General features: G+C 41.1%; 1 long non-coding RNA gene across 1 annotated transcript; it reads left to right on the forward strand.

Moving 5' to 3' along the window:
• Positions 1–29,704: 29,704 nt before the first annotated feature.
• LOC122552037 (uncharacterized) lies at positions 29,705–43,965 on the forward strand. The gene is made up of 5 exons (XR_006312276.2): positions 29,705–30,226; positions 34,107–34,314; positions 36,931–37,003; positions 39,812–39,893; positions 43,629–43,965. It is a non-coding gene; the product is annotated as an uncharacterized LOC122552037 (long non-coding RNA).
• Positions 43,966–72,089: the final 28,124 nt, after the last annotated feature.

The following is a 72,089-nucleotide window of genomic DNA, read 5'->3' on the forward strand; positions in this document are numbered from 1 at the left end:
ATGACCCCATCCCCCATGACCAAACCATCATCTCCCAGACCATACAGAACCTCATCACCTCAGGAGATTTCCCACCCACAGCTTCCAACCTCATAGTCCGGGAACCCCGCACTGCCTGGTTCTACCTCCTTCCCAAGATCCACAAGCCTGACCACCCTGGCCGACCCATTGTCTCAGCATGCCCCTGCCCCACTGAACTCATCTTTACCTACCTCGACACTGTCCTATCCCCCTAGTCCAGGAACTCCCCACATATGTTCAAGACACCACCCATGCCCTCCACCTCCTCCAAGACTTCCATTTCCCCGGCCTCCAACACCTCATCTTCACCATGGATATCCAATCCCTCTACACCTCCACCCACCGTGACCAAGGCCTCCAAGCCCTCTGTTTCTTCCTCTCCCGACGTCCCCAACAGTACCCTTCCACCGACACTCTCATTCGTTTCGCCGAACTGGTCCTCACCCTTAACAATTTCTGCTTCAAATCTCCCACTTCCTTCAAACCAAAGGGGTAGCCATGGGCACCCATATGGGCCCCAGCTATGCCTGTCTCTTTGTTGGCTATATAGAACAGTCCATCTTCCGTAGTTACACCGGCACCACTCCCCACCTCTTCCTCCGCTACATTGATGACTGCATTGGCGCCACTTCGTGCTACTGTGAGGGGGTTGAGCAATTCATCAACTTCACCAACACATTCCACCCTGACCTTAAATTTACCTGGACCATCTCTGATACCTCCCTCCCCTTCCTGGACCTCTCCATCTCCATTAATGACGACCGACTTGACACCAACATTTTTTACCAACGCACCGACTCCCACAGCTACCTGGATTACACCTCTTCCCACCCTACCTCCTGCAAAAATGCCATCCCGTATTCCCAATTCCTTCGCCTCCGCCGTATCTGCTCCCAGGAGGACCAGTTCCACCACAGAACACACCAGATGGCCTCCTTCTTTAGAGACCGCAATTTCCCTTCCCACGTGGTTAAAGATGTCCTCCAACGCATCTCATCCACATCCCGCACCTCCGCCCTCAGACCCCACCCCTCCAACCATAACAAGGACAGATATCTATTAGGGCCCCAGCTATTTCCTCTCTCGCCTCCCTCAGCAACCTGGGATAGATTCCATCAGGTCCTGGGGATTTGTCCAACTTAATAACCTCTAGCCTACCCAACACATCTTCCCTACTTATGCCAACGTGATCCAGACTAATCAAATTTCTATCTCTAATCTCAAGATTCATCATGTTCCTCTCCTCAGTGAACGCTGATGCAAAGTAAACATTCAGAATCTCACCAATTCTCTCAGGTTCGACACACAACCTTCCTTCATTAACTTTTAGTGGACCAATCCTTTCTCTAGTTACCTGCTTGCTTCTTATATAAGAATAAAATGCTTTGGGATTTTCCTTAATTCTGCTTGCTAAAGCTATTTCATGACCCCTTTTAGCCCGCTTGATTCCTTGTTTAAGACTTGTCCTACTCTTCCGATATTCTTCCAGGGCCCGTTCTGTTCTTAGCTGCCTTAAACCTTATGTACACTTCCCTTTTCCTTGTGGCTAGTTATACAATTTCTCCTGTCATCCATGGTTCACGAATCTTGCCCTTCCTATCTTTTGCCTTCAACGGGACATGCCTATTCTGCACTACCGTTAACCTATCATTGAAAGCCTCCTACATCTCAAATGTGGACTTCCCTTCAAATAGCTGTGTCCAATTCACATTTCCCAGCTCCTGCCTAATTTTGATATAATTGGCCTTGGCCCAGTTTAGTACTCTTCCCTGAGCACCACTCTCATTTTTATCTACGAGTATTATAAACTTACAGAATTGTGGTCACTGTTCCCAAAGAAATTCTCTACTGCAACTTCTACCATTGTCCTGGCTCGTTCCCCAGTACCAGGTCCAATATGCCCCTTCCCTTGTCAGACTATTGACATACTGCTCTAGAAAACTCTCCTGGACGCTGCGTAGCAATTCTACTCCATCCAGATCTCTGACGCTAAGTGTATCCCAGTCAATGTTGGGAAAATTAAAATCTCCCATCACCACTACTCTATTGCTTCTACATTTTTCCATAATCTGTTTACCTATTTGTTCTTCTATCTCACGCTCACTGTTGGGAGGCCTGTAATACAGCCCCAACAATGTAACTGCACCCTTCTTATTTCTTAGCTCCATCCATAATGCCTCACTACCCAAGACCTCCATAGTGTCCTCCTTTAGCACAGCCGTGATATCTTCCCTGACCAGCAATGCAACTCCACCCCCACTTTTACTTCCCTCCCTGTCCTGTCTGAAGCATCTATATCCTGGAACATTTAGTTGCCAATCATCATGCCCTTCCTTCAACCAAGTCTCTGTGATCGCAATAATGTCATACTCCCAGGCACCAATCCAAGCCCTAAGTTCATCTGCCTTACACACTATACTCCTTGCATTAAAGTAGATGCATTTCAGGCCACCAGTTCTTTTGCGCTCATTTGCTGCCTGCCTACTCTTCCCTTTATTAATGCTATCTTCATGATTCTTACAGTCTCCAGTCTCAACCTCGCTACCTACTTGTTTTCTCTTCTGGTTCCCAGTCCCCTGCCACATTCGTTTAAAACCTCCCTAACAGCAGTAGCAAAAACTCCCCCAAGGACACTGGTTATGGTATGGTTCAGATGTAGACCATTCATTTTGTAATAGTCGCACCTTCCCCAGAACCAGTCCCAATGTCCAACAAATCTGAACTTCTCCCTCCTACACCATCTCTCAAGCCACGTGTTCATCCTACCTATTTTTTCATTTCTGCGCTGGCTAGCACGTGGCACTGGTAGTAATCCTGAGATCACTACCTTTGAGGTCCTCCTCTGTAACTTCTCTCCTAGCTCCCTGAATTCTTCTTTCAGGACCTTATCTCATTTTCTATTTATATCATTGGTGCCTATATGCACTGGCTATTCACCCTCCCCTTTTAGAATGCTCTGCAGCCGATCGGTGATATCCCTGACCCGAGCACCTGGGAGGCAACATACCATCCGGGAGTCCTGTTTTCGGCCACAGAACGGCCTATCTACTTCCCTTCAATAGAATCTCCTATGACTATGGCCCTATGAGTCTTTTTCCTGCCCTTCTGAACAGCAGTCCCCGCCACGGTGCCATGATCTTGACAACTGCTGCCCTCCCCTGGTGAGCCATCAGCCCCAACAGTACCCAAAATGGTATACCTGATTTTGGAGGGAGATGACCGCAGGGGACACCTGTACAGCCTTCCTACACTTTTTCTGTTGTTTGGTCACCCATTCACTGTCTCCCTCAGCAATTCTAACCTGCGGTGTGACCAGTTCACTAAATGTGCTATCCACGACCTCCTCAGCATTCGCGAATGCTCCACAGTGAGTCCATCCACAGCTCCAGAGTCGTCATGCAGTCAAACAAGAGCTGCAGCTGGACACACTTCTTGCAAATGTAAGAGTCAGGAACGTCAGACATGTTTCTAAGTTCCCACAGCAAGCAAGAGGCACATGTCTGACATCCCCTGCCATTGTAAGCTTAGCTTAGCCACTGCCCAAATTTAAATTAAGCCCGTACCTTCCCGGCAGCCCTCGCTTCACCTTGCCTTTCCCCTCACCGCTCTGTCAAAATGTAGGCCCAACTCTTGAGGTAAGTCCCTTTTTACGTGGGAAAACTTAGCCTTCCCGTCAGCCCTCGCTTCACCTCACCTTCTCTCCTCACCGCTCCGTCAAAACGTTGCCTGGTTTGGAGAGTTTTAGTTATGAAGAGAGATTGGACAGACTGGAGTAGTTTTCCTTGGACCAGTGGAGACTGAGAGTGAACATATTTGAAATGTTTAGAATTATGAGGGGCATAGACATGGTAAACAGGAAGAAACCTTTCCCCATGATGGAGGGATCAATGACCAGGAGGTATAGATTTACAGTAGGGGATAAAGGTTTAGAGGGAATGTGAGGAATTTTGTTTTCACATGGTAATCTGGAACTCACTGCTTGTAAGGGTATTAGAGGCACAAACCCACATAACATTTGTAAAATACTTAGATCTGCACTTGCAATGCCAAGCCATACAAGCCAATGAAGCTATAGACCTCCATGACGCTATGACTCTATACAAAAAAAATTCTCTTGACTTTTCTTTACTATATTACTGACGAGCCTATATCTATTACCTCAAGGTTTGGATTTCCATAAGCTGAAACATCTCTTTTATTAATCCATACCCTTTTTAGTTCAAACTCTTCATTAAATCACCTGACAATCTCTTCCATGCTAGATTAAAGATCCCAACTTGTTCAATCATTCTTGATATGTTATAACCTCGCAATGTTTGCATTTTTCCTATAAAACAAAACCATAGTTGCCAAAATCTAGTAAATTTTCATTAACCAACATTGAAAAATATTGGGACATTTAACCTTTTCAGATTCTGACTGAATGAGGTAGGAGTGAGGTAAGTGTGTATGTGGCAGAGTAGGGTGGAGAGGGTAGCAGAGTAGCGGAGTAGTAAGATAGGGTCAGGCAGGAGTTGGAGACTGGGGACAGGCAGCCCATCAAGGAGATCATGGGGAGTCTGGTCTGGGTGGATTAATCGACAGTTGAGATGTCATCTGTTGATTAGTTACTTAGGATTTAGACATGGTTTTAACCTAACAATTCCTGGCTAGCTATCCATGTAAGTAAGGCTTACCTTTCCCAAATTTCTTCCTATTTATATCTCTTATTTGCTGGATTCACCCTGTTTGGACGTTGGCACAAGCTATCTTATGTCCTCACCTCATGGATGTTAGAAACCATTCTGTTTAGTTCTATGCCGTCAGTATTATGTGAAAATCAGTGGATTCATGAACACAGCATTTATATGTGGCCCATGGAGTACATGAAAGTGGTTCAGAAAAAACAATATTTTGGGGTAGGTTTTGACTTTGTCCAATTGTGTAAAATAGGTGATACTGTAAACACTGATTTGCTTTTCATCTCTTCAGATTTTTGTTTCCATTTAGTGCCCAAGTTGGGATGCATTGCTTATTTCATAACCTATTTCAAATTAAAAAAGATCTCCAGCACTACACCAGGGTGAGTTAAATAAGTGCCTGAACAGTTGATTCAAAATGAAGAATGAATGAGTGATAACAGAAGTGGCAAAACATATGAAATCAGCTGGTGGGTTATTGATCCAGGATTCACATTAGACGAGAGAGTCAGCATTTCTGCACAATAAAAGCTTACATTCTTACAATTAGCTATGCTGCTGCATCTCGACAGTGAGATCACTATCTATTCAATGGCTATTTAGGAAGAAGCATGACTTGTACTTAATCAAGAATGTCATATCCCAACATAACATACACATTCAATTGCATTCACAAATATCAGAATGTGGAAAATAGTCTTCTGCTAATGCAGGAGGACTCAATTTCCTACACTGATTTACATTTTCTTTCCTTTTACCAGTCACACAGCTGCAATATGACATTTACATATCAATACAGACACAGTTAAAACAGAAGCAGCATTTTAAAGATGTAAATTAATTGACACATTGTGTGTTGCTACAGGTACACAGTCTGTGAATATAAATATGCAGAGTTGAATCATTACACATTAAGGCAACCAGTATTATATATTTTTGCAAATGCTGGATTTCAAAATGTTTCACATGGAGCAAAAAATAAGGTTTTATCTAACAAGACAAGTTTAGTCCATTAAGATCCATAAATAAAGTGTAGATCAATTTAGTTTGTCCCTCTGGCGATTTACCAAGCGTATTTTTCAATATCCATTATAAATTCCTTCACAAAAGTAAGGTTTGGTACTGAAATTGTAAATATATTTATTTTTTAAAAATGTATCCTTCCTTTATAAAATTAAATGATGCAAACAAGCTGGTTGAATAAAGGAACAATTAAAATAAATATCACGAAAGCTCAAAAAACTAACTCCATCAAGGGCAAAACCATAGCAAGGTCCAGACAGCTGCTTTATTTCCTCCTCATTTCACTTGGTTATCAGTTAACTTAGTGGAAAAAATAGATTTTCAAGGGGCTATAGCTTGTAGATATCTCAGTCAAGGTAAGATGTGTGCATGACTTGAGGTCTAATTTAACTCCTGTGTTGTATTGATCGCTGGGGATCACAAGGGATTTCATATTCTTCTTCATTCGAAGGTAGGCTTGATATGAAAGAAACACGTAATAAATGCTTGTGGCCTGTCCCTTGTTGATATCAAGCTGTTATTTTTTTTGCCATCCGAAATGCATCAGTATTTCACATTTATTGTAGTGTGATAAAACCTCTCTCAAATCGCCAGAGGGACACACTCCAGTAAGCAGTCTGGCAGTACAAATTGGAGTGAATAGGAGGACAGTTGGTAGAAAAATCTCTGAGGTCATTGAGGTCAGGGTTACAGCTGACTCAACTGAAAAAACGGGAAAAGGGTGCAATACCTACAATCAGAAAATATGGATTCAATTCCTACTATGGATGAAGACAAATGATTGTCCAAAGTATGGGAGGAGTATTCTCCAGCATGGGCCTGTTCAGTCATATGTTAACAGTGTTACACATCCCTTTAAAATCAAGCTTCAAAATATTGATACTGATTGCAAATTATAATTATCAATGACTAGACTGCAGAGTATTGCAATGAATTGAAAACAATTTTTTTCAATTGAACCATCAGGAATGCACATGTTGGCCTTGGTTCAGGTGTAGCTAGTCCAATTTGGCAAATTGATATTAGTTTGCTATACATACATGATGCAATTGTGTTAATTTCTGCTTTTCAACCGATTATGTAGTGCATACTACGCATCATTTAAATTACAATTGCTTACATAAGCCAATTCCTTTTTCTCCCCATTGACTCAATCATTATTGTTATCAGAAAATAAATACAAAGCATATGTCAATTAGTCAGAAACTGTAAGCAAATTTAACATCTGAATTTTGAGATAATCATCAAAAAGTCACTAATTTAACCTGCACAGCTTGGAATCCACCAAGCTGCTAGTCTGCTCTGGAACTATGATCATAAATGACAGACCGTACACGGAAAATGGATGGAGCAATGTTTTTAATTTTATCAACTGAGATTACAAATAACCAAAGTGCAATTTAATAATAAAAATACTCATCAGTCTTTGTACCTTACAGAAAGTACAACTTTCTAAACTTTCCCATAAATGTCCTGCTTAAGAGTTATTTCTTTAATATCATTTTTGTGTCTCTACAACCTTGTTCTTTCTATCATTATGTTTGATAGGTACCCTTTTTTTCTTTCCCAGTTACCCTCTGTATATGGATCCAATATAAATGAAATAAACAGTCTTTTTATACTGTAGAGTATTAAAAACACCTCTGTAGTCTGAAAATAATGGCTAATAGCTGCTCTATTCTGGAAAGGTTTAATAATATTTTCAAGATGTTTTAACACAATAAAAGCAGGCCCATGCACAGAACATGGAATTCTAATGTTAACACGTTTTCGTATATGGTTTTACTTGGTGATTTGTTACTAACATGCCTGTCACATGAAAATTCAGTTCCAAGCAAAGTTGTTTGTCTTAATTTACACTATATATAGTAATAGAATTCCAAGGAATTATCAAGGTAATCTCATGAATTAAGAAATTTTTATTCCTTCAGCTATCTGCGAATAATGGCTGGATATATTTACAATAATTAATGGATATCAAAGTATATACATATATCTTCCTAAACATTTTTTGCAGCTTGTACAAACAGCCATTTTGAAATTTCCAGTATAGACTTGTAAATTTTAGGAATTAACATGAGCTCCTGGATGTAATATAAACCTTTAACCTTGGATACATTGTACAGCAAGGTGAAATGCAGAGATTACTGGAAAGTATACACTTCATTGACATGTTAGCCCTTCTGGGGTTACTTAGTATCCCTTACTTAGCAACAGACCTGCATTTTTATTGTATTCTATGAAAGTTTTCTATTTGAGAGGTTCCTATATATTTTGCCTGACTTACTTGTGTCTGTATGGTTAGAGAATTCAAATCCACAAGGCATAAAAGTGGGCAAAGGTGAATGTATGGGCATATCTCAATACAGATAATCATTACTGTGGTTTCAGCTGGAAGCCACACAGTTCTTGAGTTTGTTTCTGTTACAGTCAAGCCCATTGGTCTCAATGGTGTTAAGATATCACCTTCACAACTGAAAGGGGCCTGTGGAAACTGCAGATATTCAGATAAACAAATGCTCATGCAACAGTGAGCTCATTTTACAAATGTCTTCCAATTTTAGTCTTCTATAAACAATACAGCACATCCTGATATTTTAAAGATTATAGCTGTCGTAAGTTTATATCCCCAAAGTATCTTCCATTGTGCAGTAAATGTGGATATTATTAAATGTTTAAAAGCTTGAGATGACTGAAAATACTAACATAGAAATGATCCATATTTACATTTGGAATTTGGATAAAGCGACTACTTGTGTACCCATTACTGTCAATACTAATATATGGGGGCGGGGGGGGGGGGGGGGGGGAGGCGGTAGATAAAGTTTGTCATTATGAGTTATTTCCTTGTAATATTTCCAGATAAATCTATAATTACTTATTTTATCAAAGCAACAGAATTCCCATTCGGCAAAAACAAAGCTTAATTTTAAGAACCTCTTCAAAGGGTCACAGATGTGTACAATTAAAAGATTCTCATTACAGTGATTAATTTGATATGGGGGTGCAGCCCATTCTGTGAATGAGGGTGCTTCCAATGCAATGCTTTTTAAGCTAGTTCAGAATATCATGGAAGCTCAATTTACATTGAATATAAGTTGTGCTTGAAATTCTTCAATCATTTGTGTTTTTGCCTGATTGAAGGATAAGAGTGCTGGCAAAACCTTGGGAATTGCTCCACACTAATTTTCATTTGTTATGCCTTTCATTTATTATCTGAAAGCAGGCACCTTCCTCAGTATTACATGAAATTGTAGCCCATGTTTTTGCCAAGTCAGCTGACTCAGAAACCCTTCAAAAATGGTTGGCAAGACAAGATTTGGAGATTCCTGTTTCCACTCTTGTTTCTGGTAAATATTCTCAAGGAAGGATGAGTCTGTGGATTGCTAGTATTTTAATCGTAGAGGTAAAAACAATGACTGCAGATGCTGGAAACCAGATTCTGGATCAGTGGTGCTGGAAGAACACAGCAATTCAGGCAGCATCCGAAAAGCTTCGAAATCGACGTTTCGGGCAAAAGCCCTTCATCAGGAATAAAGGCAGAGAGCCTGAAGCGTGGAGAGATAAGCTAGAGGAGGGTGGGGGTGGGGATAGAGTAGCATAGAGTACAATAGGTCAGTGGGGGAGGAGATGAAGGTGATAGGTCAGGGAGGAGAGGGTGGAGTGGATAGGTGGAAAAGGAGCTGGGCAGGTCGGACAAGTCCGGACAAGTCAAGGGGATCATGTTGCTGGAGGTAAGAAACTAGGATGAGGTGGGGAAAGGGGAAATGAGGAAGCTGTTGAAATCCACATTGATGCCCTGGGGTTGAAGTGTTCCGAGGCGGAAGATGAGGCATTCTTCCTCCAGGCGTCTGGTGGTGAGGGAGCGGCGGTGAAGGAGGCCCAGCACCTCCATATCCTCGGCAGAGTGGGAGGAGGAGTTGAAATGTTGAGCCACGGGGCGATTTGGTTGATTGGTGCGGGTGTCTCGGAGATGTTCCCTAAAGCGCTCTGCTCGGAGGCGTCCAGTCTCCCCAATGTAGAGGAGACCGCATCGGGAGCAACGGATACAATAAATGATATGAGTGGATGTGCAGGTAAAACTTTGATGGATGTGGAAGGTTCCTTTAGGGCCTTGGATGGAGGTGAGGGAGGAGGTGTGGGCACAGGTTTACAGTTCCTGCGGTGGGCAGGGGAAAGTGCCAGGATGGGAGGGTGGGTCGTAGGGGGGCGTGGACCTGACCAGGTAGTCACGGAGTGAACGGTCTTTGCGGAAGGCGGAGAGGGGTGGGGAGGGAAATATATCCCTGGTGGTGGGGTCTGTTTGGAGGTGGCGGAAATGTCGGCGGATGATTTGGTTTATGCGAAGGTTGGTAGGGTGGAAGGTGAGCACCAGGGGCGTTCTGTCCTTGTTGCGGTTGGAGGGGTTGGGTCTGAGGGCGAAGGTGCATCTCGTCCACATCCCACACCTCCGCCCTCAGACCCAACCCCTCCAACCGCAACAAGGACAGAACGCCCCTGGTGCTCACCTTCCACCCTACCAACCTTCGCATAAACCAAATCATCCGCCAACATTTCCGCCACCTCCAAACAGACCCCACCACCAGGGATATATTTCCCTCCCCACCCCTCTCCGCCTTCCGCAAAGACCGTTCCCTCCGTGACTACCTGGTCAGGTCCACGCCCCCCTACGACCCACCCTCCCATCCTGGCACTTTCCCCTGCCACCACAGGAACTGTAAAACCTGTGCCCACACCTTCTCCCTCACCTCCATCCATGGCCCTAAAGGAGCCTTCCACATCCATCAAAGTTTTACCTGCACATCCACTCATATCATTTATTGTATCCGTTGCTCCCGATGAGGTCTCCTCTACATTGGGGAGACTGGATGCCTCCTAGCAGAGCGCTTTAGGGAACATCTCCGAGACACCCGCACCAAACAACCAAATCGCCCCGTGGCTCAACATTTCAACTCCCCCTCCCACTCTGCCGAGGATATGGAGGTGCTGGGCCTCCTTCACCGCCGCTCCCTCACCACCAGACACCTGGAGGAAGAACGCCTCATCTTCCGCCTCGGAACACTTCAACCCCAGGGCATCAATGTGGATTTCAACAGCTTCCTCATTTCCCCTTCCCCCACCTCATCCTAGTTTCTAACCTCCAGCAACATGATCCCCTTGACTTGTCCGGACTTGTCTGACCTGCCCAGCTCCTTTTCCACCTATCCACTCCACCCTCTCCTCCCTGACCTATCACCTTCATCTCCTCCCCCACTGACCTATTGTACTCTATGCTACTCTATCCCCACCCCCACCCTCCTCTAGCTTATCTCTCCATGCTTCAGGCTCTCTGCCTTTATTCCTGATGAAGGGCTTTTGCCCGAAACGTCGATTTCGAAGCTTTTCGGATGCTGCCTGAATTGCTGTGTTCTTCCAGCACCACTGATCCAGTATTTTAATCGTTACTGGCTCCATTGTTGGTGTGGACACTTTGAATATTTCCAAATGCACACGTATGTACACATGTGCATACACAAATTTTGCACGGAATTGTAACCTCATCTGTACGTAATCTTCATAAATTTCATTCAGAAAGTCTCAGAGGAATAGCAAATCATAGGAGAACACAGTACCAAATTGAAAACTAAGGAAAAAGATCAGCTACCTGGTACTGGAAGTCTTTGATTGATGGGCCATTAACAACAAATAATACTTTTCTATCAGCTTCAATGGGCTCCACTGGAGCTGTGGTAGTTTGTTTTGATAGCTGAGTTCATTATGAATATTTTGGCTGAGTTGTAAGAGCTGAGAAACCTCTTATCTCAGCAGAGTGGTGTGCACACTGTTTGACTATTTTATGAGCGTATTACAGGTTATTTCTCTTTCATATGGCTTATGAATGGATGTTTGCTTGTTTTTACAATTGATTGATTTTTTTTCGAATCCCTACAGTGTGGAAACAGGCCCTTTGCCCCAACAGGTCCACACCAACCCTCTGAAGAGGATCCCACCCAGACCCATTCCTTTACTCCATTACTCTGTATATCCCCTGGCTAGTGCACCTAAACTACACATCCCTGAACACTAGGGGCAGTTTAGCTTGGCCAATTCACCTAACCTGCACATCTTTGGATTTGAAGTGATTAAATTATTTAAATAGTTCACAAGCTTATTTTAGTATGGTGTGTGTCCGAGTGCCAGATTTATTAAACTTTTAGAAGTTAATTTCTTTTTCATATTCATTTCAAGCCTTCCCACTGAGAGTGCATGGTACATAACATCTGTCTCTAGTTCGTAGTAACTACATATCTTTAGAGGATCCATGGGAGCATAAAGGGATATAAGGGTTCATTGGGGATATTCAAGTGAATTAGGTGGCATAGAGGATACATGGGAACGTGTGGGGCTTGGGATGTGTGAAAAAGCATAGGAGTTATGAGGACCCATCAAGAAAGGACTGTTAGAATGAGAAGAATAGACGATATGTGGAGCATGGAAGGCACATGAGGAAATATGTGCAAAGTGATTGGTGAAAGCTCAAGGGTCATTACAGCTGAGCTGATGCCCTAGTCAATGATGAGAACAAAGAGACATAAGATAGAAAAAGAAAATCGAAGAAGCTGACTGAAAGAAGATATTAAGAGTGATAGCAAAGAATTTGTTTGAAGAGACGGGTTTTAAGGATAGTCTTAAGAGAGGAACGGTCCATTGTAAAGTTGAGAGAAATGCAGAAGGAATCCCAAAGCAATAGGCCTGGCTGCTGAAAGCGTGGCTGCCAACTGAGAGGTGGACAAGAAAATGGAGTGTATAAATGGCTGGAATCAAAGGGACAGAGATTTCAATAGGACATGCGATGTATGGCTGGAGAATGTTACAGATGGGACAGGGCAAAAAGGAAAACTTTAACCTTGAGACATTGTGTAATGAAAGGTCAAAGTAGATCATATTTAAGAAGATGGAATATAGGTTCAAATCACCCTGCTGCCTGTACTATTATTAAATGTTTCAGGAATACTTTGCTGTTTTTTTATTTCTCACTTTTCATGATTTTTCCTGAATTTCTGAAAATGCACAGTAGCCTTTAGGGAAATTTACCTAACTAGAACATCACAATTAAATATTTGAAAGCTGAACAGCAATTTTTCCTTTTCTATACAATCAGAGAATGAAACTATGAAGGGAACTGAAAACACAGACAAACAGCTAGCACAGACAGCCTGAATGAAACAGAATCAGAAAGGTTGGGAACAAACAACTTCCGGTCAATGTCCGCCAAATAGAATGTTTACCGGGCTTGCCACACAGTTTATAGGAATGTAAGAAGTTTGATCAGTAAGATTGCAAATGTCATGAGTATTGGTGGTGTGGAAAATAGCAAGGAGAAAAGCAAGGAGTGGGCTACAGGGCAATATAGATGGGCTGAATAGTGGCAAATTAAATTTAATCCTGAAAAGTGAGGTGATACATTTTAGGAGGACTAATTAGGCAAGAGAGTACACATTGAATGGTAGGACCTGAGAAAGAAGAAGATCAGAGGGACCTTGCAGATTTTTGAAGGTAGCAAAAATGATTAATTTCTAAGGGATTGCAACAATAGTATGTTACAGTATTCACTACTTGCATTCTCTTTAACAATGCACTTGCAGGGATGAAAGACTGAGTTGTATATTCATCTCCTCTTCTCTACATGCAGTAGTAGTATATAAATGAGAAGGTTGAATAGCAACAATTAATAAAATACTTACATTGGCTGTTTAAAGAGCAAACGATTGCTAAACTCAAATTGTTTCAATGTATTAGATTGCTTCAGTGCTTATCTCAAGTGGTATCTTCCACCTGTAACACTTCACAGCAGCAAAGGATAAAACACTGTACATTTCTAATGCTGAACAGTACTGAACAAGACAAATATGTGGAACCATAAAATTCTTAGTTCCCAGCATGTATCCCCAAACTTGTGATTACTTTTTAATAAGGGACCTTGCTTTCATCATTCAAGGGTTAAAATCGGTCAGGAGGCTAAATGGAGACAACTCATTTAATTTCAGTGACACAGAATAAAAAGTGATGATGGAGTAGTGACTTAGGACAGAGACTTGACTTATGTGAAACCTCTGATTTCTCAGCTAGAGTGCCTGATTCCCCTATGCTTGGAAGGTCTATTGATTTGGTGTAGACGGACAGCTCAAGAGGAACTGATACATTCCTTACAGCAATTTTTTTTCATGTAGTACTGTTCAGACACCAGATTCAGCACAAACCTCACTGTTGTCTTGTACAAATTTCAACTGAATGCATTGACTTTATCCGTCTTTCTTCCTTACTGCCCTCCGGTAGTTACCATTGTAAGGCTTGCTCTAATCCTACCTTCAGCAGAGAAGCCTAAGGCCTTTATCGCTCTATTTTTGAACTAAAAATGTTAAAAAAAGGTAGTACAAAGTTCTTTCAAGTTCTGTTGTACCAGAGGCTTGGCAGCTTCTATCAAGCTCAATTTAAAGTGTTCCAGTACAGTCTTTGTAGTTTCAACCTTTTAAGCTTATGGAGTCTGGTGGAATAATTAGATCCTTTAGTCAAAATTTCCTCATTTATCTTTAAGAGGATAATCGCAGTATTGCTTTCAATGAATACCATAATGTATCTGTAGAAGTATATTAAAATGACCTCTATTTTTACCTGCACTTATTATCTGTCTTCCTTTTTGAAAGCAAGCCTTATGCTCAGTACTTTTGGTCTCATTAATTCATGTATTACATTTATTTGTGACATCCTTTGAGAGTTCTTTTCCATAAGGTTCAAGTGTATTTATGTGCACAAGCTTCTGACCTCTATTTGAATCACTATTGCTTTACTTGGAGAGGCTGTTGCCTGTGGGTACCTATTTCACATGCTTTTGAAACTAAGAGAAGGCAAAAGCTGACCAACAGCATCAAAAGAGCTAACACAGCTGATCACACAAAAGCAATCCTGAATATAGGGCATTGATATGGAAAGTGAATTGGAGACTCAATATAATTTAAGCCAGTTTACCCAACATTCTAGTACTTGTATATAGTCAAAATGTAGAAAAAAATTGTGGAAACTTTATTTCATTCAGTTAAAACATGGTCCATTATAAATAGGCATAACACGGGCAAAGCATATTGTTAAACTATGTCATCAGTATTTTATCCTGAAGTCAAGGAAGTAATTTTAACCTGTTCTGTCTCTCTGTTAAGAACTTAGAACTAGGAGCAGGAGTAGGCCATCTGGCCCTTCAAGCTTGCTCCGCCATTCAATAAGATCATGGCTGATCTTTTCGTGGACTCAGATTCCACTTATCCACCCTCTCACCGTATCCCTTGACTCCTTTATTGTTAAAAACAGTCTATTTTAGCTTTAAAACTGTTTACTGAAGTAGTGTCAACTACTTCACTGGGCAAGGAATTCCATAGATTCACAACCCTCTGGGTGAAGAAATTCCTTCTTAATTCAGTCCTAAATCTGCTCCCTTTAATCTTGAGATTATGCCCTCTTGTCCTAGTTTCACCTTCCAATAGAAACATCCTCTCTACATCAATTTTATCTATTGCCTTCATAATTGTATATGTTTCGACAAGATCCCCCCTCATTCTTCTGAATCCCAGTCTACTCCGCCTCTCCTCATAAGCCAACCCCCTCAACTCTGGAATCAACCTAGGGAACCTCCTCTGCATCCCTCTAGTGCCAGTACATCCTTTTTCAAGTAAGGAGACCAAGACTGCACATAGTACTCCAGGTGTAGCCTCACCAGCACCCTATACAGCTGCAAAATAACCTCCTTGCTTTTCCTTTCATATTACAGAGCTTTGCCTCCTCAGTTCATGCTTGAATTCTCTAAAATTAATTTTTTTAATGATTATTATTATACTTCTCTCTTCTGAAATGTTTTCTCATTTATCCTTTCCATGTCCTGTGCCTGCCCTCTGTTGCTTCCCTTTTCCAATCCATTTTGTGTTTATACTGTTCTCCTGGTTTCAGTTGAAGATGTCTCTCACACAGTCCATGCTTCCTGGTTCATGTTGGTTCTCTGCTCCACTTTCATCACAATATTCCTATCGGCTCTTAACTGGATGCCATTTTGGTGATTGGAATTTTGCTGTGAGGCCTTTCTTAGTCTTGCAATACAAGCACTGAGAACCTCTTGTTCACTGGAGATTTTCATTTTGTGGTGCAATATCAGCAAGAAATAAGAAGTAGCATTCAGAATCTGAGCGAGAAAAAAGATTGCTTTCAACTATGAACGTAAACAGCCAGATGTTGGCTTTAAACATGAAGAAACTGCATGCAATACGAACTGATGACAAGTACACTATTTGATGTGTGATCTGTTAGTTTCTTTGTGTATTTGCACGGAAATGGGAAGATTCCGCTGGACTTGACTAGATCATAAAAGTTAAATTAAATTGAGCTATTTAGTGATTGCCTATGGAACATCGTCCTCCTAAGGAACTAGTTAAGTGCTTAAAATCTTGGTTTACCCATTTTTGCCTATGAATTGAATGGGAACTTATGCAATGTGCACCATACGTACCAGGTACTTACCTAAGGACGTATTTTATGAACCAAATCTCATTTATCTAATGTTGAAGGCATCTTTCACTGCTGGTCAATCAGAACCTTTTCTTTTTCTGGCTCTGGGGTAAAGAATAAAATGCCAAACTGCCCCCATTTCCTTTGTGGCTCTCGCACTGATTGACAATAAAGCATCACTAGCAGATACCTTAGGATCATAGGAACAGGAGTAGGCCATTCAGCCCCTCAAATCTGTTCTGCCATTCAATGAGATCATGGCTGGTCTGTGGCCTAACTCCATTTATGTCCCTTTGACCTGTATTTCTTAACACCTTTGCTTAACAGAAAAGATTGATCCCAAATTTAAAATTACAACTGATCCAGCAAACTGTCATTTGTGGAAGAAAGTTTCAAACCTCTATCTCTGTTTGTGTGTGGAAGTGCTTCCTAATATCTCTCCTGAATGGTCTGGCTCCAGTTCTCAGGCTGTGACTCCTAGTTCAAAAATCACCAACCTGTGGTACTAGTTTCTTTATCTACTTTGTCTTTTCTGGTTAAGATCTTGAAGATTTCAATCAAAACCTTTTAAATTCGAGAGAAAACAGGCTTAATTTGTGTAATATCTCCTCATAACTTAACCTTGAAGTCAATGAATTATTTTGTAAACCTATATTGTACTCCCTCTAAGGCCAAAATACCATTCCAATGGTGTGGTGTCCAGATCTGCTCACAGTGGGGTCTAACCAGGGCTTTACATTGCTGCAGTGTAACTTCTGCATCCTTGTACTCCAATCCTTAGACATAAAGGCCAACACTCTATTAGCCTTTCTGATTACTTTCTGCACCTGTTCATGGCATCTTAAAGATCTATGCCTGCAAACCTCCACGACCCCCCCCCCCCCCCCCCTCCAAAGTCTCTTCTACTGTCTTTAGCATCATTATGCCAAACAGAACAATAGTACTGAGGTCAACATTGTTTAGCTACATCATAATTTGATATCATCTTTACACAGTCTTCATATTGCTAATGATGTTCAGTCAGAAGTTACAGATACAAGCATTAGAACTACTAGCAGGAGTAGGTAATATAGCTTTTTGAAACTGCTCTGCCACTTCATTAGATCAAAGCTGATCCTCAAACTCAACTCCATCTAGAAGGTAATCTTACGTATTGTTTCTCAGTCCAAAATAGATAACCTCACTCTTGTTTACACAGAACTCCATCTCTCAGGGTTTTGCCTATTCACTTACTTTACCAATATCTCTTGTAATGTTATGCTATCATCTACATTGTCTACTGCCTAACTTTGTGTCATCAGTAATTTTGGATATATGATCTTCTTTGTTATTACCCAAGTTGTTAATAAATAATGTGAATAACTGCGCCTAAAGCAGATCCTTGTGGGACACCACTGGTCACATGCTGTCAATTTGAGTACCTACCCATTATCACTACTGTTTGTCACCTGACATTCAATCAATTTCCAAGCCATGAAAGTAATTTTGTCTCATTTTCATGGTTTCTACCTACATTAACATTTGACAGTATTACTCTACGGGTTAAAGAAGGAAGGGTGGCAGCTTGAAGAGAAACTTTTAAAAAATATTTAATTGAAAAATTTTAAAAATTGAATTAATGATCAAATTACTTCCAATCTAAACATTCTAAATTCATATCTTTGTGCTCTGAGATGTATGTCATAGTTGGAGGTCTTTTTTTTTGACAGTTTTCAGCTTGTTGCCAGCTGGACGATTAGAAAATAGACTGGTCGAAAATAACTTCAAATTTGTTTTAAGCTTACTTAATTGATGTCCACTGGAAATTTGTAACACAAATATCATATTTCTAATTCAAAAGATTATGGCTTCAAACCTTACTCAAGGACATAACTTTGGCTGACATTTTAGGGCAACACTGAGGGAATAATGCATTATGAGAGTTGCAGTCTTTTATACAAGACAGGCAACATTTTGTTCAGTTATGTGACACAATGTGAAGAGCAGAAGAATCTTTTGCTGGCTCATTTAACAATTATCCCCAACTAACATAAATTGAAACAGACCAGTTTTCCATATATTTAATTTCCTCTTTTTAAGGTTTCACTGTGAGTAAATTGGCTGCAGCATATTCTACATTTCAAAAGGGTTTCCACTTTGAAAATTCTTAATTAGCTATGAAACATTTTTGAACATGCTGAGATGTAAAAAGTATTACCGAACTGCACCATCATGCTTTACTACATAAAGAGTTATTAACAAGGAAACTGGGGTAAGTAGATAATGTGAATCAATCAAGTGGTGACTAGGTATGTTTCCAGTGACAGAAGGAGAAATTCATGTAACAAGAAGCCAAAATAACGGAGAAGGTACAACTGCGATCAATTAAAACAGAAAATACTTCACCAGTTCGTAATAACAGTTCTATCTTTAACATTTAATATAAAAGAATAAATTAGAAGTGAATAGAAGGCACAAAATAAATTTAAACCATTTGTTTTAAAGAACTTTTTTTGTAATTTCTGGTTGATTGAGAACATATAGCTCCCTGAAGGAGCACCTGCGGCTATGGTGACTAAAGGTGCCTAGACCCCAGGACTGTTAGACAGCGATATGTGTGGCATGTTTAACATTCGACTCACATAAAACTATAAACCAATTTTCAATTGTTATCCTCATCTATAAACAGCTATTTTCTCATATAAATAGTCAGCTACACTGTGTTTACAATAATTTTCATAAAAGTCAAGGAGAACAAACTTGGCAAAGCCATTGTATACTCGAGAAATCCATTTGGATTCCATTACTTCTGTCCTCAGTTAATAGTATGATCTTGACAGAAGCATGAGGAGAGTACCTGTGTACCTCTTAAGAGACTGGTACTTACTGGAAAAATATTGTGACATTCAAAATTCACCTCTCTTGATTTATTAAACAAAAACATGAAATAATGGAAAAAAGAAAGCAAAAATAATCCTGAATCAGAATTGTAAATGATTTAGAAATGTAGAAACATAGAACATTACAGCACAGTACAGGCCCTTCGGCCTCGATGTTGCACTGATCTATAAAAACAATTTATATAAATAACAGTAATGAACGCAGTCAAATCTATTCCATATTGTACAACATTGAATTATTGAGCAATTTTGAGCTTGGAGGGAAGTTAATGTTAACTATGTAAGGGTAGTGCACAAGGCACAGGATAGCATTGAATTACGGTGTTAGAGGCAAACCAACTGTAAAAGATTGACTGAACAGCTGCCTTCTTCAGCCAATGAGGTCAGCATTGGCTAGCGACATCATAATTTAACATCATCTATACAGCGTTTTGTAGGACTGGACTGCTGATGATATTCAGTCAAATGTTACAGAAACAAACATTAGGAATAGTAGCAGGAGTAAATCAGACAGTCCTTTGAGACTGCTTTGCCATTTACTAAGATCGTAGTTGACCCTCAAACTCAACTCCAATTTCTCACCAGTTCTTCCCTATCTCTTGATTCCTTTGGCTTCCAAGTTCCTCTGCTTTATATTGAATGTACTCAATGACTGAGTTTGTACAGTCCTTTGGAGTAGAATGTCAGTATGGCATTTGATAAGGTTCCCCATGGGAGGCTATTGCACAAAATACGAAGGCATAGGATTGAGGGTTATTTAGCAGTTTGGATCAGAAATTGGCTAGCTGAAAGAAGACAGAGAGTGGTGGTATATAGGAAATATACATCCTGAAGTTCAGTTACCCGTGGAGTACCGCAAGGATTTGTTTTGGGTCCACTGTTGTTTGTGATTTATATAAATGATCTGGATGAGGGCATAGAAGGATGGGTAGGTAAATTTGCAGATGACACTAAAGTCGATAGTGTTGTGGATAGTGATGAACAATGTTATAGGTTACAGAGAGACAGATAAGCTGCAGAGATGGGCTGAGAGGTGGAAAAAGGGGTTTAATGTGGAAAAGTGTGAGGTGATTCACTTTGGAAGGAGTAACAGGAATGCAGAGTACTGGGCTAATGGTAAGATTCTTGGTAGTGTCAATGAGCAGAGAGGTCTTGATGTCTAGGTACATAGATCCTTGAAAGATGCCACCCAGATTGATAGGGTTGTTAAGAAGGTATACGGTGTGTTAGCTTTTATTGGTAGAGGGATTGAGTTTCGGAACCATGAAATCATGCTGCAGCTGTACAAAACTCTGGTGCAGTCACATTTGGAGTATTGTGTACAGTTCTGGTAACTGCATTATCGGGAGGGTGTGGAAGCTTTGGAAAGCGTTCAGAGGAGATTTACTAGAATGTTGCCTGGTATGAAGGGGAGGTCTTATGAGGAAAGCTGAGGGACTTGAGGCTGTTTCCTTCGAGAGAAGAAGGTTGAGAGGCGACTTAATTGAGACATATAAGATAATCAGAGGGTTAGATAGATTGGACAGTAAGAACCTTTTTCCTCTGATGAGAATGGCTAGCACAAGGAGACATCGCTTTAAATTGAAGGGTGAATGATATAAGACAGATGTCAGAGGTTGTTTCTTTACTTAGAGAGTAGTAGGGGCGTGGAACACACTGCCTGCAACTGTAGTAGACTTGCCAACTTTAAGGGTATTAAAGTGGTGATTGAATAGACATATGGATGAGAATGGAATAGTGCAGGTTAGATGGGCTTCAGATTGGTTCCACAGGTCCATGCAACATCAAGGGCCAAAGGGCCTGTACTGTGCTGTAATGCTCAATGTTCTATTTTCTAATATTTAACCAAGCAGTTATGGAAATTCTCTTTACTTTTGTCCCTTTGACCTGAGTGCCTGTGATAGGCTTTCTTTCAGTAGGGTTTGCAGCTTCTCAGCATCTGTTTTGTCAAGCCTTCTCAGAATCTTACATAGTTCAAAAGATCATTCTTCAAAACTCTTGGGGTTATAAAATCTTTCTTTAGAAGAAATAGCAAGTGAATCTACATTCTACTCCCTCTAAGGCACTCTTTGTGATTGCAGAAAGACCAGCCCTTTGGGATAAAGGTCAATATACCATATACCTTCCTAATTGCTTGTTATACATCCATTTAGACTTTCTGGATTCCTGTACAAGGACACTCAAATTCTTCAGAAGTGTAACATTTGATAACTTTGCACCATTTTTAAAACAGTTTGCTGTATTATTTCCAACAAAATAAATCGGGTCACATTTTCAAATATAATTAACTATGTCCTTGCAGACTCTTTGGGATTTGTTTTGCTTTTGTCCAGAACTGTTGTCAAATGTTGTGTAACAAACCTTAGAAAATCAACCTATTCAGTCAGAAATTTTGTTTCCACAGGTCAGGCATGGATTAGAGTGGGGTTAAACAGCTATATGGGATAACTCTATCAAAGTGTGGATGCTCAAGTCGGTTGGTTAAAAGGTCCAGCTCCATTTATTGGGATATTGGCTCAGTTACAATTCACTGGTCAACTGTCTAGCCCTCACACGCCCTCCATGCTCTTCATATTTCCCTCCAAGCTCTAATTGCACCAATGCATCCACCATGTTCATTCACCAAGCACCTTTTAGGTGAAGAAGATATGAATCATAAAAATGATAATGACAAGTCTTTAAAATACTAATGAAATAAAATAAACAAAACACCATTCAAAATTCCCATTGGAAATCAGTTGGCCAAATCTTCTAACCTCCTGAACGAATTGGTGAGTCGGTTAGATAATGAGTTCGCTACATCCAGAAAAAGAAGTCCAATTTTGAAAGCAAGTATTGAAAAGTGAGATAAAAATCTCACTGGGGTGTGCAGTTAGAGGCCTATTTGTATGCACTAGCATGCCATTAGTGAGTACCTCACCTTGATATGTTTTCTTTCCTATCCTTCCATGTGCTAGATAGAGATTAGATGGCAAGAATTCATGACACAGAAGTCAGAGTGAGGACCAAGCAGATCTGTCTTGTGACTAGCACCCCCAGAACATGATCCTGGATATCCAACACCAATCTCGGGCATGCTCCATGGGCAGTGACTGACTGCATCCCTGGTCACAAAGATTCGATTAGATTCCCTACAGTGTGGAAACAGGTTGTTTGGCCCAACAAGTCCACGCCGACCCTCAAAACATAGAAAAATACAGCGCAGTACAGGCCCTTTGGCCCTCGATGTTACGCCGATCCAAACCCACCTAACCTACACTAGCCCACTATCCACTATATGCCTATCCAATGCCTGTTTAAATGCCCATAAAGAGGGAGAGTCCACCACTGCTACTGGCAGGGCATTCCATGAACTCACGACTCGCTGAGTAAAGAATCTACCCCTAATATCTGTTCTATACCTACCACCCCTTAATTTAAAGCTATGCCCCCTTGTAATAGCTGACTCCATACGTGGAAAAAGGTTCTCATGGTCAACCCTATCTAAACCCCTAATTATCTTGTACACCTCTATCAAGTCACCCCTAAACCTTCTTTACTCCAATGAAAACAGCCCCAAGTGCCTCAGCCTTTTCTCATACGATCTTCCGACCATACTAGGCAACATCCTGGTAAACCTCCTCTGCACCCGTTCCAGTGCCTCCACATCCTTCCTATAGTATGGCAACCAAAACTGCACACAATACTCCAGATGCGGCCGCACCAGAGTCTTATACAACTGCAACATGACCTCAGGACTCCAGACCTCAATTCCTCTACCAATAAAAGCCAGTACGCCATCTGCCTTCTTCACCGCACTATTTACCTGGGTGGCAACATTCAGAGATCTGTGTACATGGACACCAAGATCCCTCTGCTCATCCACACTACCAAGTATCTGACCATAAGCCCAGTACCCCATCTTTTTGTTACTCATACCAAAGTGAATCACCTCACACTTACCTACATTGAACTCCATTTGCCACCTTTCTGCCCAGCTCTGCAGCTTATCTATATCCTGCTGTAACCTGACACATCCTTCCTCACTGTCAACAACTCCACCGACTTTTGTATCATCCGCAAACTTGCTCACCCAACCTTCTAGCCCCTCCTCCAGGTCATTTATAAAAAGACAAACAGCAATGGTCCCAAAACAGATCCTTGCGGAACACCGCTAGTAACTGCACTCCAAGATGAACCTTTACCATCATCTGCTACCCTCTGTCTTCTTCCAGCCAGCCAATTCCTAATCCAAACCACCAACTCACCCTCAATGCCATACCTCCATATTTTTTGCAGTAGCCTACCATGGGTAACCTTATCAAACGCCTTACTAAAATCCAGATACGCCATATACACCGCTTTACCCTCGTCCACCTCCTTAGTCACCTTCTCAAAGAATTCAATAAGGTTTGTGAGGCACCACCTGCACTTCACAAAACCATGTTGACTATCCTTAATCACATTATTCCTCTCCAGATGTTCATAAATCCTATCCCTTACAATTCTCTCTAAGACTTTGCCCACAACAGAAGTGAGAATCACCGGCCTATAGTTACTAGGGTTATCCCTACTCCCCTTCTTGAACAAGGGAACCACATTTGCTATCCTCCAGTCTTCTGGCACTATTCCTGTAGACAACAAGGACATAAAAATTAAGGCCAATGGCTCTGCAATCTCCTCCCTTGCTTCCCAGAGAATCCTAGGATAAATGCCATCCGGCCCTGGGGACTTATCTATTTTCACCCTTTCCAGAATTTCCAACACCTCTTCCCTACATACCTCAAAGCCGCCCATTCTAATTAATTGTGACTCAGTATTCACATCGGCAACAATGTCCTGTTCCTAAGTGAATACTGATGAAAAGTATTCATTCAGTGTCTCCCCAATCTCTTCAGCCTCCACACGCAACTTCCCACTACTATCCTTGACTGGACCTATTCCTACCCTAGTCATTCTTTTATTCCTGACATACCTATAGAAAGCCTTTGGGTTTTCCCTAATCCTACCAACTAAGGACTTTTCATGTCCTCTCCTTGCTGCTCTTAGCTCTCTCTTCAGATCCTTCCTGGCTACCTTTTAACTCTCAATCGCCCCAACTGAACCTTCACGCTTCATTTTTACATAGGTTCGCCCTCTTCCATTTAACAAGGAATTCCAATTCCTTATTAAACCACGGCTCCCTCACATGACCCTTTCCTGCCTGCCTGACAGGTACATACTTATCAAGGACACTCAATAGTTGCTCCTTGAACAAGCTCCACATATCAATTGCGCCCTTGCCTTGAAGCCTACTGTTCCAAGCCACGCATCCTAAGTCGTGCCTGACCACATCATAATTTCCCTGCCCCCAGCTATAACTCTTGCCCTGCAGTGGACACTTATCCCTCTCCATCACTAGAGTAAAAGTCACCGAATTGTGGTCACTGTCCCCAAAGTGCTCACCTACCTCCAATTCTAACACCTGGTCTGGTTCGTTACCCAGAACCAAATCCAGTATGGCCTCACCCCTTGTTGGCATGTCTACATATTGTGTCAGGAAACCCGCCTGCACACATTGGACAAACACCGACCCATCTAACGAACTCGAGCTATAGCTTTCCCAGTCAATATCAGGAAAGTTAAAGACCCCATAACAACCACCCTATTACTTTCACTCTTCTCCTGAATCATCCTCGCAATCCTTTCTTCTATGTCTCTAGGATTATTAGGAGGCCTGTAGAAAACTCCTAACAGGGTGACCTCACCTTTCTTATTCCTAACCTCAGCCCAAACTACCCTCAGATGGCGAGTCTTCATCCATCGTCCTTTCCACCTCTGTAATACTATCTTTGACAAGCAATGGCACACCTCCCCGTCTTTTATCCCCACCTCTGACCTTACTAAAACATTTAAATCCTGGAACCTGCAACAGCCAATCCTGTCCCTGTTCTACCCATGTCTCCGTAATAGCCACAACATCGAAATCCCAGGTACCAACCCATGCTGCAAGTTCACCTACCTTATTTTGTATACTTCTTGCATTGAAGTATACACACTTCAAGCCACTTTCCTGTTTACAGGCACCCTCCTTTGAGATTGATGCCATGTTCCTAACCTCCCTACACTCCACGTCCTGCACCCTAAAGCTACAGTCTAGATTCCCATGTCCCTGCAGAGTTAGTTTAAACCCCCTCCCAAGAGCACTAGCAAACCTCCCCCCAAGGATACTGGTGCCCCTCAGGTTCAGGTGTAGACCATCCTGTTTATAGAGGTCCCACCTTCCCCAGAGAGAACCCCAGTTATCCAGATACCGGAATCCCTCCCTCCTGCACCATCCCTGTAGCCACGCATTTAACTATTCTCTCTCCCTATTCCTCGACTCTCTATCACGTGGCACGGATAACAAACCAGAGACAACAACTCTGTTTGTTCTAACTCTGAGCTTCCAACCTAGCTCCCTGAAAGCCTACCTAACATCCTCGTCCTCCTCCTACCTATGTCGTTGGTGCCAATGTGGACCACGACTTCGGGCTGCTCCCCCTTCCCCTTAAGGATCCGGAAAACATGATCAGAGACGGCACGTACCCTTGCACCTGGGAGGCAACATACCAAACGTGAGTCTCTCTCGCCCCCACAAAACCGCCTATCTGTGCCCCGAACTATCGAGTCCCCAATAACTATTGCTGTGCTCTTCTCCACCCTTTCCTTCTGAGCAACAGGGACAGGCTCCATGCCAGAGGCCTGAACCCCATTGCTTACCCCTGGTAAGTCTTCCCCCCCAAGATTAACCTCCCAGACTCATTCCCATACGCTACATTTACCCTGACTGATGCACCTAACACTATGGGTAATTTAGCATGGCTAATTCACCTAGTCTGCATATATTTGGACTGTAGGAGGAAACTGGAGGACCCAGAGGAAACTCATATAGACATGGGGAGAACGTGCAAAACTTCATACAGTCACCTGAGGCAGGAATTGAATCTAGGTCCATGGCTCTGTGAGGCAGCAGTGCTAACTACTGAGCCACAGTGCCACCCTGGATTGGTATTGGGCACAATTCATCCTTTTCACAACTTTTGATACATCAGTTCCACTCAGAGTAAAACTTTCATTGTCAATGCTGCATTTTGGAGCCTTGCCATTTTGTGCTCACAAATCAGGTAGCTTGTCAGCTGCAACAAGTCAAGGAGGAGCACATGTTACTGTTTGACACTGTGCTACATCAATGTCACGTCTGCACTATGTACCAGTAGCTTATGCAACAAACACACTGCAAATGCTTTAACCAGATAGCCACGCCTCAAAGTCTATGGTAAAGTCAAGGGAAGTAGCCTTCAGTCAGGGGTTACTCACTCTGTAAGCCCAAGGGTCGATATTGGGACTTTGAAACAGCTAATCTTCTACTTGAGGTGATCAGGTAAGCAAAAGTGATTACTGCAGATGCTGGTGATTAGAGTCAAGGTTAGAGTGGTGCTGGAAATGCACAGCAGGTCAAGCAGCATTCAAGGAGCAGGAAAATTGACATTTCAGGCAAAAGCCCTTTATTTCTGATGAAGGGCTTTTGCCCAAAACGTCAATTTTCCTGCTCCTCGGATGCTGCCTGACCTATTGCGCTTTTCCAGCACCACTCTAATCTTGAAGTGATCAGGGTCAGACATTCAGTGTCACTGCAGTGTGGGGCATGGACCATGGTAAAGTCCAGTTGAACCAGTTTGGGATAATGGGGAAGCCAGTCTCAGAGTTGTATGAATATATGTTAGACGTCTGATCACATATCAACCATAACTATCTGTCCAGATCAGTCAGGTGACAGACTCACACTGAGTCCATGGTGTCAGTTCAATTAATATAAATGAGGGTTATAAGGCGACTGTCCGGCTGTGATAGGGAAGTTAATTGTGAAGATTAAAAGCAGCATGCTGGCATGCAGAGGGAATAATAAATGTAAAGGAAGGAAACTCCACATATAAGGGTTTGGAGAAATAATAATACACTGGAACTCATAAGTTCCTGAGTGAAGCCTGCAGCCCACTGTGCTAAACGTGATGTACATTGCCTTCCATGCTCATGTCAATCATAAATGTGCAATGGAAATAGAGAATGGCTGTGGCCACATCCAGTCTGGGTGGAGTAATGTTTTTTTTCAGTTTGAGCAAGTGGGGCCTATTTGTTAGCTAAGTGAGGCAGTTCAACGGGCAATTGCATTCATCATGCACTAAAACAGTATGAGTTGAAGTGAATAAACAGCAACATCTTGAAAAATGTGGAGATTGAAAGCAGCATGCTGGGATACAGAGGGAACAATAATCCTAAAGGAAGGATTGGAGAAATAACAATACACTGAAACTCCATAGACAGTCAATAGACAAGGTGTTTTCCCTGGGGTAGGGAGGTCCAAAATTGGAGACCATAGAGTGAGGGTGAGAGGGAAAATATTTAAAGAGACTTAAGGGGCAACTTCTTATGCAAACGGTGGTGCATTTATGGAACTCCGGTATATTACAGAGGAGGAGGTTTTGGACATTTTAAATCACATAATGGTGGATAAATTCACAAGACCTAATCAGGGTGTAAACTAGATCTCTGTGGGAAGCTAGGAAAGTGATTGCTGGGCCCCTTGCTGAGGTACTTGTGCTATTGATAGCCACAGGTGAGGTGCCAGAAGACTGGAGGGTGGCTAACGTAATGCCATATTTATGAAAGTTGATATTGAAAAACCAGGGAACTACAAACTGGTGAGCCTGACATCAGTAGTGGACAAGATATTGAAGGGACGCTTGAGGAACAGGATTTACATCTATTTGGACAGGCAAGGACTGATTAGAATAACAAACATGGCTTTGTGCATGGGGAATGTTGTCCCACTAACCTGAGTGAGTTTTTTGAAGAAGTAACAAAAAAGATTGATAAGGGAAGAATGGTGGATCTAATCTACATGGGCTTCAGTATGGCATTTGATGAGTTCTTCATGTTAGACTGGTTATCAAGGTTAGATCTCATGGAATACAGGGAGAACTATCTATTTGGATACAGAATTGGCTCAAAGGCAAAAGACAGAGGGTGGTGGTGGAGGACTGTTTTTCAGACTGGAGGCCTGTGACCAGTGATGTGCCACAGGGATGGGTCTGAGTCCACTGCTTTTCCTCATTTACATAAAAGATTTGGATGTGAACATAAGAGGTATGGTTAGTAAGTTTGCAGATACAAAGTTTGCACCAAAATTGGAAGTGCAGTGAACAATTAAGAAGGTTACCTCAGAATACAATGGGATCTTGATCAGATGGGCCAATGGGCTGAGAAGTGGCAGCTGGACTTTAAATTAGATAAATGGAAGATGCTGAATTTTGGGATGGCAAATCGGGCAGGACTTATACACAAAGTTGTAAGGTCCTGGGACGTGTTGCTAAACAAAGAGATCTTGTAGTGCAGGTTCATAATTCCTTGAACGTAGAGTCGCAGATAGATAGGATAGTGAATAAGGTGTTTGGTATTCTTGCCTTTATTGGTCAATGTATTGAGGATAGGAGTTGGGAGGACATGTTGCAGCTGTACATTGATTCAGCCACTTTTGGAATACTGTGTGCAATTCTGGTCTCCCTGCTACAGGAAGGATATTGTGAAACTTGAAAGGGTTCAGTAAAGAATTAGAAGAATGTTGCCAGGGTTGGAGGGTTTGAGCTTTAAGGAGTGGCTGAATAGACAGGGGCTACTTTCCTAGAGTGTTAGAGGCGAGGGGGTGACCTTACAGAGGTTTCTAAAATTATGAGGGGCATGAATAGGATAAATAGATAAGGTCTTTTCCCTGGGGTGGGACAGTCCAAAACTGGGTGGCATTGGGGTTGGGGTGCGAGGGGATAGATTAAAAGAGACCTAAGGTTAACTTTTTCATGCAGAGGGTCATGCATTTATGGAAAGAGTTGCCAGGAGAAATACTGGAGGCTTGTTCAATTACAACATTTAAAAGGCATCTGGATAGGTTTCTGAATAGGAAGGTTGAGTGGGCCGAGTGCTGGCAAATGGGACGAGATTAATTTAGGATATTTGGTCAGCATGGACAAGTTGGACTGCAGGGTCTCCTTCCGTGCTGTACATCTCTATGACTCTATCTATCATCATAGTATGCTGAACGTGAACAGCTCACAATGCCCAACTGTGTTACAAACTGTGTGAGAAAGAAACTCCAGCCAGAAGCCATCTTATCTATGTCATTGGGCATTAAAGATTGCTCAAAGTCATCTCTATGAAGCAGAAGTAATCATAGGTGACCTTTAAAATCTCACCTGTGGACCACAATTCGCATTGTCATGCCAAATTCTCATCGACTATACAACAGCATGGAACTGATTTGCTCTCACTTTGAACAGTAAGTATTTGACAACGTGCTCTGATTTGCCTTTCATGACTGATTGGCGGTAGGAACAGCGTCAAGAGTTCAATAAAGATGCACAACTTACAATATTCGACTGTATTTGTGTGACGTCTTATTCTGTTTTTAGATAATTCAAAGAATCATGAAAAGGCTCCCCTTGGCTCCCCTTGTCGGAATCTTCCATTTCCCATTGTATGGAATACTCTGCTAAATTGTCACTTGTGTGTGATGTGTATGCTGATTGCTGACATTGCTTGATTAAATTCCCTACAGTATGGAAACAGGCCATTCTGCCCAACGAATCAACACCGACCCTCCGAAGAGTAACCAACCAGACCCATTCCCCTACCCTCTATTTACTCCTGACTAACGCATCTAAATGTCTGGGCAATTTAGCATGGTCAATTCACCTAACCTGCACATCTTTGGACTGCGGGAGGAAACTGAAGCACCCAGAGGAAACCCATGCAGACGCTGGAAGAATGTGCAAATTCCACACAGACAGTCGCCAAGGTGGAAATCAAACCGGTGTCCTGGTACTGTGAGGCAGCAGTGCTAACCACTGAGCCACCATATTAAGGATCTAATCTACTTCTGATTTCCTCACATAGGTTCAATTGGAGCATGACCAATAGCAAGGCTCATCATTGCTGCTCCTGCGGTGAGTTGTCGACAACATTGCAAAAAGGAACTCAGTGGACTCCAATTAGGAGAAACCTTCAAGAAACAACCTGAAATTAACATTTATCTGATTTCTGGTAAAAGTGAGTACGTCATAAAAATTCTGTAAGCCTATCAGTCAAACACAGATATTCATATCCCCAATGTGAAAAAGTTGGAAATTCTTATCATATCTTAACTCTTGTTTCCCAAATTTGTCAACAAAACAGGATAGGCTGATGATTAGACATCTCCTTTTCTAAATGGGCTCATGATAAATGCTTAGTTGAGCTCGAAGACCCATTGTGTTCAGCACCATAGGGGTTTGTTCATGTAGTCAAAAATGGGATTGCTTTATTTGTCAATCTCAAAGTTTTATGTGCTTGCAATGGGTTTATCATTCCATAAAGCATTGTATCAATTATGCTTACTTTATCAAGTATTGGAGATGTTAATTGGGTTAAAAGTGACCATGAATGCTTGTGTTTTATTGATAGTTCATGAGCTCATTGAGAGGTGAATTTCTCTTATAGATTGAACTTATTTAAATCATCGTGATCATGGTTATGATTTGACTCATTATTTCTGTGCCTAGTGACAACGAAAGAGTGCTTCAAAGGTTCAGCAGATATCAAGGTGCAAAATCTGTATCAAAATAAAACCACATGGTACTCTATCTGAAATGATAGTTGACTCTCCATTCTGTTGAATGTAGAAATGAACTTTACTTGTCTAGCTAAATTTCTCCAATGCATACAAACTTTCACACAGCACTGGTCAACTTAAGGCAAAACTCTCTAATCAAATACTCTATTAATAACATTCATTTTATCAATTGGCATCTAACTAGTTTAGTTGAACTTGCCAAGGGATTTTAATTTTTTCTGTTGAGAAACTGTCAACTCCCCAGCAGACTATACTGAATATTTCCAAAATGCAAAAATGACCCAGAGTTTCTAGTTGCTTGCCACTTTTACACACATGCTCCCTGGCCAACATTCCTGTCCCAGGCCTGCTGCAGTGCCCCAGTGAACCTCAGTGCAAGCTTGAAGAACAACACCTCATCTTTCAATTGGGGACACTGCAGCCTCTGAGATTCAACATCAAGTTCAAAAACTTTATAGCCTGATTATGTCCTTCCATGTTTGTTTTACCAATACCTGCACTCCAGTCCTTTCAGCACAGCCTACCCATTCTTTGCTAATCTTAGCCCTCATTATCACTTATTCAGTTTCTCTTCTGTCCTGGATTCCTTACTTGTCTGTCTACACCTTCCATACCTCTCTCTCTCTCTCTCTCTCTCTCTCCCTCCCTCTTTGGGCTGTGTCTCCATCTACCCATTCATCTCTGCCACTTCAAATTCAATGTTCACCACTTTCTTCAGGCTCCTATCAGTTCTGATGAAGAGTCACTGGACTCGAAACTCTAACTCTGCTTTCTTCCCAAAGATGCTGCCAGACCTACTGAGTTTCTCCAGTTTTTGTTTCAGATCTCCAACATCCATAGTTCTTTGTTTTGCTCAATATTCACAAACTGACCTATTTGACATGGTCTCCACAGTACTTCAGGAACTTAGGAGGGAGTGAGGACTGTAGATGCTGGAGAGTCAGAGTCAAAAGGTGTGGCATTGGAAAAGCACAGCCAGTAAGCCAGCATCCGAGGAGTTGACATTTCAGGCATAATCCCTCCATCAGGGATGTAGAGGAAGAAGGGGGCTGGAGGGCTGGTAGCTGGGAACGTGATAGGTAGATGCAGGTAGGGGGTAATTGTGATAGGGTGGGGAGTGTGAAGCAGATAGGTGGGAAAGAAGATGGACAGGTAGGACAGTTCAAGAGGATGGTACTAAGTTAGAGAGTTGGATCTGGAATGAAGTGGGGGGAGGGGAGATTTGGAAACTAGTGAAGTTGGCGTTGATTTAGGAAGGCGATAGACTTCTCTAGCTTCCAAATTCCCCTCCCCCCCACCTTATCCCAGATCCAACCATCCAAGTCAGCACCGCCCTCTTGACCTGTCCATCTTCTTTCCCATTAATCCGCTCCACCCTTCCTACCAACCTATCATAACCTACCAACCTGCATCTACCTATTGCCTTACCAGTACCTGCCCCTCAGCCCCACTCCCACATTTATCTCTCAGCCGCTTTCCCCCTTCACATTCCTGATGAAGGGCGCATGCCTGAAACGTTGACTCTCCTGCTCCTCGGATGCTCCTCGACCTGCTATGCTTTTCCAGTGCGACATTTTTCGACTTCAGGAACTTACCAAAAGGAAAATTTCATGTGAAGCATTCCAGCATGAAATGACAAGTTTGTCCCTACTTTCTATTTTCACACATTTACTTAATCCTCTATCCATGGTAACAAGTTACCTCCAAACTCCACAAGCTACTTGATTTTCAACAGCCTTTCAGATAGTACCTTATTCAATGCCTTTTGAACCTCTAAATGCATTCTGTTTGCTTGTTCCTCAATTGTATTTATTGAAGAAGGTTTCCTTTGTATAAAATCACGTGCAACATATACTCATAGCAAGGCATTTAGTTCCATCCGAACGTTTGCTATCATTTCCCACCATCTAATGAAGATTTGACATGTCCTAAATATTTAGTTCAGTATGACTGAGAGCTTGTGCTTTTGGCATCTATTTTCTAAGGAACGTTCAACTTAACTTCTAAGCCTGCAGTCTGTCATTTTTAAAAGGCTTGTGTCAGCTTTCACGGCAGGTTATAGGTGAGCAATTATGGAAACAAGTTTAAAACAGCTAAAGCTTTTCCCATTAGCAATTGGAATGCTTGCCAGGATCCCAGATGTTAATGGACTATGTTCAGTTCTTGGGAAGGGAAACTATTGTCGAGAAGTTTAAAACAGTAGAACTTTCCAGTTGAAACATTTGGAGAAATAAAAAGAAAAAAGAAAAACAAAGGCAGCAAGTTTTGGAGATCAGGAATAAAATCAGAATATGCTGCAAATATACACGAGTCAGTCATCACCTGTAAAGAAAAGGGACAATTTATTGTCTCCCATGATTAGAATTTCACGTCTCTGTGAATCCTACTGAGTTAGACCTTTTTGTAAAATGGCAATGCATTTGTCAGTTTGGAAAGTGACTTGTAACCTGCCACGCTGATGGTTACTGTTGAATAGATAACTTCTCAGCAGGAAGAGAGGTACTTTGCATCTGAGGTCGGGAACCTGATATTGGAATTATTTCCAGGTCTCAACTTTGTACTGGGGCTGGGGTTTCAAGGGCTGATGCATGGGTTGTTAAAACCCACAAACGTGTCTGTTGCTAATTGACTGAAGGGAAGGTTCAGCGGCTAATTCACAGCAGCAGCAGGTAAAGCATGCCAAATTGTACACTCTGATTTAAAAGCATTGCATTAACCATGGCTGCAGCAACTATTTGGAAGCAGGGTACAAGCACAAATGCAATAGGAGCAGAGATAGAGATCTGGTACGCAAAGCAGAGCTGCTCCTTGCTTCATGGAAATAATCCTTAAAGTGCCACTACAGCCTGTGAAATAGAAGAAAGAACTCCTGTTCCTGGAGGGTTGCAAGGAAAAACCATGCAGCCAAAGAAAGAAGATCTCACAGAAGATGGTAGAAGCTGTGAATAGAAGAGGCATGTGGAGTAACTGGCTGCAGTATCACAAGAGGCTCATGCCCTGCCTCGCTCTGCCAGCCTCACTAAAATGGCCCCATGAGTCTACCACCTAACCCATTGTCCCACTTCCTGTAAACTCAGAAGTGGGCGGTTGAAGTTGGCTCAGAATCTTCAAAATTTTAATCTCTGACCAGACTCTAACTCACCCCTTGTTAGGTTTCAAATCATAACCTTTTGTAACTGTGGGGAGTAATTACAGTCATGATTCACTCAATTGTCATTTCAATGTAGATTGCCCATTGTGAGGTAATATGCAAAAATGCTAATATGTGAACATCATAATTTTTCACTCTTTTGTTTTTCTGCATTCCTGATTGCACAGCCTGGATTTTGGCAATATCATGGAGACTGGAATATCCGAAATTGTGAAACAAAACATGGATCCCCAAGTGTCCATATTACAGAGGAGGAGGTGTTGGGAATCTTATAATGCATTAAGATGGATAAATGCCCAAGACCTGATCAGGTTTATCCCAGGGAAGTGATGACTGGGACCCTTGCTGAGATACTTGTATCACCGATAGCCATGGGTGAGTTGCCAGAAGACTGGATGGTGGATAGCATGGTGCCATTATTTAAGAAAAGTGGTAAGGAAAAGTCAGGGAACTATAGATCAGTGATCCTGAAGTCAGTGGTGGGTAAGTTGTTGCAGCGGGTTCTAAGGGACAGGATGTACATGTATTTGGAAAGGCTTTGACTGATTAGAGATCATCAACATGGCTTTGCGCATGGGAAATAGTGACTCACTAACGATTTAAGTTTTTTGAAGTAGTGATGAAGAAGAATGATGAAGGCAGGAAGATAGGTATTGTCTATGGCATTCAACAAGGTCCTGCTTGGTGGACTGGTTAGCAAATTGAGATAAGATGGGATCCAGCCATTTGAAGTCAAAATTGGTTTCAAGGTAGGAAACAGAGGGTGGTGGTGGAGGGCTGCTTTTCAGACCGAAGGCCTGTGATCAGTGGTGTGCTGCAAGGATTGATGTTGGGTCCATTTATATAAATGATTTGGATGTGAATATAAGAGGTATGGTTAGTTAGTTTGCAGATAACACCAGAATTAGTGGTATAGTGGAGACTGAAGAAGGTTACCTCAGATCAGATAGGCAAATACACCTGAAGAAGGGCTTATGCCCGAAACGTCGATTCTCCTGTTCCCTGGATTCTGCCTGACCTGCTGCGCTTTTCCAGCAACACATTTCCAAATACACCATGGAGTAGCAGATGGAGTTTCATTTAGATAATTTGTGATGCTGCATTTTAGTAGTGCAAATAAGAGCAGGACCTATACACATAATGGTACGATCCTGTGGGGCGTTGCCGAACAGAGACATAGGGTTGCAGGTTCATCATTCCTTGAAAGTGGACTCTCAGATAGACAGGGTGGTGAAGAAAGTATTTGATACTCTTGCCTTTATTAGTCAGTGTGTTGAGTATAGAAGTTGGGAGGTCATGTTTCAGTTGCACAGTGCAGTGGTTAGGCCACTTTGGAAAGCTGCATTTAAATTTTGGCTCCCTGCTATAGGATGGATGTTGTGAAACTCAAAAGGTTTCACAAAAGATTGACAAGAATGTTGCCATGTTTGGAGGATTTCAGCGAGAAGGAGAGGCTGAATAGGCCAGGGCTATGTTCCTAGGAGCATCAGAGGCTGAGGGGTGACCTTGTAGAAGTTTATATAATCATGAGGGGCATGGATATCATGAATAGCCAAGGTCTTTTCCCCAGGGTAGTGGAGTCTAAAACTCAATAGCATAATTTTAAGAGGGGAAAGATTTTAAAGGGATCTAAGGGACAGCATTTTCGTGCAGAGAGTGGTGAGTGTATGGAAATGTGCTGCCATTTTGTGTATGGAGGCAGTGGAGGCTGGTACAATTACAACATTTAAAAGGCATCCAGATGGGTATATAAATAGAAAGGGTTTACAGATATGTGGGCCAAATGTTGGCAAATGGGATTAGATTAATTTGAGATATCTGGCTGGCTTGGACGAGTTGGACTGAAGGGTCTGTTTCTGTGCTTTACAACTCTATGAATCAATGGCCTTTCATCAATGAGAGTTTATTTATCTTGTAAATCTACAATAGACCTGTAGTGTGTTATCTTATCTCATCTCAGCAGTGCCCCAGACGTCTACCCATGATGGAAATTAGATGAATTAAAAGGTGTTAGGATATAAATTGGTGAATGGGGACATGGATTGAAATGGAGTGTATGGGTTGTTCTTGTGTATAGGAAAGGGTATGGCTTGGCACAAACTAACATGCATTGGCAAGACGAGTGTGTGGGTAGGGAAGGGATTTAAGAGCCATGAAGCCTTATAATTAAGAAAATAACTGGAGTGAATTCCCAGAGAATGAAGGCTGACTTCTTAAACAGTCTGCCTTAACATTTGACAATCCATGTGGCTGCCTCTGACCTAGAGATTTCCCAACTCAGTGTGCCTGCAAGGGAGCAAAGATCCAGGCCCCTGACTTCATTCGTTTCCAATTAGAGATCTTCTGCAAGGAAAATAGCAAAGAGCTAGAAAGTGGAAACCTAGGTAGCAACATTTTGCTTGCATAAACCATGCTGTAAGACTGCACATATGGAGAAGCATCACAATACCTTAGTACCAAGAATTAAACTTAACTGTGCCATTTTCTGGGCTATATGTGACTTCAAAATTAATTTAGTTCATTTTGAAAGATGAGAGGGGGCCTGCTGTATCCACATGACATCACAGGAACATTTGTTCCGACAGAGTAAAGTGGAGATTTCTTGGAGCTGTTGCTCTAAGTGTGCCCTGGTTATTCAGTAACAGCTATTTTCGGTTAGCCTAAAATTTCTGAAGAGGTGGTGAAATGGTTAAGTCGTTTACTGACCTGCTGTCTTATGATGGAACTAACACATAAATGAGGAGACCTACTATTGCCTCAAATTCAAAGCCCTGAAGGCAAAGAAACTGTCCCATGTAACTGTGCAGAAAGAATGTAATGCTTATACCACGCATGCAGTCATGACAGGGAAGTTCTTCTTTAAATAAATCTGAAGGACATAACTGTTACAAAGCGGGATGCAAAATAAATGTGAACTAGCATGGCTGAGAAGAGGTGGCTAACTTTGCAGTTTGGCAATGGCTTTCACATTTCCATCTGTTTTCATTCCAGCAGCAACAACAAAAACAGCGGAAATGAAACATTGGAGGACCGTTTATTTTGTGCACTCTGAAGGCTTCATGAGGTAAATCCTTAGAGCTTATGCCAGTTAACAGAGAGTGTTTTCAAAGAATTCTCAATCCTCACCAATGCAAGAGAGAGAGAAAAAAAATACACAACCGGCGGAATGAATTGGAAAAGCCAAGCATGACTAAAAAGTACATTCCCCACAAGTCAGTGAATTTTGCTCCCTATTTGTCACTGCCACCTTGGAGCACGGTGCACATTAATAATGCATGGGTGCTAGGAATGTATTAGCGGTTACCCGTGTGAAGAGGATCAGCTGGGGACATGGAAGAGCTGTTAAGACACAGAACCAGTGCTCCAGAATACCTTCTTATTTATTGAAGGGATTTTGGGAGAAGTGTCAGGTGTGGCGGATGCGATGCATCATTGTAAAGAGACGTTGAGCGTCTCCTGGATAGGACTGTAATTAGGTTCATTGATCAAATTCATGAGGTGGAAGACCCCCCCCCCCCCACCCTGAGCTAGGAAATCTCATCTGCTACTTTGTTTAACATAAAAGAGATAGTTAAGAAGATATATATTTAAAAAGAAAACAGAAATCTTTCAACGGAGGAAGATATAATGATTAATTTTGAATACAGTCAATTCTTGTGAAGTGAATGGCATTAATATTTTTCTCTTAACCAGAATATATACATGATAACTCTCAACACTGAAATGAGAGGTTTCCTAGGAATATGTCTGCTGTGATTTTAACTATAATAAAAGATTTAAAAGACATCAAATACTATTTTACCCTGCTTAATTTTTTTTATTTGCTCTACCACATCTGCCATATAGAATATGAATGATAAAAGAATATGTGTAATTTGCCCTGTAAACATAATAGTGTGTGATAGGAAGAAAACCATTCATTTGACAGGAATCTACTGCTAAGGGGATTCAGTTAATGGAAGTGGATCTAATGAATTCATGTGGACAATGTTTTTAATTTGGTGAGGAATAATTTTATCATTGCAGAAACATTTTAATAACCCTTTTTAAAAAGAATATATTTGGGTAATTCCCTGCCTTGTTCTGTGAACATTAGATCACTATTCCAGCTTGTCATGGATTTTGGATGCAAGATGCAGTACATAAATGAGATTGAGTTCAGAGATCGAAATATCAAATTCAGGTCAAAATTCAGGTTTTGAATCTATAACTGAAGCTAAGGAACCTAATGAGATGATCCACTACATTATAGGTCCCCATACCATTGTTCTTTAAAACTGTCAAGGACCAGTTTCCCTTCTCTATCACTCCATTTCTATCTGAGACTGAAACTATCTACACTTGGAACTGACAAGTTCAAAACATTAACTACAGGGACACTATCTATAAATATTATGGATCAATTATAAACTTTGTACAGTGCTACGAATCTTGCAATGAAAACTAAAAATTCCTGTTTTCTACATCTCCTGTCCACACGTGCACACTAGCTCAAAGGTTGGCCAAGTAAATCAAGTTGTCTTTTGCATAACAATTATTCTAAAAGGGGTATTGCATTAAGCTTAACCCAAATGATGGTATCATAAGGACTCAAATGGTGAAAGGTAAAAGATTTCAAGGACCTTGAAGAGGACAGGTCTATTATCACAGGTCTCCCAATTGTCGTCATTTTTTCATTCATTCATGGGGATGTGAGCATTGCTGGCTAGAGGAGTATTTATTACGCATTCCCACTTGCCCTTGCGAAGGTGGTGGTCAGCTGCCTTTTTGAACCACTGTGGTCCTTTCAGTGTACATATACTGACAGCATTCTTAGGAAAGGAGTTCCAGAATGTTGACCCAGCAATTCCAAGTGATATAATTCCAAGTAAGGACTGTATGTAGCTTGGAGGGGAACTTGCAGATGTTGTTCCCATGTATCTGCTGCCATCATCCTTTTTGGTGTTGGATGTTGTTTTGGAAGATGTTGTTGAAAGAGCCTTTGTCAGTTGTTGCTGTGCATCTAGTAAACACTACATGCTGCTACCTATGTGCATCAGAGGTTGAGGGCATGACTGTTGAAGGTGTTAAGTGGAGTAACAATCAGTTGGGTTGCCATGACCTGCTAGTGTAGTCACAGTATTTACTTGACTGGTCCAATTTAGTTTGTCGTCAATTATAATCATGGGTTGTTGATAGTGGGAGATTCAGCAACTATAATGTTATATATTATCAGATTTTTGGAAGTGGACATTGCCAGATGCTTGCATGACTGAATGCTGTCCCAGACTGAATGTTATACAGGTCTTTTTGCATTTAGAAATAGCACAGAAGGATCCCATCTTCCTGCACATGATGCATAGCCCTGCAAGTTACAGTGCTCAAATACTTTTCTAAAAAAAATGATGGAGGAGTTTAGGGTCGTTGCCTCCACCACTAACTCAGGCAGCAAATTCCAGCCACCCACCACTTTCTGTATAAAAAGAGTTTTCCTCATGTTCCCACTAATCCTTCTGCCACTTAGCTTGAACCAACAAAGGCTGGTTTTTGAACACCCTTCCAAGGGAAATTCAGGCCTCCTCAATCTCTATCTCTACCCCTTACAATTTTGTATACCACAATTGTGTCACCTTTCAATTTTCTCTGTTCCAAGGAAACCTTTCCAATCATTCCATGTAGGTATAATTTTCCAGCCCTGGCAAATTTCTAGTAAATTTTCTCACTCCAGAGCAATTACATCCTTCCTGTAATGTGGTGACCAGAACTTCACACAATACTCCAACTGTGACCTTAAAACTGCAGGCATCATTTTGCAACAAGTTATAGTAGAGTTTGAGAAAAATATTAGACTTGTTCAGTAGACCACTGCATGAAAAACATTTTTCTATTTTAGCCACAGGTGAGAAACTGGCCATTTTGACCCCAGAATGTGAGAAAGCACCATTTTCGGAATAGAAGTGTGGAAAATCCTGACAGTAAGTGGCATAATACACTGCTGTACTACACAGTCAAAAGCCTTTGAGACAAAGAGAAAGAAACAGCAAAGTTGAACAAAGAAGTTAGGAGTCACTTAGGCAAAGAGAATAAAGCAGTATTGAGTTATAGCAGCACTGAAAACCTTTAAAGCAAAAAGAATAAAGATTCATGTGAAGAAGAAATGGCAGCAGCAATAATATTGCCGGAAAGATTTAATTTTAGAAATGGGCCAAATAGAACACAGACTTGGGTATTTTGGAGAAAACAGTTCGTTAGCTGAAGAATTGCTTCAAAACGAGAAGTCAAAGTAAACACACTTTTCTATGTAACTGGGTCTATAACTGATGACATTATAGCAAGTCTTAAAAGATATGAATACTTTGGATGAGTGTTCACAAGCTTTCAAAAATTACTTTACCTGAGAACAAGTAAAACTCTTGAAACAACATGATTTAACAGAAAGAATGCAGTGTCCAGCATCCATTGATAACTTCATTAATGAACTATGAACAGATCAATGGAAAATGTGAATTTTGAAAATCAAAACTTACAAAGGGATAGAATTATTGATGGAACTGCTGAGAAACATTTTCCACATTTCTTACATTCTAAAGAGGATTTGCCTTTGGAAAAAGACATTGGGTGATTTAGGATCAGAACACAGAACTGAAAAAAAAAACCATGTTTGCCAGAAATCAGATGCTGAGATTCTGTGGCAGTACTGTGGAACAAAGAAATTTCACAGACACAAGCCAGGCTTGGCAATCAAAAACAAATGTTTCATCTATAAAACAATAGCTCACTTGTAGAAGATGTGCAGAAGTAGGACACAGTTACAAGCAAAAGAAAATCAAATGGCTTCTCACACAAAAGATTTTAATGAAGTCAAGCAATGTGCTCGAGAAAAAAATCCAAAATATTAAGGGAAGTTGGTGATTGGCTGAATTTATTTTGGCAATTTATGTCAAAAGATAGCTTGTTAACTTCAAATTTGATATTATGGCTAATGTTACGATATCTTTATAGAGTTATAGAGTCATACAGCACAAAAAAATCTTTGGTCCAACTCAATCATGTCAACCAAGTTTCCCAAGCTAAACTAATCCCATTTGCCTACGTTTGGCCCATATTCCTCTAAACCTTTCTTATGTATGTACCTGTCCAAATATCTTTTAAATGTTGTAGATGTACCTGAATCTACCACTTCCCCAACTCCTGTACTCAATACGCTGACCAATAAAGGAAAGCATACCAAACACTTTCTTCAAATAGTGAATGCATGTGCACTTCATGGTCATGACCTCTCCTCCTTGAACATTAGTGCATGTCTTGATTTCCACATGTGTATCACCCTCTGTGTGAAAATATTGCTACTCCGGTGTCTTTCAAATCTTTTCACTGTCACCTTAAACCTATGCCCTCTAGTTTTGAATTCCCCTACTGAGGAAAAAGACCTTATCTATGCCCCTCATGATTTTGTAAACATCTATAAAGGTCACCCCTCAATTTCCTATACTCCAGGGAAAACAAGAAGTCCTAGCCTATCCCGATAACTCAAACCCACCAGTCCCAGTAACATCCTTGGAAATCTGTTCTGCACTTTTTTCAATTTAATAATATACTTCCTGTAGCAGGACAACAAGAACTAGCAAGTTTTGAGAAGATTTGTTGCTCAGGTTGAGGTTCTGGATGTAGGTTTGCTCGCTGAACCGACGAGAACAAGAACCATATGCAGCACTCCAAAAGAAGCCTCATCAAGGTCCTGTATAGCCGCAACATGACATCCCAACTCCTATACTCAATGCTTTGAACAATGAAGGAAGCGTGTCAAATGCTTTCTTCATCACCCTGTCTACCTGTGACTCAACTTTCAAGGAACTATGTACTTGAATCCTGGGTGTCACTGTTCAACACCATTCCATTGGGCCCTATGTTCTGAAGAAACAGCTGTCATAGCCTCCACCAATAAACTCCATGCTCCAGGATGTTTAACTGTCAAGATTATAAGCATGCAACAAGCAAGTCTGAGACACAATAGAGTCATAGAGATATACAGCATGGAAACAGAGCCTTTGGTCCAACTTGTCCATGCCGACAAGATATCCCAACCCAATCTAGTCCCACCTGCCAACACCCAGTCCATATCCCTCCAAACCCTTCCTCTTCATATACCCATCCAAATGCCTCTTAAATGTTGTAATTGTACCAGCCTCCACCATTTCCTCTGCCAGCTCATTCCATACCCATACTACCCTCTGTGTGAAAACGTTGCCCCTTAGGTCTCTTTTATATCTTGCCCCTCTCACCTTAAACCTATGCCCTCTAGTTCTGGACTCCCCAACCCCAGGGTAAAGACTTTGTCTATTTTATCCTATCCATGCCGCTCATGATTTTATAAACCTCTGCAAGGTCACCCGTCAGCCTCCGATGCTCCAGGGAAAACAGCCCTCACCTATTCAACCTCTTCCTATAGGTCAAAACCTCCAGCCCTGGCAACATCCTTGTAAATCTTTTCTGAACCATTTCAAGTTTCACAACATCTTTCCGATAGGAATACCAAAATTGCACGCAAAAATTCCAACAGTGGTCTAACTAATGTCTTGTACAGCCACAACATGAGCTCCCAACTCCTGTACTCAATACGCTGACCAATAAAGGAAAGCATACCAAACACTTTCTTCAAATAGTGAATGCATGTGCACTTCATGGTCATGACCTCTCCTCCTTGAACATTAGCGCATGTCTTGATTTCCACATTTTGCAGATGGTAAATGGAATTCAACTACTTACAAACAACAGCAAACAGGAACAAAATATACTTAATTATATCAAGTCTGTACAAGAGATGCCAGTCAGTTAACAACTGGTCAAGGAGAAGTCAGTTATGGAACCACAGTTCAAGAAAATTTCATTGATTGAATAAACCATCATTGAAAAAGTGGGAAAAGGGAAAACCCACAGGAGATATCACTGGACTTCCCAGACTCATGGCAGATCCTGAAAAAGCTGACAGAATCAGTTGAGATTACCTATATTTGGAGAATTGCTTCATGTCGTCACCAGGATGGAATTCTTAGACTGTACAGGGTTGGTAAAAATGTTTTCTACTCCAATTGCCGCTAAAGGAAGTTCAGATGACAGTTTGTGAGAACAAACAATGATAAGACAAAATAGCACTACAGCACATTTGAGTTAAATGAAGTTGTTCAGACAGTAAAACAATTTAATGTGGCAAATGTGAATTGGATTTCATGTATTGAGGTGACACACTTGATGAAGAACATTTCAATTCTTCTTTTCCAAGGAAGAATTGCAAGTCAGAGTGACAACTATCATGCTAAGTAAACAGTACAACTCAAGTACTAAAGCTGAGGAGCTAAACATGTTTTGCCAGTAAAGCAATCACAGTAGCAAAATAGCAATGTCCAATCTAACCAATAAGTTGATGTATAGATTCTACATACTTCAGTGGCCAGCAGTTTGAGAATAAAGATTTGTTTGCACAGGTTGAAAAGGGGCTGCATCAGACTCTATAAAAGCCACTACTGAGGTTGGGCAACTAACATCCACAACTCCAGTCATAATCAAGAAACAATCCTCCACGATAGACATTCAAGATGCTACAAAAAAGAAAGAAAAGATCTGTTTCATTAGGGCAGCCACATTCCATGAAGGAAATTCATGAGATTTAATGGTCTTCAGTTGATAATACAGTTGATAATCTGTTTCAACAGGTAAGAAATCCTCTGCTAAGGAAATCAGGAGACTAAAGATGCCTCCAAATGAGATAATGGCTGAGCAGGAGCAACATCTTCTGCAATGATCATCTAATAGATAAAAAGGAGCCCTGCCGAAGACAGACTTTGCAGATGTCATAAGGTCTGGAACAGAATCAAAGTCAATGGTTTTCAAGCCAAAGACCAAACATTCAAGTTGAAAGAGAATGTGTTTTGAAAGAATTATGAAACCTGCATACCAACTGAATTGGTGAAATTAGAGATTTTTGGTAAAGAGGGGAATTGGGAAGGTGATGTAGTAAATGTAAATATATGCAAATGCATGAAATCTCAGTTATCGAGAGTGTGGTGCTGGAAAAGCACAGCAGGTCAGGCAGCATCTGAGGGGCAGAAGAATTGACTTTTCGGACAAAAGCCCTTCATCAGGAATGAGGCCTCATTCCTGATGAAGGGCTTTTGCCCAAAATGTTGATTCTCCTGCTCCTTGGATGCTGCCTGACCTGCTGTGCTTTTCCAGCACCACACTCTCGACTCTGATCTCTAGCATCTGCAGTCCTCACTTTCTCCTAAAATCTCAGTTATGGCAAACAGAGTCTCAGGAAGATGTTTACGTTAACTTTTCTGAAAGGATGATTGTTAAAGCTTGCATTGAGATAAAGATTTGGGTTTAGAGAAGCAAATTTGTCTTAGGATCCTTAGACCTGTTATCTTCACTCTTCCAATTGTCTTAGTCACAATGTAATTTGTACCTGGTTGTTCTCATGAAATAAAGTAGGCTTTGTTTAAGGCATTAATCTTTTCTTGATAGAAGAAAACCACTAGGTAGTCTATTACTTTAGACCCTGTACACCCAGTCACAAAATGAGGATAGTGGCAGCTATCTACCTCAACACATGTTAACAGTTATTAGCATCACATGCTTATAGGGCATTCTGGATTGGTAAACAACTATTAATCTCTCAAGTAAGATCTATTTTACTATTAAGGTTGTCAAATAAAATTTGCACTCCTTCTTTGAGCTGAGAAGGGTCAGGCATGTTTATCCTATTACAGAATTTAGCTATGAAATGTAACATTGAAATTACCTCCACCTTATTGGAATATGCTAGATTTCTTGGGCAGTCCCATAATGAGGTGGAGTAAATATGGAACATAGTGAGCACTTCTGTCTCAGACATTTTAGGACTAAAAACTCAGTAGGTCTGGCAGCAACCATGGAAAGAGATTCAGAATCAATGTTTCAACTTGGGATAGTTCATCAGAACACATTAAGTAAAAAGTGTTTTCTTTTGTTTTAAAAACAACCTATTTCCTGTTCTAATTCCAATTCTGTTCTGCCAATGATTTAATGCAGTGCCAGAGCACTTACTGTTCGGCAAAATTGTGTGATTACTTTTGTGAGTATCAGCCCATTACTAGTATCATGAATTTTGGTTCAGTGCGATGATTGAACTGATAAGTTAGCCATAACTGATTTATACTGAACCACTCTTATTCCAAATAATTTGGTTGCACTATAGGACACATATCAGCAGAAATGTCAGAACCAGGATATGCATAAGTGTGGGGAAAAAGACCATATTACTGGGCCAGTAATTTCTGCACACAATTGAAAGGATACTAGTTTATTGTCAAATTTTTTATTACTACCGCTCTAGTGAAATGTTATACTTCCAGCTACATAGTGAATTGTTATTTCCCATAGTGATTTATAAAACAATAGACTACAAAGGTCTTTCCCTCAGATGTGAAAAGACTTCAGAGTATTCACATAGACTGGGTGATAGAGACCAGTTTGAATGCAGTCCAGTGTCATTGCAGCAAAATATTAGCTTTCCATGGCTATAATGCTGAAATCTCAAGTTCCAGTCATACCGTAATAAGAAGTTTTGCTAATTCAAAGCTCCTGTCAGCGAGTAGCAGTATCCTGTAGTTGCACCTCATTTTGTCCACTGCCAGGAAACAAACTGACTCTTGTCCATCACGACCATGCCTGCTGTTCAACTGATCCCAGATCTGTGCTGTACCTTAATTAAAAAGATCTATCTGTGGAGTGGGCAGCCCAGTGCTCCCAGCTGATAGATATGCAGAAACAAATGGGAACTAGAGACAATTTCAAATAGGGAAAGAAAACCCAGAGACTGTCTTATTCCTCCATTTGATAGTAAAAAAACAACTCCTCCGAATTTCATATTTGTGCTTTATTCTCAGTGATTTTACACAGCTGTCATTATGTCAGCATTTATAATAATTTGGAATCCAAGATTAGCAATGTGCTTTTTAGAAATATCATTCTTAATTTTAAAGCATTCATAAGAAACATTTATGTTCACCCTTCACAATGGGATACATTTGATGGAAAATTTATTTCAGAAAAGCTCGCAAAGTATCTGCACAGATTCCTGGAGATTTCAATGCATACTTTCAACTGACAGCACTCAGAATATGGATATTTTGAATACTTACGAGCCCTATGTACTGGATGTGCAGCATTCGGCTTTAAAACCATTTACTTAACATAGCTAAAAATACTTAGCATTGGTGCCAAATCAGTTCAGCTGTAACTGTAGCATTGTATGACATGTGCAAGCAATTTTTGGAGATGTCCATCTCCTGTTATATTGACATTGTAATTATAGTTTTAATGAAGACAGTGTGCACCAAATAATTCACAACAACAACAACAAAATCAGGTGTAAGATTGGTCTGGGGCCATGTAGCTCTTTGAACACACCATTTAGCTCAATGATATTCTAATATGCCTATGCTACTGATTAATCAAGGTAGCCTGCAGATTGGCCTCGAGCACAATTGGAACATTTTTCCAGCTGTTCTTAATGATAGACTTACCAAATGGACTTTGTTACGCATCAGGCTCAGTGACTTGCTGCTTCATTTTCTCATTTGGTTTCAGTGTAAAATACTAAATTAAAACAATGGACCAGCTTTAAAATCCCAGTGAAATGACATCAGTCATACAGGGGAATTATTAATTTAATGTTAACAAGTTACCCTCTACAATCCTAATTTTAGAGGAATTTTTCACAGAATGAAGCTTTAATGAACCTTGGGTCCGTACAGAGAGAAAACTGCGAATTAAAAAAAGAAATCAACATCTCGTTTAGTTCTGGTTAGATTAAGTATATACAAGGTATTTCATTAAATAGTCAGAATTTCAAAACCTGTGGTGAGCATTTTCACAGAACGAAGTGGATTCTTAGTCATCAGTTGGGGCACAGGCAGGAAATTTCTTTTATGGATGGCCCAAAGGAGTTAATGGACTACCCTACAGTCCTCAGTGGTGGAAATCAAGCTCTTTTGAGATCGACCAGCTATTCAGAGGACTGGTGCTGGATTCACTGCTTTTTATCATTTATATAAACGATTTTAAATTAAATAAAGGAGGTTTAGTTAGTGAGTTTGCAGACGATACCAAAATTGGAGGTGTAGTGGACAGCGAAGAATGTTACCTCAGAGTACAACGCAATCTTGATCAAATGGGCCAATGGGCTGTGGAGTGGCACATGGAGTTTAATTTAGATAAATGCGAGGTGCTGCATTTTGGAAAGGTAAATCAGGGCAGGACTTAAACACTTAATGGTAAGGTTCTGTGAAGTGTTGCTGAACAAAGAAATCTTGAAGTGCAGGTGTACTGTTCCTTGAAAGTGGAGTAGCAGGTAGATAGGATAATGAAGGTGGCATTTGGTGTGCTTTCCTTTATTGATCAGAGAATTGAGTATCGGAGTTGGGAGGCCATATTGCGGCTGTACAGGACATTGGTTAAGCTGCTTTTGGAATATTGTGTGCAATTCTGGTTTCCTTGCTATAGAAAGAATGTTGTGAAACTTGAAACGGTTCAGAAAAGTTTTACAAGGATGTTGCCAGGGTTGGAGGATTTGAGCTATAGGGCAAGGCTGAATAGGTTGAGGCTGTTTTGTGTGGAATGTCAGAGGCCAAGGGGTGACCTTATAGAGGTTTATAATATCATGAGGGGCAAGGATAGGGTAAATATACAAGGTCTTTTCCTTGGGTTTGGGGAGTCCAGAATTAGAGGGCATAGGTTTAGGGTGAGAGGGGAAAGATTTAGAAGAGACCTAAGGGGCAATGCTTTCATGAAGAGGTGGTACATGTCTGGAATAAGCTGCCAGAGAAAGTGGTGGAGGCTGGTACAATTGTAGCATTTAAAAGCCACCTAGATGTGTATATGAATAGGAAGGGCTTAGCAGAATATCGGACAAGTGCTGGCAAATTGGGCTAGATTAGTTTAGCCTGGTTAGCATGGAGGAGTTGGATTGAAGGGTCTGTTTCCATGCTGCACATCTCTATAACTCTGTGACACCTTGATTATGCGCAAGAGTGCCTGATAGCAAAGAAACCCAATCTTGCCAGCTGTAGCTGAGAACCATGCACTAACCACTTTTGGCCTCTGACTTAGCCGGGAGGAGACTCTGCCATTGCTGGGAGACTGATTTTCGATTATGTGGACCCAGCTCTCATAATTTCTGTCATGACAGCCTGAAAAAAATTCAGACCCTTCTTTCTAATAACTTGATATCGAGTAAGTTTTTCTTTTAAATTTGTTTGCAGGGTATGGATATCCCTGGCTAAGGCCAGCATTTATTATGCATTCCTAATCACCTCAGAAAAGATGATAGGGTGCTGCTTTCATGAATGGCAGCAGTCTAACCAGGGTATGTCCATCCACAATGCTGTTTGGAAGCGATTTCTAGGATTTTGATGAAGGAATGGTGAGTGGCTTGGAGGGGAACTGGTCAAGTGTTGTGCCTTTTGTGTCCTAGTCTTTCTAGGTGATTGGAAATTGAAGGTTTGGAAGATGCTTTTGAAGGGGCTGCTACAGTGCATCTTGTAGATGGTGTACCTTGCTGCCAGTTTACATCAGTAGTGGATGGAGTGTCAATCAAGTAGGCTGTATCCAGGCGTTGTTTTTGAAGTTGGGCTTTGTTGGAGCTGGACTTATCCATAGATTTGGAGAATCGGGTTAGGGTCAGAGTTCCTTTGTGTGAGGCTTTGTGTTATGCTTGTACGAAGTAGCCATACATTAAGCAAAATGTCAAGATGAAAATAATCTACCATTAGGTATTTGCTTCAACTTTTGCATTATGATGAAAGTAATTTACTTCAGTTAACTCAATGGAATGTCGTTAGTTGCAAACCAGGTCTATTGAATTTTGTACACATTTAATACATATTCTAGATGCCTGGTAATGCATAGATTTTGTTGATCAATTACTACAGATCATAATTCTTTTAAAATCACTGACTTTCCTTGAATTGGGAACACTTAAGCTGTAAAAAGAAATACAGCAAAATCATTGGGGCATGGGGAAGAAATTAGCCAGTTTGCTCCACTTCTTTGCACCTTTGATGTCATGTTTTTGAAATAAAGGTTCATTTATTTCTTTAAAAATGTATAAAGTTAGCAATTATATTTCTTTCACTGATCAGACGCAATTGTGCCTTATCATTTGTTTCATATGTATACCTTCACCATTCTGTTGAAGGCAGACAAGAAATAACAATTCATGTTCTAATGGGAGAGGGATAAATGACCTTTGGCTCCAGGTTCTCTCTATAACTTTGAGACACCAAAGGTTCTGGGTACAAGTCCCACCTGCACTGGAGGGATATCATAACATGTACAAACAGGCTGATTTAAAAATAGTTAGGCCTCTGCGCCGATCAAGGCATTTCCCATTTGTTGGTTGGTAAGTAATTGTAATGATTTGTAAAGTGAATGAATTAGATCAATACAGTCACTACTGTGTGGAAACAGGCTATTTGGCCCATCGAGTCCACACCGACACTCTGAAGACCCATCCCTCTACCCTATCCCTGCATTTCCCATGGTTAACCCACCATGCCTGCGCGCTATTGGCAATTTAGCCTGGCCAATCCACCTAATCTGCACATCCTTGGACTATGGGAGGAAATCGGAGCACCCGGAGGAAACCCACGCAGACACGGGAAGAATGTGTAAACTCCACACAGACAGTCACCCGAGGGTGGGATCAAACCCTACTCCCTGGTGCTGTGAGACAGCAGTGCTAACCACTGTGCCACCGTGCAAGAACAGAAGTGTTGTGACTAAATATTAACTAAATACTTCAACTTGGTCAGTAAGATACAAATAAAAATTAAAATAATTTTCCTCTCATTCAGCACAGTAAGTCCAGAATCTGTATGAATTCCATGTTCAAATTTCTAATTGAAGAACCAATTATTTCATGATAGTCATTAAATCTATGGGAATAAGAAATGACAATGTGACAATTTTCACACCAAGGAAATGAGTTCATTTCATCAGGCAGCATTTGTTTCAGGTGCTATATGCAGTAGTCAGAATGTTCAAGTGACCACTATCTAATATGCTTACAGATTATTATGTCTGAGATGTTAAAAAAATGAAACATGTTTTTTAATTATTTTTCCCCTTGAACAGTTTAGAGCAATTTGTTGCTCAAACTTCTGACCAATGTGCAATCAGTATGCACCCTCCCAATATTCTGTTAACACAGGCTGAATTTTAGGGGCCAGTCCAATTTAACTAAGGTGAACATGTTCCCAGTGAGAGTGACATTCTTGATTGTGAGCGTGCACCTTTGAGAGTGAGAAATCAAGTGTTGCTTCAGGCTGCTTCTGGACTGTGCATAAATACATTTTACTAACAGGTTCCACAAAGTTCACTTACATTTAGTCATAAATCATTAAGACTGGAAAAATGAGGAGTTAAGAGAATGAAATATGATTAATGGAGGTTCAACATTTAATTCCATAATGGAATTTAATATATACTTGAAAAGGAGGAACTTTCAATGTTATGGAGAAAGTACAGAGACTGATTAGCTGTTTCAAAGACCCAGCATAGTCATAATGGGACAAATAGCCTCCTACTGTGAGGAAAGATTCTAAGACCCATCATCTAGGATGTCTGGTTTAGGATTATACTGTTCATTAAGTTAGTTAAGACAAAACATACTTCTTTTCTATAATATGCTGACCACACATGACAATTAAAATTTGCATTCTTTCAAACCTTACCTTTCAGTACTTACTGTGAATTAAAGTCTTTACATCAACCATGAAACATGTACTGTGTCTTTAAACTTTTAGATGTATTTCACCAAAGAAATCCTTCAATTGTTTCATGGCTGCATTAAAAATGCAAAGAAATGCATGTTCACTAAGGTTTGCTTAGTGACACTTTAATTCCTTGAACAATTTGAATTGGTCCCTTCCTCTACACTTTTTGTACAACAATACAAGAGTGAAATAATTTGCACCTTGAGGAAGAACCTTTGTCTTCTCATTGTCCATGAAAAGACAATTCTGGAGATGTGATTCCATTGAGGAAGCAGGAAATGTGGACTTTCTCTCAGCTCAATCTTCAAACATGAATGTTTTCCTTTTTCTTCCTGTCAGGTTTATTCACTAAGTATGTGGCATAAAAACTAGTAAAATCTGAGTTCAGCCTTCTGTCAACTGCTTACCTCTAAATAAGCATTAGAAGAGGTAAAAAGAAAGATTGTTTTTCGTAGTCAACTAAGTTAGGGCAAAGTAGCACTGTACAAGTCAGCAATTCATTTATTATTCCTTATTCTTCTTCTGGGACGTAGATGTAGTGGAATTGCCCTTTTTAACTGAGTGGCCTGGCTTGTCTGGCCATTTCACAGGGCTTTTTAAGACACAACCAATTTCTGTGGGTCTGGAGTCACATCTAAGCCCAACTAGGTAAAAATGGAAGATTTCTTTCCCTAAAAAATGTCAGCGAACCAGGGGTGATTTGACAATATTTGATAATGACTGTTGCAGTGATTATTACTGAAACTAAGTTCTATTCCAGATTTATTAATTGGCAAACTGGGAATTGAACCTGTGCCTCAGCTTGAGTCTCTGTATTAAAACCGTAAGATACTGGAACAGAACTAGTCCATTCAGGCCATTGAATCTGCTCCAAGTTCAATTATGGCTGACTTCTCCCCATAACTTTTGACATCATACTAATCAAGAACGTATATATCTGTCCTAAGTAAGTTAAAAATGCAAAGTTGCTACAGTCCCAAAGGACCATAGGGCTGCTCTGTCCAGACAGAGTGGTTTAACCATGCCTTAGGTGAGAGGTGAGGTCTAGAAGGTGGAACCTTCATGGTAACCTCTGGTTTACCAGTTCAGTGCCATTACACTATGCCATCATTGCCCCCGGTATAAAGCACCACTTCAGAAATAATTTCCTTGGTACAATTCTTCCCTGATATTGCATGTCTTTAAAAGCTATGCCCAAACCCAGCAAGTCGGTTTCCACTGGTACCACCCACTTCCACTGCTTGCTATCTGAGTAATAACTTCCTCTCCTTCCCTCTTCACCATAAATTAACAAAGTATTTCATATTCTAATTAGGAGATCTTTTCACTTCTGAGAAGATCCCATTTTCCAATCATCTTGGAATAGCAATGATTCCAAAATTTACTCTGAAAATCTCTCAACTTGATTGCTCTGGCAAATTCCCCTCTCACGCACATTAGCTATCTTCCTTACAGAAAAAAAAAAATTGATGAGCAAAGTCCTCAGAGTTTAATGTTTTATTAAAATTAGAAGGGCAAGCCCACTGATTGCTTAATCCCAGTTTTATCATGTTAACTAATTTTATCTCCTAGCTTGGCACATCCTCTGCTTGTTGGGCCCTGGATGCTTGTCAAAATGTTAGTTTCCTGTCATTGAACCAGCTTTCATTTATTTTCCACCTTCTACAACCGGAGTTTAGCCACTGCTACAAGGACAGTCTATCTTGAGATACTTATATACTGGGCAGATTGCATAATATTCAGATTCTGACTGACCACCAGACAGCCGGAGCTTGCCATACAATATAATATTTGATACCTATTTATCTGGCACTTGCTTTATGTATTACTTTGCACTTGAATCGATTCCATTGTATTTGCCTTTGTGTATATTTCTGATTGTTGTTGCATAGCCCTGTCTTCTTTCACTAATTCTTTTGGTCTGTTTTTGTTTTTTTTTATTATTGCTTTTTAGTTTCCTCTCTTATGTCCCATGCTATCCTTCTTTTTACAACTTACTCAATCTTATTCCATCCCTAAACCTTAATTTGCAGTCATAATACTTTGGGTCATCTCTGGTTGGGTGCATAGCTTTTTAAACCATGTGCTTCTCTGCTTGTTGAAGTTCTGATTCCATCGTCGCATTTAATGAGTAATATACTTTACATTTTTTATCTCTGAACTACTACATACCAACATTATATATTCCAGTAGTGACCTTGCTATGGACCTTTTCAATTCAAATTTACCCTCTTGCTACTTGTTCAGTCACAGAATCACCAAAATCAAAGAACAATTACATCACAGAAGGAGACTGTTTGGCCCATCATGTCTGTGCTGGATCTTTGAAGGAGTAATTAATCTTGTGTTATTTCCCCACCCGCTTCTTACAGCTTTACAGAGTCTTCCTTTTTATTAAATTCTATTTCAATTCCTCCTTAATGCTTTTATTGAACTTCCCTCCACCATATTCTCTGGCAATACATTCCAGACCCTAATTACTTGCTGAGCTAAGAGTTTTTCTTCACATTTCCATTACTTCTTTTGTCAATTACCTTTAATCTAATCTCAATCCTCCATAATAGGAATCATTTTCCTTTTTATTCTATTCATATGGGGATGCAAACCTCTCATGATTTTAAACAATCCAAATTTTTCAATCTATCTACAAAAACTTCATCCCCGGAAACATTCATGTGATTTTTTTCTCAGATTCTCTCTCTCGTGTCTTCATATCTTTACCTTAGTGTGATATCCAGAACTGGATGCAAACTCTGGTTGAGGTGAATTTAGCATTCAATACAAGCTAAACAAAACTTCCTTGCTTCAATACTTTAAACTCCTATTAATAAAGTATGCATTATTGTATGCTTCATTAACTGCTCTCTTAACCTGACCTGCTATCTTTAATGGATTTATGTATGTATATATCTGAGTTCTTTTGCTCCTGAACCTCTATTAGAACTCTCTCCTTTGTTTTATACTGTCACTCTGTGCTATTTCTGTTAAAATAAATCTTTTCACACTTCTCTGTGTTACAATTACTTTGTTAGTGCATTGAGTATAGGAGATCATCTTGTGGCCATGTTGGGAGGACATTGGTTAGGCCACTATTGGAGTACTGCATGCAGTTCTGGTGTCCCTGCCATAGGAAGGCTGTTATGAAACTTGAAAGGGTTCAAAAAATATTTACAAGGATGTTGCCAGGGTTGGAGGGTTTGAGTTATGGGGAGAGGTTGAATAGACTGGGGCTATTTTCACTGGAGCATTAGAGGCTGAGGGGTGAGCTCATAAGAGGTTTATAAAATCATGAGGGACATTGATAGAGTAAATAGACAAAGTATATTTTCCCCGAGGTGGGGGTGTTCAAAACTGGAGAACATAGGTTTAAAGTGAGAGGGAAAAGATTTAAAAAGGGTGGTGCGTGCATAGAATGTGGAGGCCGGTTCAATTATAACAGTTAAAACGCACCTGGATGGGTATCTGAATAGGAAGAGTTTAGAGGGATATGGACCAAATGCTGGCAAATGGGACCAGATTAATTTAAGATATTTGGTTGGCATGGATGAGTTGGACTGAAGGGTCTGTTTCCTTGCTGCATATCTCTATGACTCTATGACTATGACTCTTTGATCATTTGGTCATGCATTCTACCAACATGACAATGTCCTATTTGAAGTTCTACACCAATCGCTCTCGAAATTCACATGGTCTCAGCCCTTCATCAGACTCGGTGTCATAACACCAACCTCTGCAGAACTGCATTATGTATCATTTCGCAAGTGCAAAAGCATCCACTACTTATGACCCTATTTCCTGACACAATCAATTTCATATTCATGGCGTTACTGTCCCTTTTATTCCATGAGCTCTAACATTGCTCACAAGTCTGTTGTGTGGCATTTGACTAACTTTCCTTTTTGAAGACCACCGCATCAACAGCATTGTCCTCATCAACCCTAATTAGTATTGCTGCAAAAAACGCAACATGCTCTCAACAAATAGTGTTAAGTGCATTAGTCAGGAGGAAATGCAGGGAAACGGGTCCGGGTGGGTTACTCTTTGGAGTGTCGGTGTGGACTTGTTGGGCCAAAGAGCCTGTTTTCACACTGCAGGGAATCTATTCAAAATGTGCTGTCTTTTGAAAATAACTCTAATTAGTTCAATACTTCCGATCTTCTGCCTTCCATTTCAGTGCCTACGTGCAACAAACTGCCAGGGCAAGATCTACTGGTGACATTCTTTGGATAAAGGAATGGAAGACACAGGAAGTCACTAACAAGCTCCTTGTGACAAATCCCATCTGTCAATGGCAGACTTTGAACAGCCATTGTGAGAATGGATCTTGGTAAATAGGTTAAGATCAGAAAAAGGCCCCTGTACAATCAATCTCCACTGCTAAGGCCTCACTATAAACTCCTTATGTACTACTGGGGAGAAAGAAAAACACACACATGTAGTAGGGACCATTGTGGTTGCAGGATGGTTTGGAGTTAACTGAGCAGGCTATGTTTCGTTCTAGAAATTTGCATTCACTAAATAGTACTGCAAAAATATTCATTTGTTTCTCCAATGTCATTCCACTACAGCTCGTTCAATATGAAACCAACATTAGGAAAGATGATATGCTAATCTATAACTGTATCATTACTTTCATTAATATGTAAAAAAAAATTTAAACAAACTGAGTAACATATTTTTAGAAGTCTAATGTATAGCAATGAGATGTGGACAATCTAGTCATTTCCTAAATAAACCATTTAAATTGATCATTTCCATTACTGAACACTTGACTATATTCCGTGAAAATTCCATGTAATTTTCCATACTGATCAATTTTTAAGAAATTCTATTGAAATCTGTATAGCCTAGACATTATTATTACATTATAAAATGGCTTATTTTTGGTATGCTAATACCTACACAGAAATGATATACAATAGAATATCATGCAAACATTATGCTGTGTTTCTGTCCTAATATCAACAAGAGCAATTTCTAGTCTAAGAAAGCTGTCTTTTAAAGTACAGATAAAATATACAGCAGCATCCAGCTTTAATATTTTGGATTTATGTTTGAATGCGTTTCTAAGAACTTCCTATCAAAATTAGACAGTCACCCAACCATTGCTTAAATATTACTGATATCATATTTAATGGCCGCCATTGCTCTGATGAGCTTATGTCATCCACGTAAATACATTGCTGAAAAAAAGACTTTGGCAATTCACAATAGCTACAAGCATTTGGATGAACAGAAGATTCCAAAATCATAAAACTCTTTTACAGTCATTTGATAGACCTGTTTCCAAGTTATCTAATTGCTACACTAAGCAAATGAATGCATATAAATATGATGGTTCATGACTTTGTTGCTTGGGTAATAAATTAAAGCAATGTTTATTGCAATGTGCCCATGCCCTCTTTATTATTCATAAGATATGGTATATCAGTTTTATTAATGAGAAAACATACTTAGAGGGGAAGTTGTTATGTAAATTTCATTAAATGTCTCTATAGTATTCCACAGATCATATTAAAGAATCGTTGCAGAATCCTAACAATCCTTTTGTTGATAAGAGAGGTTGGATTTATTATTTCTATCCAAGTGAAATTTGTTTTGCTCATGTTCATTGTGTCAATCAAAATAACAGATATACTGGGTCAGACAACTACAGAATGTGAATCTTAAATGTGCTAGCCCCCAAAAATGGGTTCTGGGTTGGAGGTGTAGCATTAACTCCCTCATATTTAATGTGATATATACAGTCTCCTGGCTTCCTGCTCCCTGCTCATTTCAATGAATTCAGTGTCCATTCAGTGCTAACTGATTGGCTGGAAGCATTGGCAGATGGTCAACATTGTGAGTGACTAGCACCACTTAAAAACTAACCCTCATTACATTAATTTAAATCGAGCGTGTCTTAAAGAGTCATAGAGTCATGGAGATGTACAGCATGGAAACAGACACTCCAGTCCAGGCCGACCAGATATCCCAACCCAATCTAGTCCCACCTGCCAGCACCCGGCCCAAACCCTTCCTATTCATATACCCATCCAAATTCCTCTTAAATGCTGCGATTGTATCAGCCTCCACCACTTCCTCTGGCAGCTTTCTCCGTACATGTACCACCCTCAGTGTGAAAAAGTTGCCCCATAGGCCTCTTTTATATCTTTCCCCTCTCACCCTAAACTCTCTAGTTCTGCACTTCCCCATCCCAGGGAAAAGACTTTGCCTATTTACCCTATCCATGCCCCTCATAATTTTGTAAATCATATAAGGTCACCCCTCAGCCTCCGACCCTCCAGGGAAAACAGCCCAGCCTGTTCAGCCTCTCCATACAGCTCAAATCCTCCAACCATGGCAAAATCCTTGTAAATCTTTTCTGAACTCTTTCAAGTTTCACAACATCTTTCCGGTAGGAAGGAGAACAGAATTGCACACTATATTCCAACAGTGGCCTAACCAATGTCCTGTACAGCTGCAGCATGACCTCCTAACTCCTGTACTCAATACTCTGACCAATAAAGGAAAGCATACCAAACACCTTCTTCACTATCCTACCTACCTGCGACTCTACTTTCAAGGACCTATGAACCTGCACTTCAAGGTCTCTTTGTTCAGCAACATTCTCTAGGACCTTGCCATTAAGTATATAAGTCCTGCTAAGATTTGCTTTCCCAAAATGCAGCACCTCATATTTATCTGAATTAAACTCCATCTGTCACTTCTCAGCCCATTGACCCATCTGGTCCAGATCCTGTTGTAATCTGAGGTAACCTTCTTCACTGTCCACTACACCTCCAATTTTGGCATCATCTGCAAAGTTACTAACTGTACCTCTTATGTTTGCATCCAAATCATTTATGTAAATGACAAAAAGTAGAGGACCCAGCACCGATCCTTGTGGCACTCCACTGGTGACAGGCCTCCAGTTCGAAAAACAACCCTCCATCACCCCCCTCTGTCTTCTACCTTTGAGCCAGTTCTGTATCCAAATGGCTAGGTCTTCATGTATTCCATGAGATCTAACTTTGCTAACCAGTCTCACATGGGGAATCTTGTCGAACGCCTTACTCAAGTCCATATAGATCACATCTACTCTTCCGCCCTCATCAATCCTCTTTGTTGCTTCTTCAAAAAACTCAATCAAGTTTGTGAGACATGATTTCCCTGACTAGAGTAAAGTTTAACAGTTATTCAGAAAGCATCATTGACTTGGAAAACATTGTGCCCTTCATCAATGTGGGAGATTGCAGGTTGCAATATCTCCAGGCACCACACTGGAGGTTTGAAGATTGAGATACAAAGGAGAAGAAATTCCCTACTGGGGGTCAGTGTAGAGATATATTGAGAAGGCAGAGAAGCAGATGTTATGGAGGTCAATATCAAAAGGTAAACTCCATGGATGTGGATGGAGCACCACAAGTAGTCCAACGTCCTTGCACACATGGGGGATGAATAGAATAGAATTCCTGTGGTTTGGAAGCAGGCCATTTAGCCCTTCAGTCCACACCGACCCTCTAAAGAAGATCCCACCTAGATGCATCTCATCCCTGCATCCCTGCATTTTCCATAGCTCATCCACCTAGCCTGCACATCCCACGACACTATGGGCAATTTAGCATAGCCAATCCACCTAACCTGCGCATGTTTGGACTGTGGGAGAAAACTGGAGCACCTGGAGGAAACCCACGCAGACACGGGAAGTTTGTGTCTGGCACTGCCCGACAACAGTGCTAACTACTGAGCCACCAGAAGTGCATTTTCAAGCATTATATCATACCAAATGCACTCTCAAATACTGCACAAATGATCACACCCATAAAACTCACCAACCAATTTTCAATCATTTCACAAATTGGTGCAGGCTCAGAGTCAACAATAGATGACATACATGAACCATATCATTATGTATTAACCCCATGGAAAAAAGGTGTTGAGATGTCCTTTGCTGAGGATGTGATACACAATATGGTCTAAGCTATTAATGATGACAATTGTGCACATACCTAATCCTTCTTTGCACATCCTACCAGCATCACCTCATCCCCGACTCCCCTCTGATTATCGAGGTGCAGATGATATAAGCACACACTTCTAACTTGCTCCCAGCATGATTATCTTATACTATGAAGTGCAATCTGGCCAGGAAGAGGAGAAACAGCAAGTGGCAGAGTTAAAAAAAGGTGCATCACTCAATATAATACTTGCAAACACCAGCTCAGACAATGATAGTGTGCAAAATATTGAGAATATCATAGAGGTCGAGACTACATGTAGTAAGACACTGAGCATGACTTAAGATTAGTGGTGCTGGAAATGCACAGCAGATCAGCCAGCATCTGAGGAGCGGGAAAATCCATGTTCAGGCAAGAAGCCTTGGGGTGGAGAGATAAATGGGAAGGGGTGGGGCTAGGAAGAAGGTAGCTGGGAGTGCAATAGGTAGATGGAGGAAAGGGTAAAGGTGATAGGTCGGAGAGGAAGGTGGAGCGGATAGGTGGGAAGGAAGATTGATATGTGATGAGTTGCCTAAGCATGAGTTGCCTATGCAAACTCACTGGAAGATCAGTTCACACAAGATCTGCTGCAGTGGACTCAGAAGGAGGCTGAGAGGTAGCCGAGCAACATATTTTAAAAAAAGAAACAAGAGACCAGAAGTGCAGGGTATTGAAGAAATGCATGACAATCAAAGTGTGACAGGAAGGGGCAAACTCTATGCAGAAGAATGCAGCAGAAAGTAAAACCAGCATAAATAATAATGATAAAAGTGAAAACATAAGGCTGTTTATCTGAATATATGCAACATTTCTAATGAGATAGATGAGTTGACTGTACACAAAGAAATGAATGACTTAATAGCTTTTACAGAGGTGTGGTTACAGGATGATTGCCCATAATGTCCAAGGATGTGCTGGCTAGATGGATGAGCCATGGGAATTGCAGGGATACAGGGATGGGATGGGTCTAGGTGGGATCCTCTTTGGAGGGTTGGTGTGGACCTGATGGGCTGAATGACCTGCTTCCACACCATAGGGATTCTATTAGAAAGACTGCAATGTCAAGGAGAGTAAGAACATAAGAAATGATAATAGGAATAGGCCATTCAGTTCCTCAAAACTTATGTCCTCATTGCATCATGCTCTACCATCTAAATTTGTATTTTCCACCTTACTCTTGGCTATCCATATACAGATTAAAATCATCCATAACAATTACAGTGCTGTTTTTACACACCTCTATAATGAGGCAACTTACCAGGGGCTAATAACACCTCTCACTTGTGACTTCTTTCTCTTGCTATTCCTCATTGCCACTTAAAATGGTTCAACATTATGATCTATTGCATCTCTATCACTACTCAAACACACTTATCTTTCTTTATTAATGCTATCCTCGCATTTTCCATTCTGGCTAATTTTTTGAGAATGCCAAATATCCTTGAATGTTGAGCTCCCAGTCTCGTTTCTTTTTTTTAAATTTCCCTTCAATTGGACCTTTCCCCCAAACTAATTAGTTTCAAGTCCTGCCTGCAACGTTGATAATACAATTCACCAGAATAGTGGATCCAGCACAGTCAAGTGAATCCCATCCCAATGTATCAGTTCCCTCCTTCTCCTGGCATTAGTGCAGAAATCAGAATGGATTTTCCCTCCATGTCAATCATTATTTACCTCTCTCATCCTATTTACCCCATGATAAATTTGTACCTGGTTCAGGTAGTAATCTGGAGATTATTACATTTGTACTTTTTAAAATTTCATATTGAACTACTTAGCAACGCTCAGTAGACCATCTTTCTTAGTTCTTGGTATGTTGTTATTACCTCCATGGATTGTGACAACTGGATTCTTTCCCTCTATTTCAACTTCTTCTCTAGTACAGATGGTATTTTCTTCACTTTGGCACCAGATACGCAAAACTGCCTTCAGGACTTTATCTTTTGTGCAGAGGAGTGTCAATTCTCCCAGCAAATCTCCTAGAACCTTCTTTACATTACATTACATTACAGTGTGGAAACAGGCCCTTCGGCCCAACAAGTCCACACCGCCCCGCCGAAGCGCAACCCACCCATACCCCTACATTAACCCCTTACCTAACACTACGGGCAAACCAAGAAGGTTTGCACCCAAACCTTCTTGGGTTTGACTATTCTCTGAAATATTTTTATGTAAGTCTCCCCCTCCCTGATGTATCACAGTGTCTGCAGTTCATTCAATCTGAGCCAAAGTTCCTCAAGCAGCCAACACACAGCTGTAGATGTGGTCACCATGGGTCACATGGGTGACCAGCAGATCCCACATATTGCAGTTGCAAAATATCACCTGCCTAACTACTTCTATTCTATTTAAGTATACTTTTCAGCTGTGATGATCATTTCTGATTTAAACCAAATGGTCAATCAAGAGGAGCATAGATTATATCTACCAAACACCAACCTGTTTTTCTGTGACATTCCACTTTGGTTCTGCAGTCAGAAACATGAAGCAGCTCATTGCCACTATCTTTTAGCTCCCACCACTGTCTCTCTTCCCATACTGGACTGCACTTGCTCCTCCTCTTTCCCAACTAGAAGAATTCCAGCCACAAAGCGGGAATATAGCTTTGTGTAGAGTTTCAAGCCTACCCTTTCTGGTATCAATGTGATAACTTAATTTCCACCAGCATGTATTCAATTTTCATGCAGTGTCTAATAGAAGATGTCACAGTTTCCATTGAAGCACAAACTGTGGCCACCCAATATCTGAATGCTGGACAAATTTTAGATTGCTCTCATTGTCACAACCAGGGTTAGAAGATTGCACTGTCCCTCTCTTGCTCCACTCCTTCACTGTTCACAACATTTACATTTTTTCCCCCATTTATACGCTAAATTGGTTCCATAATACAAAATGAATCCATTGATTAGGTTTCTTTAATAAAATTTATTTTAACAGCAGAATTCATCCAATGATGCAAAGTTGAGGAACATTCTAAAATGAAAATTCAATCATCCATTTTGAATAACTTGATATCCATGCATGAGTTAGAGAAAAAAACTCTCAATAGAGATCAACTTTTTCAAAAAAATACATTAAAGAATTACCAATGAATTGGCTAAAGAGAAAAGCAAAAGATATAAGCTGCTTCAGATGGTTTTTGGTCTGGCATCCTGGACAGGTCACTTGACATGTGGTTGTCACTGGGATCTTTTAGGAAGCAGTTCATTTAGGGGGATGCTGAGCAGTAGTCATCCAAAGGCTTGTCTGGAAAATTTCTGCACCAAGTTTTTTAAGCTGTTACACTGGTATTTCAAAAAGGGTTTCTAAAAAGATGACAAATAATATGTTGGCTGGCATTTCTCTGCACAGGTTATATCCAACTGAGTAAACAATTTCCAAAAATAAAAGATAGAGAAAACACATTTCTGGGTTTGTGACTATGAACAGGTTGAAACGGTTCCATGGTATATAAAAGTTCCAGTTGTTTAACTTAAATGAATTGTTTCTTCCAGTTAGTGTTTATTTTTAAATGTCCGAAGTGTCCTTTCAGTAAATTTTATCTAAAAAAAATCAGACATTATCCATCCTTCAAATAAACCAGTTTTCACATTCTTTTAGTTATACATGCTCAAAAAAGGGAATAATAATGGATACACCTCCATAATGCCATGCAAAGGTGGACAGCTGCCATCATGGCTGTATATTCTAGCTTGTAAAGGGACTTACTGAGGGCTTCACAGCAATTCCCTCTGTGATCCCAGATCACTGGGATTGTAGAGACGCCAGCCAGAGGAAATAGGGATGGCTCCATGGAACAGAATCCTGCTTTATGTGGTCACGAAGACAATATGGAAACTATGGGAATGTTGCAGCATGGATAAAGAGGCCACTCAGCCAATCATATCTATGCTAGCTGAATAAATTAGCTTCTCATTCAAACCTAGTCTGTGATCTTTGGGCTACAAAGTCACAGGTGGAGATCTAAACAAAAGTTTGTCTCATTCTCCACTTTTCAGTAGCACCTTTGTTAGGCAGTAGCATTGCCTGGAGATTAGGCAGCACCCGTCCCTGAGTGATGGTCACCTTTCCCAGGAGCTTGTCATTGCGCATGGCCAACTGGAGGTGTCTGAGGATGATGAGAGTCTTCTTCTTGTCCCAGACCATGTTGATGGTTTGCTCGAGGATTTCATCCTCCAAACGGTGCAGCAAATGTCAGATACCAAGAACCATCTGAATGAGAAAGGCTTTCTTCATGACCTTGCTCAATCCCAACTCTTCCATTCCTGCCAGTGCCCTGGTTGTTGTTTGTCTGCCAGCCAACCTATTGTTTTACATGTTGATATGATGCAGTCTGAAGCCAGTCCTGCTAGGCCCTTGTCTAGCTGCTTTTCATTTTCAAAGGCCATCTGCAATGTCCTCATGAAGAGTCACCAAATTTTCCACTACCTATATTGCAGCCAGAATGCACAATTGCATTGACTTTTGTATGCAATATGACATGTTCTCTTTTACAGATTTTGTTTGGAATATTTATTTGTGGTAGCTTTTATATTTTGGCACAAACGGATGCTGTGCTGGTCAGCACAAGAAAGCAGTTTAGATTAGATTACTTACAGTATGGAAACAGGCTCTTCGGCCCAACAAGTCCACACCAACCTACCGAAGTGCAAACCACCCAGACCCATTCCCCTACATTTACCCCTTCACCTAACACTACAGGCAATTTAGCATGGTCAATTCACTGTAGGAGGAAAACCACACAGACACGAGGAGAATGCGCAAATGCGCAAACTCCACACTGTCACCTGAGGCGGGAATTGAACCCGGCTCTCTGGTGTTGTGAGGCAGCAGTGCTAACCACTGTGCCACCGTGCCGCCCAGGTCTTAAGCTTACTAGATTTCTGTCAGATTGTTACAGATCTCCATGATTCTTGCATTCACTCTATTTACAACACACCGACTCTTTGTCCTAGTCTAATGTAATACCCAAAATATTTTAACCCTTAATGTAATCTTGAGCAAGATTTTCCCAATTATGTATCTGCATTTTCCGGTTTTGAGTATCACTTTTAAGCAGTCGATATACCTCCGATGGGCAACTCCCACAAAATTCCCTTCCAGTTGCCAATATGCCGTAAAAGGAACGTCCACCACAATTGCCTTTGACAAAAGTCACTGAACAATCAATCAATCAATCAATCATTTGTATGATGTTTACTATACACTTCAAATCTTCTTAACTGGCAAAAGTTGGTAGTACATCATTTCATTATTCTTACAAGAATAGTCCCAACGAATTAAAATAAATTACTGATGTATGATTATAGAAACTCAGCTAGCGTTATTTAGTCCAGAACACATAGGGCTATATGCCCATTCAGAAGATTCTAGAAAGCAATCCACTAACTGAAAAATCATGACATACATAGTTTGTAATTTTGAGATATGATTTCCCACAACTTTCTGGCTCAGAAAAATACATGTTTACTAAACAATGCAAGGCATAATTAAATTAATCATCACAATTTCATTTAAAATTGCAAATGAACATTACATCTTTTGATATGAAAGATGAAGCTTCATTTTCCTCGATTTCTCCCTCTTGGCCTCTCTAAAAGCTCTATTCACTTTTTTGTCTTCTCATTTTGTTTGATTCCAGGTCATTTGGCATGTCCCCCTGGTTTGCTTGTCTTCAATCTAATGGACTCATTAATGTTGCAGGGGAAGCTTTTCTCCCTGATTGTTTTACTTGTGTACCAATAAAAAGCTTCCAGGTGGGAGGTATTAGCCACAGTGCTTAGTTGCCAAATACTTCTCATTTTATAAGATAATAGAACAGGATTTTGCTGTTAACCAGGTAATTTGGTTAATATCTCCCACCTGGATCACTTTTATTAATATGCAAGTACAGCAATCAGAGCAGACAGCTTCCAAGTCATATTAGCAAATCTGTTAGACAAAACAAGTTAAATAGAAATGTTTAAGAAGGTGATGTACTCGTAAATAATGAAAGGAGAATTAATGTAACAGACAAAAAAATCAAAAAGCAAGAGATCAAGTTGATTTATGTTGGCTAACATTAAGAAAGCATTTTCAATTTTGATGAAAGATACTAAAGTGTACAGAGTATTTTCTAAAGTGTACATTAAAGTGAATAAAATCATTGAAGACACCAAAATTTAGATTTATAAATAAGAATGTAAAATGCAAGAATAATGAAGTTATAATAAAAACACATGAAACATTGATTAGGCCATGATTTGAGCATCGTATGCAATTCTGGACAGTCTGTAATGAAAAGACTGTTCAACCAATATGAAGTTCAGACTGTAGACTCACCAGGGGTAGGTTCCACTGGCCAATACTTACCCCTTGTGGAACATCACTAAAACAGATTAGCTGATTATTATCATTTTGCTGCACGTGGGTACTTGCTGTACACACATTTCCCACATTAGAACAGTGACTGCATTTCAAAGTATTTAATTGTTTGTGGAGCACATTAGGACATCTTGATGTTGTGAGAAGAGCTATGTAATGAGGGATGTTGCCCAGAATGGAGGGTTTGATTTATAAAAATAGGCTGGGACATCTTTTGCTGAAGCCTAGGAGTTAGACGAGTCACCTTATGGAGATTTATAAAATCATGAGGGGCATAGAAAAGGTGATTAACAAGGGTCCTTTTCCCTCGGGTGGAAGAGTTCAAAACTGGGGGCATTTTTTTAAGGTGGGCAGAAAAAGATTTAAAAATGATATCAGAGGCTTTTACACAGAGAGTGGCTTGTGTGTGGAATGAACTGCCAGAGGAAGTGGTGGATGCAGCAACAGGTACAACATTTAAAAGAGGTTTGGATAAGTACATGAATAAGAAAAGATTGGAGCATATGGATCAATTGTAGACAAATAGGACTAGTTCAGTTTAAGAGCATGGTTAGCATGGATTAGTTAGGTCTGTTTCCATGTTGTAAGATTCCAGATAATCAATTGGTGCTAAAACCTCAACAAACGATCATCCACCAACAGCTACTTTTCATTGACTGAGATCCATTCTAAAAGGGGAGGCTGAACAGCCAGTTGTCTTGGTGCATATAGGCACCAACTATATAAGTAGAAATCGAGATGAGGTCCTGAAAGAAGAATTCAGGGAGCTAGGAGAGAAGTTAAAGGGGAGGACCTCAAAGGTAGTGATCTCGGGATTATTACCAGTGCCACGTGCTAGCCAGCGCAGAGATGAAAAAATAGGCAGGATGAACATGTGGCTTGAGAGATGGTGTAAGAGGGAGGGGTTCAGATTTGTTGGACACTGGGACCGGTTCTGGGGAAGGTGGGACTATCACAAAAGGGACAGTCTACATCTGAACCAGACCGGACCCAATGTCCTTGGGGGAGTTTTTGCTACTGCTGTTGGGGAGGTTTTAAACTAATGTGGCAGGGAACTGGGGACCAGAAGAGAAAACAAGTAGGCAGTGAGGTGGAGACTGCAGACTGTAAGAATTATGAAGATAGCATTAATAAAGGGAAGATTAGGCAGAAAGCAGGTGAGCACAAAAGAACTGATGGCCTGAAATGCATCTACTTTAATGCAAGGAGTATAGTGTGTAAGGCAGATGAGCTTAGAGCTTGGATTGGTGCCTGGTAATATGACATTATTGCCATCACAGAGACTTGGTTGAAGGAAGGGCATGATGATTGGCAATTAAATGTTCCAGGATATAGACGTTTCAGATTGGACAGGGAGGGAAGTAAAAGTGGGGGTAGAGTTGCATTGCTGGTCAGGGAAGATATCACGGCTGTGCTAAAGGAGGACACTATGGAGGTCTTGGGTAGTGAGGCATTACAGGTGGAGCTGAGAAATAAGAAAGGTGCAGTTACATTGTTGGGGCTGTATTACAGGCCTCCCAACAGTGAGCGTGAGGTAGAAGAACAATAGGTAAACAGATTATGGAAAGATGTAGAGGCAATAGAATAGTGGTGATGGGAGATTTTAATTTTCCCAACATTGACTTGGGATACACTTAGCATCAGAGGTCTGGATGGAGTAGAATTGGTACGCAGCATCCAGGAGAGTTTTCTAGAGCAGTATGTCAATAGTTCGACGAGGGAAGGGGCCATATTGGACCTGGTACTGGGGAACAAGCCAGGACAAGTGGTAGAAGGTGCAGTAGGGGATTTCTTTGGGAACAGTGGCCACAATTCTGTAAGTTTATATTACTAATAGATAAAGAAGAGAGTGGTCCTAAGGGAAGAGTGCTAACCTGGGCAAAGGCCAATTATATCCAAATTAGGCAAGAGCTGGGAAATGTGGATTGGGCACAGCTTTTTGAAGGGAAGTCCACATTTGAGAGGGGAGGCTTTCAAAGATAGGTTAAAGTTAGTGCAGGATAGGCATGTCCCATTGAAGGCCAAGGATAGGAAGGGCAAAATTTGTGAACCGTGGATTACAGGAGAAATTGTACGACTAGCCAAGAGGAAAAGGGAAGTGTACATAAGGTCTCAGCAGCTGAGAACAGAACGGACACTGGAGAAATATCGGAAGAGTAGGACAAGTCTTAACCAAGGAATCAAGCGGGCTAAAAGGGGTCATGAAATAGCTTTAGCTAACAGAATTAAGGAAAATCCCAAAGCATTTTATTCTTATATAAGAAGCAAATGAGTAACTAGAGAAAGGATTGGACCACTAAAAGATAATGAAGGAAGGCTGTGTGCCAAACCTGAGAGAATGGGTGAGATTCTGAATGATTACTTTGCATCAGTGTTCACTGAGGAGAGGGACATGATGAATCTTGAGATTAGAGATAGAAGTTTGATTAGTCTGGATCACGGTGCCATAAATAGAGAAGATGTGTTGGGTATGCAAGAGGTTATTAAGATGGACAAATCCCCAGGACTAGATGGGATCTATCCCAGGTTGCTGGGGGAGGTGAGAGAGGAAATAGTTAGGGCCCTGACAGAGATCTTTGTGACATCCTTAAATACAGGTGAAGTGCCGGAGGACTGGAAGATTACTCATGATGTCCCCCTGTACAAGAAGGGTAGTAAGGATATTCCAGGTAACTACAGATTAGTGAGCCTGACACTGGTTTTGGGGAAGTTGCTGGAGAGGGTACTGAGAGATAGGATCTATTTATATTTGGAAAGGAATGAGCTTATCGGTGTTGGGCAACATGGTTTTGTGCGGGGGAAATCGTGCCTTACCAACTTGATAGAGTTCTTCGAGGAAGTGACCAAGTTGTTAGATGAAGGAAGAGCTGTTGATGTCATATACATGGACTTTAGTAAGGCATTTGATAAGGTTCCCCATTGTAGACTAATGGAGAAAGTGAAGTCATATGGTGTGCAGAGTGTTCTAGCTAGGTGGATAAAGAACTGGATTAGAGTGGTGCCGGAAAAACGCAGCAGTTCAGGCAGAATCGGAGGAGCAGGAAAATCAATGTTTCGGGCAGAAGCCCTTTATCAGGAATACAGGCAGAGTGCCTGAAGGGTGGAGAGATAAATCAGAGAAGGGTGGGGGTGGAGAGAAAGTAGCATAGAGTACAATAGGTGACTAGGGGTGGGAATGAAGGTGATAGGTCAGGGAGGAGGGTGGGGGAGGATAGCAAAGAGTACAATGGGTGAATGGGGGTGGAATGAATGTGATAGGTCAGAGAGGAGGGTGAAGTGGATAGGTGGAAAGGAAGATAGGCAGGTAGGACAAGTCATGGGGACAGTGCTGAGCTGGAAGTTTGGAACTGGGGTGAGGTGGGAAGGGGAATTGAGGAAACTGAAGAAGTCCACATTGATGCCCTGGGTTTGAAGTGTTCCGAGGCGGAAAATGAGGCATTCCTCCTCCAGGCATCGGGTGGTGAGGGAGCAGCAGTGAAGGACGCCCAGAGCCTGCATGTCCTCGGCTGAGTGGGAGGGGGATTTGAAATGTTGGGCCATAGGGCGGTGTGGTTGATTGGTGTGGGTTTCCCAGAGATGTTCCCTAAAGCGCTCTGCTAGGAGGCGTCCAGTCTCCCCAAGATAGAGGAGACCGCATCGGGAGCAACGGATACAATAAATGATATTGGTGGATGTGCAGGTAAAACTTTGATGGATGTGGAAGGCTCCTTTAGGGCCTTGGATGAAGGTGAGGGAGGAGGTGTGGGCACAGGTTTTGCAATTCCTGCGGTGGCAGGGAAAGGTGCCAGGATGGGAGGGTGGGTTGTTGGGGGGTGTGGACCTGACCAGGTAGTCACGGAGGGAACGGTCTTTGCGGAAGGCAGAAAGGGATGGGAGGGAAATATATCCCTGGTGGAGGGGTCCATTTGGAGGTGGCGGAAATGTCGGCGGATGATTCGGGTTATGTGAAGGTTCGTAGGGTGGAAAGTGAGCACCAGTGGGGTTTTGTCCTTGTTATGGTTGGAGGGATGGGATGTGGACGAGATGCATTGGAGGACATCTTTAACCACCTGGGAAGGGAAATTGCAGTCTCTAAAGAAGGAGGCCATCTGGTGTGTTCTGTGGTGGAACTTGTCCTCCTGGGAGCAGATACGGTGGAGGCGGAGGAATTGGGAATTCGGGATGGCATTTTTGCAGGAGGTAGGGTGGGAAGAGGTGTAATTCAGGTAGCTGTGGGAGTCGGTGCGTTTGTAAAAAATGTCAGTGTCTAGTCAGTTGTCATTAATGGAGATGGAAAGGTCCAAGAAGGGGAGGGAGGTATCAGAGATGGTCCAGGTAAATTTAAGGTCAGGGTGGAATGTGTTGGTGAAGTTGATGAATTGCTCAACCTCCTCCCGGGAGCATGAGGTGGCGCCAATGCAGTCATCACTGTAGCAGAGGAAGAGGAGGGAATGGTGCCGGTGTAACTATGGAAAATAGACTGCTCTACGTAGCCAACAAAAAGACAGGCATAGCTGGGGCCCATATGGGTGCCCATGGCTACCCCTTTGGTTTGAAGGAAGTGAGAGGATTCGAAAGAGAAATTGTTAAGGGTGAGGACCAGTTCGGCCAAACGAATGAGAGTGTCAGTGGAAAGGTACTGTTGCGGACGTCGGGAGAGGAAGAAACGGAGGGCTTGGAGGCCCAGGTCATGGCAGATGGAGGTGTAGAGGGATTGGATGTCCATGGTGAAGATGAGGCGTTGGGAGCCGGGGAAACGGAAGTCTTGGAGGAGGTGGAGGGCATGGGTGGTGTCTCAAACGTATGAGAGGAGTTCTTGGACTAGGGGGGATAGGACAGTATCGAGGTAGGTAGAGATGAGTTCAGTGGGGCAGGAACAGGCTGAGACAATGGGTCGGCCAGGGTGGTCAGGCTTGTGGATCTTGGGAAGGAGGAGAACCGTCAGTGCGGGGTTCCCGGGCTATGAGGTTGGAAGCTGTGGGTGGGAGATCTCCTGAGGTGATGAGGTTCTGTGTGGTCTGGGAGATGATGGTTTGGTGATGGGGGGTGGGGTCATGGTCGAGGGTTGAGCAACAGGAGACAGAGAGTAGTAGTTGAAGGGAGTTTCTCGAAATGGAGAAAGGTGACCAGTGGTGTTCCACAGGGGTCTGTATTGGAGACACTGTTGTTTGTAATATACATAAATGATCTAGAAGAGGGCACTGTTGGTATGGTCAGCAAGTTTGCAGATGACACAAAGATTGGTGGAGTGGCAGAAAGCATAAGGGACTGTCAGAGAATACAGGAGGATTATACATAGACTGGAGAGTTGGGCAGAACAGTGGCAGATGGAGTTCAATCCAGACAAATGTGAGGTGATGCATTTAGGCAAGTCTAATTCTGGAGCAAATTATACAATGAATGGAAGAGCCTTGGGAAAGTTTGATGGGCACAGAGATCTGGGAGTGCAGGTCCATTGTGCCCTGAAGGTTGCTGTACAGGTGGATAGAGTGGTCAAGAAGGGATAAAGTATGGGTGCCTTCATCGGACAGGGTATTGAGTATAAGAGCTGGCAAGTCATGTTAAAATCGTACAAGACATTGGTTCGGCCGCATTTAGAATACTGTGTACAGTTCTGGGCACCGCATTACGAAAAGGTTGTGGACGCTTTGGAGAGGGTTCAGAGAAGGTTTACGAGGATGTTGCCTGGTCTGGAAGGTGCTAGCTATGAAGAGAGCTTGAGTAGGTTAGGTTTATTTTCACTCGAGAAAAGGAGATTGTGGGTGGACCTGATTGAGGTTTACAAAATTATGAAGGGTATAGACAGGGTGGATAGAGACAAGCTTTTTCCCAGGGTGAAGGATACAATAATGAGAGGTCATGCTTTCAAGGTGAGAGGTGGAAAGTTTAAGGGGGATACACGCGGCAAGTACTTCACACAGAGGGTGGTGGACATCTGGAACATTGTCAACAGAAGTGGTAGAGGCAGGCACGGTAGATTCATTTAAGATGCGTCTGGACAGATGCATGAGCAGTTGGGGAGCAGAGGGATACAGATGCTTAGGAAATGGCCAACAGGTTTAGATCGGCTCAGGCTTGGAGGGCCGAAGTGCCTGTTCCTGGGTTGTAAATTTTTTTTTGTTCTTCTTTGTTCAGTGCCAAGGCAGACTGTGACTCCTCAAGGTACATGGTCACAGATATCTGTCATATATGTCAGACATGTCTGTCAACAAATGAACAAGAACGAATGATCATTGCTGGTATCATTTTCAAACTCATTTTCATCTCGAATCTGAATATCTTGTTTTCTTTTTCTCTTTATTCAACTGGTTGTTCTGCCTCTGAGAAGTTCTATGCTGCCTTCTTTCATTATTCTGCACATCTTTTCTCCAGTGATTGGGGCATTCCACAAGCTCTGCAATTTGATCCATGTTTTATTTTATTTATTGTCTCATGGAATCTGGATGTTACGAGCTGGCCAGCATTCATTGTCCATCCCTAGTTGATCCTGAGAAGGTGGTGGTGAGCTGCCTTCTTTAACTGCTGCAGCCCATGTGCTGTTGATAGAGGATATTTGCAAGGTAGTTCCTTCTTCTGTGAATTCATGTGCTCACAGATCCTACCTGTGATTTCAGAGGTTCCCTCATAAGTACTGCATGTATTTTTCTGTGTCTGATATGCATTCCTCTTTGCTGTTTTATTTAATTAACCCCGTTTCCTTTTCTTTCATTTAATTGAAGGCAAGCTGCCTAGGTTCTCCACATCTTTCGCTGCCTATTCATGGCTTCATGTGTTTTGGCTGTTGTTTACAGCCTGTGGTATTGCAAGCCTGTCCTTTCTAATCAAATTATTTTGGAGACCAGGGTATGCAAAAATGAGCTGATCTATCAGTCTTTTATCCATTTTCTTGAATTTGCATTTTCTGGCTGCATTAATGAATTTTGATAATTGTCGACAGACTCACCCTACTTCCTGCCTCAACCTTTAAAATTCAATATTAGTGGATTCAATTATCTATCCAGAGATGTGTGCTGACTTTCAAGCTTTCTGTCTCAGT

This window comes from Chiloscyllium plagiosum, unplaced genomic scaffold, assembly GCF_037043375.1.
Source record: "Chiloscyllium plagiosum isolate Xiang-an unplaced genomic scaffold, Cpla_swu_hap1 HiC_scaffold_7, whole genome shotgun sequence".
NCBI classification, from domain to species: Eukaryota; Metazoa; Chordata; class Chondrichthyes; order Orectolobiformes; family Hemiscylliidae; genus Chiloscyllium; species Chiloscyllium plagiosum.